Genomic DNA, 72,089 nt, shown 5'->3' with positions numbered 1-72,089 from the left:
GTAAATCAAAAGATTTTCAAAATCAAATATTGATGGAAATATTTGATACTTATTAAAAAAACTAACTTACTCTTGAACTAAATAATAAATTAATTCTTTTACAAAGTAAATGTTTAAAAAATAATTGAAAGTTAAAATAAACAGTAAAATAATTATTTGAAATATCTAATTGTTTAAAAACTAATTGAATCACTGTTAACCAAATAGTAATCTAATTCTTTATACTGTTTCTTCATCTTTATTTATCCAACTGTTATGTGAATTATAAAAACCTAACGATTTGACATAAACCTGATTACCTTTCTTTCTTAAAACTATTTCAACTAAGTATACATCTGAATATATTGTTTTCTGAAGTTCTTGTTCATGAAAGTTTATTGTTATATATTTTAATTTCTATATAATTGTATTAAAATAAATAAAATCTTCAATTTCAAATATTTCTGTTGACCATTTAGCTGTATCTCCTTTTTCAGAAAGACCATCAAGTTTAATAATTCTAACTTTATCACATTTTTTAAAATTAGCGTTTTCATCAGGTATTATGTTACTTATTTCTAAACTTTTTTCAGTAACTTCTATTGGTTTCATTTTTATTGTCGATTGTTTTTTATTATTGTATTTATCAATTAGATTTTTAACTAAATTTAACCATTTATAATTTCCTTGTAAAGCAAATTTTAGTCTACATTACCTTGTTTAAGTGTTCTGTTAAATCTTTCAATAACAGATTCTTTTAATTCTGAAAAAGTTGAATAATGCTTAATGTATATTTTTTCATTAATTCTTGAAAGTCTTTGTTATATAATTCTTTACCATTACCTGTTTGTAAATTATTTGCCTTTTTTAATTATAATTTTTTTTTAAGATGATCAACTATATTTTAGTTGATTTATCTTTAACAGAACAGAAAATGCATATTTCGAAAATAACGTCAATTATTGTTAATAAATATTTAAAATCTTTGTTTATTTTTGAAGTTGCTTTTAAATTACCAGCATCCATTTCAACTAGATCAGCTTGGCGTAAGTAATCTATACAGAAAGAAACAACATTTCCTGCTTTAAAATTCTTTCTAATTGCTTTATGTAATTCATTAATCATTGTTGTTGTTGTGGTCTTCAGTCCTGAGACTGGTTTGATGCAGCTCTCCATTCTACTCTATCCTGTGCAAGCCTCTTCATCTCCCAGTACCCACTGCATTCTACATCCTTCTGAATCTGCGTAGTGTAGTCATCTCTTGGTCTCCCTCTACGATTTTTACCCTCCACGCTGCCCTCTAATACTAAATTGGTGATCCCTTGATGCCTCACAACATGTCCTACCAACCGATCCCTTCTTCTGGTCAAGTTGTGCCACAAACTTCTCTTCTCCCCAATCCTATTCAATACTTCCTCATTAGTTATGTGATCTACACATCTAATCTACAGCATTCTTCTGTAGCACCACATTTCGAAAGCTTCTATTCTCTTCTTGTCCAAACTATTTATCGTCCATGTTTCACTTCCATACATGGCTACACTCCATACAAATACTTCCATTAATGTTTTCCTGACACTTAAATCTATACTCGATGTTAACAAATTTCTCTTCATCAGAAACGCTTTCCTTGCCATTGCCAGTCTACATTTTATATCCTCTCTACTTCGACCATCATCAGTTATTTTGCTCCCCAAATAGCAAAACTCCTTTGCTACTTTAAGTGTCTCATTTCCTAATCAAATACCCTCAACATCACCCGACTTAATTCGACTACATTCCATTATCCTCGTTTTGCTTTTGTTGATGTTCATCTTATATCCTCCTTTCAAGACACTATCCATTCCATTCAACTGCTCTTCCAAGTCCTTTGCTGTCTCTGACAGAATTACAATCTCATCGGCGAAACTCAAAGTTTTTATTTCTTCTCCATGGATTTTAATACTACTCCGAACTTTTCTTTTGTTTCCTTCACTGCTTGCTCAATATACAGATTGAATAACATCGGGGAGAGGCTACAACCCTGTCTCACTACCTTCTCAACCACTGCTTCAATTTCATGTCCCTCGACTCTTATAACTGCCATCAGGTTTCCGTACAAATTGTAAATAGCCTTTCGCTCCTTGTATTTTACCCCTGCCACCTTCAGAATTTGAAAGAGAGTATTCCAGTCAACATTGTCAAAAGCTTTCTCTAAGTCTACAAATGCTAGAAACGTAGGTTTGATCTTCCTTAATCTAGCTTCTAAGATAAGTCGTAAGGTCAGTATTGCGTCACGTGTTCCAACATTTCTACGGGATCCAAACTGATCTTCACCGATTTCGGATTCTACTAGTTTTTCCATTCGTCTTTAAAGAATTTGCGTTAGTATTTTGCAGCTGTGACTTATTAAACTGATAGTTCGGTAATTTTCACATCTGTCAACACCTGATTTCTTTGGGATTGGAATTATTATATTCTTCTTGAAGTCTGAGGGTATTTCACCTGTCTCATAGATCTTGCTCAACAGATGGTAGAGTTTTGTCAGGACTGGCTCTCCCAAGGCTGTCAGTAGTTCCCATGGAATGTTGTCTACCCCGGGGACCTTGTTTGGACTCAGGTCTTACAGTGCTCTGTCAAACTCTTCACGCAGTATTGTATCTCCCATTTCATCTTCATCTACATCCTCTTCCATTTCCATAATACTGTCCTCAAGTACAACGCCCTTGTATAGACCCTCCTTTCTGCTTTCCCTTCTTTGCTTAGAACTGGGTTTCCATCTGAGCTCTTGATATTCATACATGTGGTTCTCTTCTCTCCAAAGGTCTCTTTAATTTTCCTGTAGGCAGTATCTATCTTACCCCTAGTGAGATAAGCCTCTACATCCTTACATTTGTCCTCTAGCCATCCCTGCTTAGCCGTTTTGCACTTCCTGTCGATCTCATTTTTGAGACGTCTGTATTCCTTTTTGCCTGCTTCATTTACCGCGTTTTTATATTTTCTCCTTTCATCAATTAAATTCAATGTTTCTTCTGTTACCCAAGGATTTCTATCAGCCCTCGTCTTTTAACCTACTTGAACCTCTGCTGCCTTTACTACTTCATCCCTCAAAGCTACCCATTTTTCTTCTAATATATTTCTTTCCCCCATTCCTGTCAATTGCTCCCTTATGCTCTCCCTGAAACTCTGTACAGCCTCTGGTTCTTTCAGTTTATCCAGGTCCCATCTCCTTAAATTTCCACCTTTTTGCAGTTTCTTCAGTTTTAATCTACAGGTCATAACCAACAGATTGTGGTCAGAGTCCACATCTGCCCCTGGAAATGTCTTACAATTTAAAACCTGGTTCCTAAATCTCTGTCTTACCATCATATAATCTATCTGAAACCTGTCAATATCTCCAGGCTTCTTCCATGTATACAACCTTCTTTTATGATTCTTGAACCAAGTGTTACCTATGACTAAGTTGTGCTCTGTGCAAAATTCTACCAGGTGGCTTCCTCTTACATTTTTTTGCCCCAGTCCATATTCACCTACTATGTTTTCTTCTCTCCCTTTTCCTAATACCGAATTCCAGTCACCCATGACTATTAAATTTTCGTCTCCCTTCACTATCTGAATAATTTCTTTTATTTGATCATACATTTCGTCAATTTCTTCGTCATCTGCAGAGATAGTTGGCATATAAACTTGTACTACTGTAGTAGGTGTGGCTTCGTATCTATCTTGGCCACAATAATGCGTTGACTATGCTGTTTGTTGTAGCTTACCCACATTCCTATTTTCCTATTCATTATTAAACCTACTCCTGCATTACCCCTATTTGATTTTGTGTTAACCTTGTAGTCACCTGACCAGAAGTCTTCTTCCTCCTGCCACCGAACTTCACTAATTCCCACTATATCTAACTTTAACCTATACATTTCCCTTTTTAAATTTTCTAGCCTACCTGCCTGATTAAGGGATCTAACATTCCACGCTCCAATCCGTAGAATGCCAGTTTTCTTTCTCCTGATAACGACATCCTCTTGAGTAGTCGCCGCCCGGAGATCCGAATGGGAGACTATTTTACCTCCGGAATATTTTACCCAAGAGGACGCCATCATCATTTAATCATACAGTAAAGCTGCATGCCCTCGGGAAAAATTACGGCCGTAGTTTCCCCTTGCTTTCACCCATTCGCAGTACCAGCACAGCAAGGCCGTTTTGGTTATTATTACAAGGCCAGATCAGTCAATCATCCAGACTGTTGCCCCTGCAACTACTGAAAAGGCTGCTGCCCCTCTTCAGGAACCACATGTTTGTCTGGCCTCTCAACAGATACCCCTCCGTTGTGGTTGAATCTACAGTACGGCTATCTGTATCGCTGAGGCACGCAAGCCTCCCCACCAACAGCAAGGTCCACGGTTCATATTTTCCGAATATTATTTAAACCTTCACCATTTACAATTTTTTTAACAAATTTACTTTTTAGATTTACAAATTGTACAAATACATTCAATTCATTGTCTTTTATTTTTAGTTGTTATTCTATGTGGATTATGTGTTTCTTTAAACTCTTTACACTTTAAACAATAAATGTGATCATCATTAAGAAATAAATGTGAATTTATGAATGAACTGATAGAAAACCTATTTCAGCACCCTTCTCTAGGTGAAAAGATGAATGCGAATACACCATTCCCTCGCCACAAATTGAACATAAATTGAGTTTTCAGTTTCATAACTGCAGTGACTGTAAGCTACTCACAGGGGTTTGTGAGGTACTGCGATTCCTGTGTATACATTTGCTTGACAGGTGTTGAGTGTAGAACAACTTGTTTTCTGTTCACAGAGTTAGAGCACCATGGCGTGTAATTTCACATGCCAAACAGCGCTGCTATGTGTTTCTGTATTTCCTCATAAGATTTCGTTGTTTCATGCATTTTCTGTTGCTGACAATCATTTTATAGGGCTGATGCGAGCATAGCATAATTTTCGAACCATAATCTGATGTGATCAGTGGGCGCTTGCAAAAAATGGTTCAAATGGCTCTGAGCACTATGGGACTTAACATCTATGGTCATCAGTCCCCTAGAACTGAGAACTACTTAAACCTAACTAACCTAAGGACAACACACAACACCCAGCCATCACGAGGCAGAGAAAATCCCTGACCCAGCCGGGAATCGAACCCGGGAACCCGGGCGCGGGTAGCGAGAACGCTACCGCACGACCACAAGATGCGGGCAGTGGGCGCTTTAAATCTCTGGAAAGCTACATAGTGAATGGATCGTAAAGAGGTCTTTCTTCCTTTGGTGTAGAAGGTATTAGTTTTAACATCTTAAAGTTTCTCACCATAGTGAGTGGGATAGAAAATCTATAGTGTGAATGTAAGTCACGAGTAGGAAATATATTTCCTGCATTGGAGTATTAACAGCATTTCATTCCATGCAACTAATATATATTGGAATCCACACTGCTTTAACATTATAGCATGCTTAAGTGGAGAACTGTGTAGCCTTAAGAGTGTGTGTCTACGTTCCATGATCATTTCTCTCTTCACAGTGTCTTCTTGGTGTGGGATGGGAACTCTAACACAGTTCTGCATAATTGGGAGCACATTAATTTAAGTAAATTTTTTCAAACTCCTCCAATAAGCATAAATCATACTTTCTTCTTGTTGTTCTTAATAGCCAGTTATATGACCCCAATATTCTCATAGGTATCATGCTCACACCTACTATACACCAATAAGGAGTGCTAAACTCTTCAGCATGCAAGCAACTAGGGAGAAAGTGTGTAATTGGGTGGGTGATGTGAGTAAAATTGGTACGAAATAGTCTTTGCGGAATGGCAGTTATTTTATTGGAATGACAATACTGGTCTGCATCACTAGTGTCAGCAGTAAGTGTTTGGAACACATGTTGTACTCTATGTGAAAGTAAAATATCAAACTGCATCGATGAAGTGGAACTCAGCTGATTCTGTTCCTTCATGAAACACTGAATGTTGTGTGTATAATATACTCCTACTCCTAGTCAGTTCAAAATTAAATTGGAGACAGTGTTGCAGGGAGGGTTGCTTAAAGACAGAGGAAGAGTTACGAGATGCCTAGAGAGAGGACATCTAGAATTTTGCTCAGTGTCCTTAGCCAATAGGTTCAACGAAGGATAGCTCGTGACTTTATCCTATGAATATCAGAATTCCTTGTGACTACCATCCACACAGGGGAGATAGCAAATTATAAGAAAATCTTGCTAGATCTATAGAGTGTTTTGCGTAAGGAACGTAGTTTTTGCATCTACTTTCTGCTGATGGCTATTTCTACACTAATAGACAGTATTTGTGTCACATGATGTATACAGTGTAATGGGGTTCTCGATGCGTCCACATGCATATAGCACTTGTAAAGTAATATATTGGCTGGTTTACCAATGATACAGAAATTGAGAATCGTGTTGCAATGTCAATGGCTAATAGCATCACGAGATCGACGCGACGAGACTCTTGTTGATGTGACAAACCGTCGAGAGTGGTAGTTTGGAACTCAAGTAATCGGGTAAAATGCGTTAAATTATGGGAAACCTGGTAGAATACAAAAATGGATAGAAAATACCTAAAACTGAGATAAATACAACGAAAATGTAGATGTATGAGGGTACTTACATACCCACCCGGGCGTACAAAAATCATTCCATTCCTCCACTGGTGGGATTGATAACTGATGATCCATACTGTCTGTGCTCTATGGGTTTAAGTCCTGCAGAATACCCCCTTGTTCAACTCACAGTTACGCATTGTAAGCAATAAAACTGAAAGATGCATTGGCCAAAGATTTGTCGGTCCTGAAGATCGCCACCTAGGACACTGATACAGTGATCATATACCCTTGTATGAAGTTCAGACAATCAGTCTTCCAAAGCGCAAGACTCAAAACGTTCATCCACTACAGCACAAGCATCCATGTGTACAACTGAAGAAATGCTGGTGATGGGCATGGATGAATTTAACACATGTACTACATGCAAGCACACAGATGAGGACTGTATCCAAAGCCTCCTACGCAATGGGTGGAAAGAAAAGATAATGGAGAAGCGTGTGGTGAATACTTTTTGGCAGATAACGACAGTGCAATGGGATGGGGTGAACATTCATTTCAGTAGTCACACAGATAGTTGCTTGTGCTGGAACTGCCTACCTGTTTTGAAATTTCCTAAAACCCCACATCAACTTTACTCTATTTCACAATGAAGCATAGCTATTCACCTCTGCAGTTTGGACCAACTAGCCTAGTTCACAACACCGCCACCATAGTGCGGTGTCGGCCCTCCACATTCCCCTCCAGTGATGTAGTCCAAAATGCCAGTCCAGAAAGAAAGGGCAGGTACCAATAGGAACCCAGAATCAGGTCACTTGGTAGGCTTCAGTCAATATGATGGCAGTATCTGGTGACATCATTGGAGGGGATATAGGGCAGGCTCAGTAACTCGGCGGCCTCAGTCTCACTCAGCTAGCAGCAGCAGCACCACCACCACCAGCAGTGGCAGCAGCAGAAGAAGAAGCAGAAGTGGAACAATGAAGTGTCAACAGCAGTCATGATCCAGCACAGCTCTCCAGAACAGAAATAAAAGAAAAATAACTGTCCTGTAAAACATCTTTGTCTGTAGTCAGCAGTATTATTATTATTATTATTATTATTATTTTTGTCTGTTGGTCCATATGTAACACTTCCTTCTCTTTGTTCAGCATGAGCCTCTGACATCTCCAACACTGCAGGAGCGAGCACCAACATGTCGCCCTCTGCCACTTCTAGACCTGCAGCAACCTCTGCTGCTGTATTGTCGAGACCTGCACTGACCTCTGGACCTGCGGCACCAATAACCTCCAGCATGTCTGAACCTCTAGCGACCACGTAGGATCCTGTAGTGAACATAACCCACTTGCTGGAGCAGGACCCAGAGCTGTTATATTCTCTCCCACTCATCAATTTGTGTGATGAGGTCGTCCAGTCTGCTCCCAGCACATCGAGTACTGCTGGCAGTCCTAAAAAACAGAAAGTTGGAGGACAGTATTACACACCGACATATGACCCATCCCAGTAGAACAGCTCTGTGCTAATGTAGGCACAGAGTGCAGATGCTGTGGATAAGAAGTTATCAAGTGTACCCATGCTTTTCAGTTCTACGTTCAGTTTAACTCCTAGTGGAACGAAATGTGTAAATGTGGGCATAAAGCATATCATGAATGGGGCTTGCAAGTGAGAACAGAAATTGAAAATGCATCAAAGGGTGTTAAAGTGACTAGTACTGAGTTAGACTGGGACGAAATATGTCATGCAGAGCGCTACATCAGTCAGCAATGACCACAGAGTATTATCCAACTCGTAAACACCCCCCCCCCCCCCCCCTCTGGACATTCGCCTTACTGGTGCGACACTATATAGTACAACATACAACAGTGTATGACGACTCTGCACTATGTGTGACATCAGGTGACAAGAGTGTTTATCTATGGTACGCCTCAGTAATGAGCTTATATGATGAGGATGCTGCTCAACACCTTGAATTGCTGAGACTGAGTTTTTGGTTGCTGAGCATGGAGTCCACATACAATGATGTTGTAAACTTTCCACATGTGCGTAGTGTACATTTTGACGATTTGGAGCAGTACCTTTGTTTGTACATGAACGTAGAACCAAAAGAGAAACAGGTTAAATACACATGTGAAAAACCTGAGTATTGTGATTCACCCATCAGTTGAAGGAAATACATGCAGAATTTATTGCATATCAAGAAGCTTTGTTTGGGAAATATCGTACAGGCACAAAGAAGAACATAAAGAAAGAGTCTGATGATTTTTTTGAAATACTGCATCGTGTGTGTATATACAATCTCAAACTGTGTATGTCTTCTATTTCATAATTTTCTCATGATAGTGGAAGTATTACACTTATTAATATCATTATTTTCAGTGCTGCACCTATAATCATCCAGCAGCAGGCAGTTGCCTCAAACACCTCCTCACGAGTCACTGACAAAATTAATGATGAAATTACTCTTCATGGGTAAAATATGGCCTGAATTCTCTGTGTGTTCAGTATAGCTCAGTTGGTTAAGTGATGGACCTACAGTGGCTACACACACTATTACCATCCTTACAAGTGTATCTTTCTATATATGCCAACTACTTGTCAGTACCTGACATAGTTGGTATCATGGTAGGGTGAGTGAAACATCCTCATCACAATGACTTTGTCCTCAGTGACTGGTGCTGTGAAGATGCAAAAGAAGACCTGAAGAAGAAGAAGAATGGAATACACCTTCCTGATAATATACAAGCAATTATTATAGGACCATCCAATTGTGGCAAGACTAATGTCCTCATGACACTGCTAACACATGTGGATGGAATGCGATTTTAACATTTTGTGCATTCACAGAAACACTGTTTCAGCCCAAGTATCAGGTGTTACAGGAGATATTGCGTGGTGTAAAAGCAAAGACAAACACTGTCTTCAAACTTGACAATGTTTCGGTGGAAAACCAAGATCAAATTCTAAAATATTTCTGTTTCAGTCGTCATATGGGTGCTGATGTATTTTATCTAAGCTAATCGTATTGCAGAATCCCAAAATATTTCGTTAGGAATAGTACAAGACTCCATATAGCCTTCAAACAAGACAATCTGAATTTACGAGGGTTTCCCAGAAAGTAATGCACTGCATTTCTTTCTTCAAGAATCCTTTATTGAATATAATGAGAACTGCACACACAAAAGAATGGTGTTTTGTCTACACACCCTATTTTCCCACATAATCTCCATCGTGGTCTATGGCTTTCCTCCAGTCTGAAACAAAGGCATGTATGCCATGTCAGTACCAACTCGTGTCCTGGTGGTGGAGCTAGTGCTTCACTGTGTGAATCATCTCATCGTCGCCCTCAAAATGTCTTTCAAAAATGGCATCCTATTAATAGCCCAAACAAGTGGAAGTCCGAGGCTTTAGAGTGGATGGTGCAACACTGTCCAAGCCTGTTTTGCGATATGTTCAGCACTCATCAGACTTGTGCGGGGTCGAGCTTTATCATGTTGCAGCAAAACATTTCCTGGGTTGCTGTGGCGCCAAAGTTGCTGGAAGTGTGTCTTGAGTTTTGTTAATATGTTGACATATGCTTCTGAATTAATGATACCACCTCTTGGCATCACATCAATAAGAATCACACCTTCACAGTCCCAGAACACAGTGATCATGAGCTTACCAGTGGAAGCAGTTGCTCCGAATTTTTTCTTCTGTGTGGATTGGGAATGATGCCAATCCATCGACTGTCGTTTTATTTCAGGCTCAAAATGGTAAAACCAAAATTCATCACCTGTCACAATCCAGGATAAGAAAGCCTTCCACTCAGCTTCAAAATGTTGCAACAAATCAAGACCAATGTTTATTCTGTGCGATTTGTGACCCACTGTTAGACGCTGTGAGATCAATCTTGTACACACTTTTGAATATCCAAGATGCAGATAATTGCATGCACACTTCCTTTGCTGATTGACACATGCAGAGCTAACTGCCGTTTCGTAGTGCGTCTGTTCCTCGCGAATGACATCAGCTCGCTGCAACACGTCAGCCGTGGATGGTCTCCCCGACTGCTGTAAATCGTTGAGCTCCGCCGAACCGGCTTCTGATGGCCTCCCCCTCCGTGCCCAGCGACTAACTTAACTTCTGTCGACAGCAGATACTCCATAGACTTTGCCCAACCGTTTGTGAATATTCCCCACAGCTTCTCTCTCTGCAGTGAGAAATTCAATGACGGCACGTTGATTGTAACGTACATCACCTACACACGCCATTCTGAAACTTCCGTAGTTACACTATTTGTCGGGAGTGACGGAAACTTGGCGCGCTCACTCACGAGACTTAAAATAATACATAATCATTAACAGTATGAGTTTCTCGTTATTGATAAAACAAGAACGAAACTTTCAAGAGTTTCTGTATATATAGCCCAGTAATAGAGAGAGTACATCTGTATATGCTGCACCATGGACAAATTCTCTCGCATGTCTATCTCTCAACCCAAGAGAATCGGTGTACATAAACAGGACATTCGGTTGCGAAAATTCAGGGTATCGTGCATAAAGTCAGAGGTATGCTTAGGGAGCTAGAGATGTATTACCAGACGCTTCTGAGAAAGAACAACGCATTAAATGAGTTAGTTAATGAAATCTGTGAGGGAGTAACCGACTTAACTGAAAATGTTGAGACTATTGAGGGGGAAATAGATGAAGAGGCCCCTGTTGTTGAGAAGGGGGAGCAGGCACATAATAAGAGGAAGAAGATTGGATATATAAGGCCTCAAGACGTCTGATAAGTATACACCTAGATGTCAACGAAGGAGAAAGTTATTTAGGGGCGGAAAGACGTTATGGTTGCTAAGGTTAGGGCATATGGGTCAACAGCAAACACAAAGAGAGACCTATAAGCCGGTTACTGAATCTCTCAGGCAGGTCTCAGCAAAAACAAAACTCCATGTTAACGATTGTGTTGGCATTGACGAATTCATAACGTGTCATGTCCCTGGTAGGATATATAGGACATTCTACATTATCAGAGGAAGACCGTACATGTTGGGTATGCAGCCTATAAATGTAACTGATGACACAATATATATTGGTGATAGGCAGTTTGAGAGAACAACTGTCTTAATGAATCTTATTTTCCTAAGACCCACGAAAAAATCCATAAATTATTCAGTTAATCATAGGGGAACGTACCGCAAAATATTGCGTTTGACTGATGTATGTAAGTTCGCAACAAGAAATATAAAACCGATACTTGATGGTGAAAACAGCAACAACAGCAGCGGCAATGGTACTGACATTGAGCATGAAGCAGTGAACAATCGAATCCAGCAGTGTATTTATTATGACGACCCCACCGAGCTAATAGATCGACTATGGCTGCTCATGGTATTAGCTGTTGCATGTAATACAGCTCATTCGAATGAGGCTGTTTCAATAATATCTTAGTTTAGAGATAGGTATTACCGCATAAGTATGGAAACAGTAGTTGGAGAATTGCACAAATGCGAAACATACCCTCATAGGCATGTTATGATTCATGGTTTAGATAACTTACGGCAGGCTGATCTTCTAGATATGAGGGAATATTCACATTAGAATAATGGATTCAAATATATTTTGATGGTTGCTGATACATAGTCCAATTTAGGCTGGTAATTAACTGTTAAAACAAAAACCGGTAGAAATGTTGTGGGTGTGTTTGAGCGTTTGTTACAGACTGAGGCGAATCGATTGCCAGGCAACCTTCAGACCCATCATGATGGCGAGTTTTACAATAGATATTTCAAGACTAATCAACGGTATGAAATACATCAGTATTCAACATTCATCCACCTGAAGGTAAGCATCGTGGAGTGTCTGAACAGAACAATAAGAGGTCAAAAGTGGATGCATTTTAAGCTTCATGGCTCATACAGATAAACAGATATCTTTGCAGAAATAATTGCTCAGTATAATCTATCCAAATATAGCACAATAAACTAAGAGCAATCGATGTTTGTGATAATGGGGTCATGGATACGGCGTAAGATAGCATTAAATTGCCGGTTCCAAGCACACTGAAATTTAATGTAGGTGATTTGGTACGTATCTCAAAATATAAGACACCATTTGAGAAATCATATCTACCGAACAGGTCAAAAGAGATATTTAGAGTTCTAAAGGTGCAAAGAACGAATCCTAGGACTTATATCTTGAAGAATAGTAAAGCTGAAGGAATTGCAGGTTGCTTCTACGCCAAAGAGTAGCAGAAAAGCTCAAAACTGGATGTGTTCCTCGTGAAGAGAGTCATAAGAAGTCAGGGAAATAGAACGCTTGTCAAATGGCTTGGTTTTCCTGCAGCACAAAGCAGCTGAATTAATGATAACGATCTGCTATACATAGAGGTGCACAATCCATAACATGTGTGCTAGGAGACGCATTAGAGGAGGCGGTGGTATTGTAGACAAACTGCCAGTGGAAGTACACATTCCGAGATATTGCTACTGTTGACATGGAAAAAAGCTTCAGAAACGTTTTGCATGATCTGATAAGGGGGTTGGTTAATCTACTCGACGAAACGTGTATGCAACACGTTATTGCATGTGCCGTAAATAAAGATCTCTCAATTCGTCACATTGCAGATAGGATTTTAGCTGATAAGCCATGGAAAAATTAAGTTGGGTTTAGCAGTGATGAATTTCAAGCGAGTTATGAATGCTGCATGTTGTGCGCTAAACAAGAAGAAGAAGAAGGGTGGGAAGCAGAGCTGTTTGAAGAACTGTGTCCTGACAGTGATGCATGCAGCTAAAAACGCTCTGAAGCAGAAGGTACAGGAAGAAAAATAAGAGGCTTAGTAAACCTCAAGTTCTACCAATACCCAAGACGTCTGATGGTTTTCTTCCATTCCTCATCCCAGCCCTCTCCTCTCTCTCGGCGGTAGGGTCCTTCCTTGGTGGTGCTGCAACTATAGTTCGAACAGTCAAGGACCCGCAAAACTCCAAAGCGCAGTGAAAAGAAGCAAGAAGACATAGCCGCATGATGGAAGCTGCAGACATCGGAAAGGACTATACTTGAAACCATACAGGAAAGTGATTGGATTATTCATAAATAAAAAAAAATAAAAAAAGCCCATTAGCAGTAAGTTCGTTAGAAAAAAAATTCAAGGTTCCATGGTGTGTTTATGTGGGATACATTAGCGAAGACTTTGAGGAAAACTAGTGAATGTGGTATTGCGAACTGAGATGATTCTGAAGGTCCCAGCAAACCACTGGGTGTAATGTGTTATGAAAAAAGCAGATACCCTCTACTATTTCCACTCATTTGGTGACCTGAAACGGCCAGAACAATTACAACGGTACATTATTCGCAGAATACCTGTGCTATACAGTTTACTGGCGCTATCAGATCTTTAATCACACCTCTGCCGACATCTATGCGTCGTGTTTCTCTTGACATTGACAAAGAAGAAAAAGCAGAATACATAAGGAAGAACTTTAAACATTCCTTCAGCAGTTGAGGTTGAGGTGCAATGTCGTACACTTTGACCTTAAAAGAACGATCTGCATTACATACAATTATTTTCCGAAAATTGATTTGAGCATTGGTGAATGGAGTATTGCCTTGATTCGACTGGAGATGTACAATAGCATCTCAAATATCACTGAGACTAACAGCAAACTGCATCTGAATATTAATGGTGAAAAAGACATTGTGGTAATAGAACATGGTGTGTATGATATTGATGATTCAAACGAAGTCTTAAAACAGTCTGGAAAAGATACTGAGCTACGTGCGAATATCAATTCACTTAAATCTGAAATAAAGACTGTGAATGCAACAATTGACTTTAACCACTAAGATTCAATAGGGCGCCAACTAGGTTTCACGAAATGACAGGTTTTGAAGAAGGTTCCTAGTAAATTTTTCAAGTCAGATCAGACTGTGGACATACTACCCATGAGCACAATCCGAGTCGAGTGTAACACTGCAGCGAACTTCTATGTCAACGACAGTCTGATTCATTTTACAGATTCTTCTCCCTCAGTTGCAACAGGATATAAGACTCTATAATTTTCAATGCGGCAGGGTCCGCAGCTGGAATGAAATTTTTGAATTAGTTACTGAAAGTACTGTGCTCCTAAACTAAAGTGAATACCTCGAACTAATTTATGAGCATATCATGATGTCATAGGAGGGAGCCATGACGTATATGACATAATCTGTTACCAAAAAATCATCCATAAAATACTTGAAAATGGCCTAAGGCCATTAGTCAGCTTTGATGTGGTCTCACTGTTTACCAAAGTGCCTTTAATGGAATCGTTACATCTTATTGGTAACCTATTCAGTGCAGAAATGACGGCCTTGTTTGAACATATACTCTCCTCAACGTACTTTCTATTCAATGACGAATTCTTTGAACAAACAGACGGCGTCGCCATGGGGAGCCCTTTGTCCCCTGTGGTAGCTAATCTGTTTATGGAGGACTTTGAGGAGAAAGCACTTGAGTCTGCTGTCTTAAAGCCTACGGTCTTCTGGCGGTACGTAGATGATACTTTTGTTGTATGGCCTCATGGCAGACAGGAACTGGAGAAATTCCTTCATCATTTAAACTCTTTACATGAGAACATCAAATTCACGATGGAGATTGAAAAAGATGGCACTTTACCATTTCTAGACGTGCTAGTATGCCGTAAAAATGATGGGTCATTAGGACATTCTGTGTACAGGAAACCGACTCACACAGATCTGTATCTCCAGGCGTCAAGCTGCCACCACCCAGCACAAACAGCCGGTGTTCTCAGTACCTTAATACATCGAGCGCATGTAATATCGGACGATGAAAACCTCCACGCAGAATTAGAACACTTGGAGAAGGTTTTTAAAGAGAATGGCTACACTTCACGCCAAATAAGAAAGGCCATGCGCAACTGTCATAACAAGAAGCAGCGCACTGAGGACGCTGATGACGACTTTAAATCAACTGCGTTTCTTCCATACGCCGGGAATGTGTCGTCGAAAATAGGCCGACTACTGAAGAAGAATAAAATCAAGGTTATCTTCCGTCCACCAGCAAAGAACCGGGCCCTGGTTGGATCCCTTAAAGACGATTTACAACTGAAGAAAGCAGGCGTCTACAAAATTCCCTGTGAATGTGGCTCTGCATATATTGGCCAGACGACAAGAACTGTCCATGAACGATGTACAGAACATGAAAGATACACCCGTCTGCGGCAACCGTCAAAATCGGCAGTAGCAGAGCACTGTATTTCATTGGGACATTCAATGGAATACAATGGAACAAAAATTTTAGCTCCGGTTTCCGGATTTTGGGATTCCGTAATCAAGGAATCAGTGGAAATACGTCTTGCCGATAATCTTATAAATCGTGACAACGGCTTTCAACTGGATAAAACTTGGAATCCTGTTATTAAAATTATACATTCACAGCGGAATAGACAGCGTCATTCGATACTCAATGACTAGATGATCTTTTTTACTTTCACCACCGAGGGCAGCACGTACAACTCGGCTATGCCGCGCATGTCAACACGTGCGCGAGAATCGGTATAAATACCGCGACTGCACCTGGGCTCTTCAGTAGTTGTGTACTCACCTGATGATGGCCGGACGTCTCTGGGCCGAAATATCGTGGCAGAATGTCGACGGGATCCGGCTGCATACCCGGAAATTATTAGAAGAACAAATACGCCGGGAAAATTTCAGAAGTCACACAATTCAGTTATTGACTGTACAATTCAGTTCTTGAGATTACAATATAGTTCTTGAAGTACAGTTTGACTCTGCTATCCCAATGCAGAGACGCTTTTACTACAACTAAATTCCACAGTTGCAATAGCACAGCTTTTACAATAATTCTGATACAGTGTACACACTTAGAATCTAATTTGAATTATATATGACAAAGCGAAAAAAGTGGTCCAACCAAAGCATTCAAATTTCTTTACATACTATATATATATATATATATAGTGGTCCACTGATCATGACTGGGCCAAATATCTCACGAAATAAGCGTCAAACAAAAAAACTACAAAGAACGAAACTTGCCTATCTTGAATTGGGAAACCAGAAGGCGCTATGGTTGGCCCGCTAGATGGCGCTGCCATAGGGCAAACGGATATCAACTACGCTTTCTTTAAAAATAGGAACCCCCATTTCTATTACATATTCGTGTAGTATGTAAAGAAATTTGAATGTTTCGGTTGGACCACTTTTTTCGCTTTGTGATAGATGGCGCTGTAATAGTCACAAACATATGGCTCACAATTTTCGACAAACAGTTGGTAACAGGTAGGTTCTTTAAATTACAATACAGAACGTAGGTACATTTGAACATTTTATTTCGTTTGTTCCAATGTGATACATGTACCTTTGTGAACTGCATTTCTGAGAATGCATGCTGTTACAGCGTGATTACCTGTAAATACCACATTAGTGCAATAAATGCTCAAAATGATGTCCGTCAACCTCAATGCATTTGGCAATACATGTAATAACATTCCTCTCAACAGCAAGTAGTGCCTTCCGTAATGTTCGCACATGTATTGACAATGAGCTGACGCATGTTGTCAGGCGTTTGACGGTGGACCACGATAGCAAATATCCTTCAACTTTCTCCACAGAAAGAAATCCGGGAACGTCAGATCCTGTGAACGTGCGGGCCATGGTATGGTATTTCAACGACCAATCCACCTGTCATGAAATATGCTATTCAACACCACTTCAGCTGCACGTCAGCTATGTGCCAGACATCCATCATGTTGGAAGCACATTGACATTTTGTCATGCAGTGAAACATCTTGTAGTAACATCGGAAGAACATTACATAGGAAATGATTCATTGATAAAATGGGACCAATTATTCTTCCTCCCATAATGCAGCACCATACATTAACACGCCAAGGTCGCTGATGTTCCACTTGTCGCAGCCATAGTGGATTTTCCATTGCCCAATAGTGCATATTATGCCGGTTTACGTTACTGCTGTTGGTGAATGACGCTTCGTCGCTATATAGAACCGTGCAACAAATCGTCCCGTAATTTCTCTTGTGCCCAGTGGCAGAACTGTACATGACGTTCAAAGTCGTCGCCATGCAATTCCTGGTGCATAGAAATATGGTATGGGTACAATCGATGTTGATGTAGCATTCGCAATAATGACGTTTTTTGAGATTCCCGATTCTTGCGCAATTTGTCTGCTACTGATGTGCAGATTAGCCGTGACAGCGGCTAAAACACCTACTTGTGCATCATCATTTCTTGCAGGTCGTGGTTGACGTTTCACATGTGGCTGAACACTTCCTGTATCCTTAAATAATTTAACTATCCGGCGAACGGTCCGAACACCTAGATGATGTCGTCCAGGATTCTAAGCAGCATACATAGCACAGGCCCGTTGGGTATTTTGATCACAATAGCCATTTGTCAACACGATATCGACCTTTTCCGCAATTGGTAAATGGTCTATTTTAGAACAGGTAATGTATCACGAAGCAAATACTGTCCACACTGGTGGAATGCTACGTGATACCATTTACTTGTACGTTTGTGATTATTACAGCGCCATCCATCACAAAGCGAAAACAGTGGACCTACTAAAACATTCATATTTCTTTACGTACTACACGAATATGTAATAAAAAAAATTGGGGTTCCTATTTTTGAAAAAAAACGCAGTTGATATCCGTTTCACCTATGGCAGCGCCATCTAGTGGGCCAACCATAGCGCTATCTGGTTTCGCCCTTCAAGGTATACGAGTTTCATTCTTTGCAGTTTTTTCGTTTGATTCTTATTTCGTGAGTTATTTGGCCCGGTCACTATCAACGGACCACTCTGTATATACTTACCTGACTTGGATGGCTAGTGGCGCTAGTGGCAGGTGCAAAGCATAAAAACTACTCTATTTACAAGAGGCACATGGTGCATCGGTATATATTTACAGGCTGCACATACGCTACGGATGAATAAATAAATATACAAATGTCTTTATTCTGTTTATTCTTTTTGAATGTCTTATCTTTATACTTTTTTTAAACATTTTTAAACTTTTTCTTTCACATTGCGCATGTTTGTGTATACTTTATCTTTTTCCAAGCACTTTCTACGTGTACACACCAAGTGAGTAGTGCAAGTACAGGAGAATCTCAATCCTGTCATCACAAATGACCCTTTTATTGTCACGATTTCAGACTGCAGCACAGTGTACACTTCGTGTCCTTTCAACCGAATACTGCTCTGCTGTACTGTATGCAACAGCTCTGGTGCAGCACCATGAACACTGCTATACAGGCACCACAAATAGTTTTCAATAGAGAGGGCTGTCAGTGCCATACAACACACAAAATGGAAAAAGGTGGTATTTTTTATGGGGTGGGGGCCAGCCTTGGCAATTCTGTGAAGGGCACAGGACCACTTACGTATAGCTCCGGTCATATTAATACAAATAAATCAACCTGTTGATTGGAGTCTAAACCTTTGAAACACATTGTGGAAATAAATTACACAGTGACTGGCAACAGTAAACCTGTTTCATTCGATATCAATAAGTCACAATAAAGCCTGATCTAAAATGTTCACATTTGAATATCCTTCCTATATTTCATTTAGCAGATAGAGTTTCCCCCCATAAGCCACATACCCAGCTATAACACATGATGCAACATTACTACAAGCCTCTAGTATACTTTTGTGATAAATGTCACCTGTCTGCCAACTTTCAGAGTTTGTTAGGTTTGATATTACAGCCTATTGACACCACCATAACTAAATCATATGGACTGAGATGATGATTGGCTTGTCAGGCACTCAACTGTGCCTGCAGTTGAGCACCCATACAAATTCCCAAACTTTCCTCATCCCAATGTTGTCAATTTGATGAATGATGATGAAATGATGAGGACAACACAAACACCTAGTCATCTTGAGGCAGATGAAAATCCCTGACCCCACCAGGAATCGAACCCGGGACCTCGTTCTTGGGAAGTGAGAATGCGACCACGAGACCATGAGCTGCGGACTCATATGGACTGATAGCTGTAGATAGTTATATGACCAACTGTATATCCTACAGGTAATTTGAAAGAATTTCATCGTGACTTTAGTAGAGCAGTTTGACAGTTAAGACAGGCAGATCGAATTATACATAAGACCCTTTATCACACTCACATGAAAAGCTTTACTACAGGACAGGTGTTGTGCATCATGGCTATGTTTACTGTTGAAACAATCAGAGAGAATGCCTTCTGCACAAAGTATTACTCCTCCCACGAACACCTTGTGAAATGACTGCAATGTGAATTAGAGATGATTTGTAGGTTTACCTGTCATGTGTTAATGTAGCCTCCACCACACACTCTAAGGTCACATGTGGGTGTTATGTTACAACATCGTCTGGAAAAGAAAATTTATGGTGCATTTAAATATTATCTATGTGGTAAATTCTTGAGTCCATCTCTGCAGGACATTGTATCAAGGCGAAACTATTATTTCTCATACATTGGATCAATACTGTGACCCAGTGATAAGAATACAATATTAAGTTGCACTTATCTGGGAGAAAGTCCTGGTATCTTCTGTACTAAAGAAATGCAAGAGAACGGACGTGCAAAATTACAGCCATTATCCTCAACATTGACATGCTGTTAATCATGGATGAAGGGCAGGCAGATTCCATATTCCTGGGTTTCCAGGAAGCATTTGACAGTGTCCACTGCAGACTTAATGAAGATCCAAGAATACTGATTAACTTCCCAAATATGTGAGTAGCTAGAAAACTTCTTAAATAATACAGTGAAGTTCCAAAGAAACTGGTATAGGCATGCACATTCAAATACAGATATATGTAAATAGGCAGAACACGGTGCTGTAGTCGGTAACACCTATGTAAGACAACAGGTGTCTGGCACAGTTGTTAGACTGGTTACTGTTACTACAGTGGAACGTTATCAAGATTTAATCGAGTTTAAATATGGTGTTCTAGTTGGCGCATGAACAATGGGACACAGCATCTCCGAGGTAGCGATGAACTGAGGATTGCCAGTTGCAGTGTCCCAATGAAATGTAAAAAAATAAAATGCTGTCCAAAGTAAGAGGATCTTTGCAACCTACAACATATACCATCCAGTGACACTTCTTTCCATTTGAACTGGTGTGAATTTAGTTTGCTAAATAGCACTGCATTGTTGATGGAACAAACATCAATTGCAGCATGTGTGGGTGAACTTTGACAATTTTGCCTCTTAGATCACACTGTGCAATTGAACGGCACTGTTAAGTAAATTCTTCAGGAGCAAGAAAAAACTTTGCATGCTAAAAACATGGAAGACAAGGAATCAACCTGTTGCAGTTTCATTCCACAGGTTCATATAGATCCTATTTTCATCTTCTAAATGGATACCCAAGTTCATACTGCCTAGTTGTTCACAGTAACACATTTTCGGATACTCTAGAGTACGTACATACACCTGTTACTGTAAATCAAATGAGAGGACGCTGGTGTCCGAAGTAAAACCTTCTGCATTAGCATTAATACTCAGCATGCAGTGTTGAGCAGCTTCTAACTAGTACTCATGATGTTCTAATGATTTCTCAGTGACATTTTTACGCATTGGATCCTCACTGGCTCATAAATCAATGAGTTTGGAGTCACACAACATGTATCTGACCTGGGATGGACAGAAGAAAGATTGAATTCCCCTCTTGAATATCTCATGAAATCATCGATTAGAATTGGAAGGAGTTTCATTGAATTCAGTTCCGTACTTAGTTTTGTATCCATGATACAATTTTGTTATATTTAGGTCATGTGAAAGGTACATTTTACCGAAGTTGTCTTTTCTCTGGTGACAGAGGGGGGGGGGGGGGGGGATGGAAGGGAGATACTTAATTTTTCCTTCACTTATCCAGCTCCTGAGTCAGCTGCCACCTCATTTGTCACTTAGATTCACACTCCCTGATATGATTTTTTGCTGAAGGATTTGCACTCTTCTGTTAGTGACACTAAAGGTTAAAGAAAAGAAAGGGGGCTGGGGGGAAGAGAAAGAAAAAAAAACAACATACCTGTACTTAGAAGTAATAGATGTTGGCAACATATATCTACATGTTCAGTCTTTGGCTGTCTGCCACTGTATATTTCTCATGTCTCCTGAGTAAAGTAACATGAGTCACACATCTTAAGTGTGCTTTCTGGTCATTGTAGGTATGCAAGTCAAAACTTTTGAAACAATGTAATTGTATGTTGCTGTCTAGTAGCTCTGCATGAAGAATGGCATTTGCAAGTCACCTAACACATGCAAACAACCTCTGTAGTATCATTATATCATACCAATAATAATATTATGTACGAAAGAATACAAATTATGAAACATCCTGGCAGACTAAAAGTGTGTACTGGACAGACTCCAACTCAGGACCTTTGCCTTTCGTAGGCAAGTGCTCTACCATCTGAGCTACCCAAGCACAACTCACGACCCATCCTCACAACCTCAATTCTGCCAGTATCTCTTCTCCTGCATTTATTCTGGAAATGCAAATTACGTTTTAAAAGCTGAAAATACTAAAATACCAACTGTATTAACAGTTAATCCTTGTATATAAATGAACAGGAGAAACGCTATACAACAGTGGTAATTAGGTAACATACCAGTTGTAAGAGGTTAAGAAGACAATGTACTTCTGTTGGTTCAGATTTCTGGTCCACTTCTGCATTTTTCCAATTTAAATACGACAACCCAGTGTTTCTCTTCCTTTTCCAAACATGTTTCTATGCTCATTCATTTCCAGGTCATTTTATAGTACTATTTGGTGTGTGCAGCTGCTGCACATGATCCACCATTGGCACTAATGCTCATCAAAATTAGAGCCAGAGTTTTACGCAGCTTAACTCGGGAAATGCGACATTATGGCAGGCACATTTCATTTTTACCACTGGAACACTACTAGCTGAGAGTTTTGAACATGATAGCAGGTAAAGAACAGCACATACAACCCACTTTTACTATTAACTCAATTTTGACTAGTGGTGGCTCTTTCAATGTTATGATTTGGCATCCTTCAATCATTGGGTAAATATAATTTATTACTGCTCTTTACCAAATGCTGATGGAACTTATGTAACCAGTGGGCATAATGAATGAAGAGAAAGTTCAGCCCAGAATTTATGCAGAATTTGTTCTTTACTTAGACTTTATTTCCATTTTAAAAATCTTTGCATATTTCCTGCCTCATATGCACAAAATAAATGTAAAAACTGCCTAAACACTTACAACAGTATGTAAACCAATAAGAATTTTGACGAATTGTGAAGAGGCTGCCAATTTAGACATTTGGCACATTTATAGACATTCACCAGACAATGGCTTCTTAAGCCAAAACTAGCACTGCTTATTGTTATGGCGTAAAGTCAAGAGCTGACACGCCAGTTGGGAACAAGACAGCAGATGGCTGTGAAAAAGACGTCAGCCAATTGCAAATTTACTGATCCCTCTCCTGGACGACAGCAGCCTCTATGCTAAGAGAACATAAACACAGCACTTGACTGACCACAGCCCAGTTCTAAAATAGCTTCAAACTAGTCATTTCGCTTGTAATATGTAAAATCGTCTGAAACTTGCTTCTTTTGTAAATTTCATTTTGTAATAAAACTCAGCAATACAATTTGTTAGAATTGTTGACTGACGATCCAAGAAAGCAAGTTTTCCAGACACACCCACTTTTTACGATTAGGCAGGATTGAAGACTAATAAAGAAATTAAACGAACGGCATAGTAAGGAAAAAATGCCACATTCATTCAATAAATATTTGACTGTGGTAACCTCCATGAAGAATACTACCAGTATTATGCAACATCTTTTAACACAGACTGGGCACACAGTTCAGATAAAATATTACCACAAAAATGTTTTCTTAAGTCCCAAGTTTCCTGATAAGTTCAGGGGAATAGTCTGTAGTCATGTCGGACATGTAACTGGTGTAGGCCTATTTGGGTCAGGAGGAAGAGGTGGTGGGGGGAGGGAGGTCCTGCCTGAAGGATAAGAACTGGCTGGGGAACTAAGTTTAATGTGAAACATGTGTAACTATTTTTTCACACAACATAGTAATACTACAGATGACATCACATCAAATGCTAAGGGGAGAACCATCTCTAAAGACAGGGTCTTTTGACGTGTAGTTCAGCAACCTGCAAGAATATATGCCAACAGCGATGTTCTTACCTCGCCACTTGAGGGAGGGAAGAGGGTAGAGAGGAAAGACGTTACACAGTCTGAAATGCATCCATAGCCTAACAATCTCAAGTCACTGTGCAACAGATACAAACCAAACATTAACTTACCTGAAGAGGTCACCCACTTTGTTGTGTACCAGGTGTTTACTGTAACAATTAGTGTGGTAGGACACATTTCAGTTTTAAGTTTCTTTATTACAAATATATTTTCTTTCATGTAGCAAAATAGTTGATATCCAAAACTAATAATATTTACTGCTCCTCAAGAATTTGTACATCATTCTGTATGAGAAGATATTAAAATAGAAGCATACATAACAAATGTGGTGACACCAACAACACATTACCACATACAGATAGGTATAGTCTTCGGACACTTATCCTCACACAGGCTCCACAAAATGTACATTTTTATTAATACAGCACACACATTTCTTGAGCTGCTTCTCAAGACAATAGTAAACCAGACTTATTTACATCTGTGTCATCCTACAGTACATGCATCATTCAATACTGTTAACTTTCTTTACATTTGTTGCTGATCGTCTAACATCAACATTGCTGACAAATGAACAACTATTCCACAACAAAAGGTAATTTTTTTTTATATAAATCTAGTTTGAAATGACAAACTTGCAATGTCTGAACCCAACATTACAAAAAGCCAGCTGTTATTCAAGGGGATTTCATGAATATTATCAGTGCCACTGTTGCTGAAGCTGCAGTTTTTTGGTATTTTACATTCTTTCCTACATCACCGGACATTTTATAGGCTAACCGTGGCAGTCAGCATGTTATCATTACATCTCTAAACAAAGGCAAACAACATTTTTTTCCTTCTGAAAACAGCAGTATCACATTAGAATGCAAGTATAGTTTAAGCATAAACTAGATCCTCAAGACATGGGAATAGAAACTGAATTTGTGATTGGAGAGCAGTAGGCCATGTTCTGTGACAACATACAAATTTCAACAAAGAACAGTAGGTACAAAAATGTTTGGTTCTATTACCCAATGGGAGGGAGTGTTTACCTGCAATAACATCAGCAGTTGTCTATCTATTAAACAAGAGCACTCCTATTAAGAGTCAGTCACTGAGATAAAGAGAGAGAGAGAGAGAGAGAGAGAGAGAGAGAGAGAGTGTGAGTGTGTAAGTAAAGGGGGGTGGGGGCGCACACGTGTTAGCTGCGTGCATCATTTATGCCTGCAGGAACCTTTACTTCTAAACCATTGAGATCTTTCGTCATAATGATCTGGCATCCCAAACGTGACCTGCAAACAAAGTCAAATTTCAGAAAGAAGTACCAAATATATGTAAAGAATAAAGTAACTTCATTTTTGACTAACACAGCATCTAGTTAGAATATAGTGCCAGTTAAGCATTTAAGGAAGATTGACTATTTAGATGTCACTTTGCTAAAAAAATATAAATGAATTTATATGATAAATTATGTTCACACTTGTTTGCAGTAAAAGGCTATTCACAGAACATATGCTGACCAATTTGAAGCATGCAACTAATTAGACACAAAGGCTGTCTCTGTATATATCTAATGCTAACCACTACAGTTATCTTTTGCTTGCTCTAGATTATCAGTTTGCTGCTACACCTATGAAGAACATTATTCAAAAAGAGAAATGAAAGGGTGCAGCAGGACATGATACTTGAGCACAGTATAGCAAAGGAGGTCACAAATGTGAGCATGGAGAAATTGTTAAAAGCCAGCTTCTAAACACTATGAGCTGCACTTAAAACATTTGTTAGCAAACAGGTATCTGGGACAATAACTCACTGTGAGTGGCATCGGATACAAAGCACCACAAACCATTGTATGAACATCAATACAACATGACAACTGTATACATAATAGCAGAAACTTATGTCTACTTCCATCATGTACCTCTACAAAACAAATTGTCAGTAGTGAATGCTTTCCAGTGTTCTACTTTAAGTTCATCTAGAAAGGAAACAACTATGTGGATACCTAGAATATAACTAAAACAATGTCTATGTTACTATTTGCATTATGAAATCCATCCTATCTCTCAGCACACAGGTTGCTTTGTGTGCTACTGCTGTTAGTTCTTAGGCAGTGACATTTCTTTGTCACATTTGACAAACTCTCCTTTAATGTAAATACTTAACTCACAGATAGGCCAGAAGAGTATAATACACTACATGATCAAAAGTATCGAACACCTGGCTGAAAATGACTTACAAGTTCGTGGCGCCCGCCATCGGTAATGCTGGTATTCAATATGGTGTTGGCCCACCCTTAGTCTTGACGACAGCTTCAACTCTCACAGGCATATGTTCAGTCAGGTGATGAAAGGTTTCTTGGGAAATGGCAGCCCATTCTTTACAGAGTGCTGCACTGAAGATCAGTATTGACATCAGTTGAGAGGCATGGCATGAAGTCAGTGTTCCAAAATATCCCAAAGATTTTTTCTAGGGTCCAGGTCAGGACTCTGCATACCAGTCCATTACAGGGATGTTATTCTCATGTAAGTACTTTGCCACAGGCCGTGCATTATGAACAGGTGTTCAATCGTCTTTAAAGATTGAATCGCCATCCCTGAATTGCTCTTCAACAGTGGGAAGCAAGAAGGTGCTTAAAACACCAACGTACACCTGTGCTGTGATAGTGTCACAAAACAACAAAGGGTGCAAGCCCCCTTCATGAAAAACATGACCACACCATAAAACCACTATCTCCAAATTTTACTGTTGGCACTGCACACGCACGCAGATGACGTTCACTGGGCATTCACCATACCCACACCCTGCCATCGGATCGCCACATTGTGTACTGCGATTCGTCACTCCACACAATGGTTTTCTCACTGTTCAATCATCCAATGTTTACACTCCTTACACCAAGTGAGGTGTTATTTAGCATGTACGAGCATGATTTGTAGCTTATGAGCAGCCGCTCGGCCATGAAATTGAAGTTTTCTCACCTCCCGCCTAACTGTCCTAGTACTTGCAGTGGATCCTGATACAGTTTGGAATTCTTGTGTGATGATCTGGATAGATGCCTGTTTATTACACATTACAACCCTCTTCAGCTGCTGGCAGTGCGCGTCTGTCGACAGACGGGGTTGGCCTGTACACTTTTATGCTGTATGTGCCCCTTCACATGTCCACTTCACTATCACATCGTAAAAAAGTAGATCTAGGGATGTTTAGCAGTGTGGAAATCTTGCATACAGACGTATGACAAGAGATACCCAATCAGCTGACCACGTTCGAAGTACGCCAGTTCTGCGGAGTGTCCCATTCTGCTCTCTCATGATGTCTAATGACTAGTGAGGTTGCAGATATGGAGTACCTGGCAGTAAGTGACAGCACAATGCACCTAATATGAGGAACATACGTTTTTGGGAGTGTCCGGATAGTTTTGATCACATAGTGTATACGTCTAAATATCACGTAGACATGCATTTATAATGAAAAATATCATGTTTGGACAGTTAGTATGCAAGGCAGAATATACAAGTACAGAAGCGTAAAAATTATACGAAACAGATAAAAACTGTCTTTGATTGTCACGAACTACGCCCTGAGGAAGTTGGCTTAACGCGAAACATATGTGTACAATTTTCTGTTGTCCTCCATCAGATGCCACAGACAATGGGTTATACACCTAAATATCAGTTTGGCTACAATCTAAAGTACAGCTCATGGTTTTTAGATGCCATTCAACAAATATTTACTAGCAAGGCAACATCTAGTATTTAACATTTTTACCTTAAAAAAATTAATATTAAACAGTATTATACTGCACGAGACAAAAACTCTCAAATGGGGGAGTCTCCAATTGTAATAATTACTGATGAATATGCTTGCCTTAAGGCTGAGAGATGAAATGATACCTATGACCACTTTAGTTGTAAATAAATAATGGTAATCAAATTGTAAATGCTAACTATGAACGAGAAACTTTTGATTTGACAGAAAAGCAGCCAAGTGTTTTGGGAATCCACAGTTTACATGACTGCTCTGCAATTCACACTTAAGTAAATGGCAAAGGGTTCACAGAGCCATTTCCACACAAATTCTCAACAGTTCCTACCTTTATTATATTCATGACACTCCCTCCCCTATTTCACAACATTAAAACGTGAGTTACCCTTCTTCAGAATTTTCCCATGTCGTATGTGGTAAGAAGCCCATACTGGACAGCAGTACCCTGGAAAAGGGGGTAGACATTCGTTTTAGCAGATTTGCTGCACATTCGAAATGTTTTGCTAATAAAACAGTCTTCGGTTCACCTTTCCCACAACCGATTCTATGTTATGGTTGCAATTTAAGTTGTTCACAATTATAATCCCTTGTTATTTCATTGAATAAGACAAGCTTTAAATTTGTACGATTTGTTGTGTAACTTACATTCAGTTGAATTTTTAGTGCTCATCTGAAGGGCTTCACACTTTTATGGGTCTATAATTCAGCTGACTAGTTTCTTTCTTGTGTATTCGCGTGACCCACGCAGTTTCCCAGTCTTTAGGTACAGGTATTTTGTCGAGCAAGTGGTTGTATACAACTGGTACGAAGTGGGCTACTTTATCAGCATACAGTATGGGATGGAAGAATTGCCTTTATTAAGCGATTCGAATTTGTTTGCTACACTGAGGGTAACCACTTTTGAATTGTTCATGCTGGCAGCTGTTCTTGATTTGAATTCTGGAATATATACTGCACCTTGTTGGATGAAGGAATTTCGGAAAACCATGTTTAGTGACTACACTTTGGTGGCACTGTCGTCAGTATCAATAACACTGCTATCGCACAGTGGAGGTATTTACTGTGTCTTGCAGCTAGTATACAATTTGAATCTCTCTGGGTTTTCTGCCAAATTTCATAACAGGAAAGCATCCCGCATTTAAGTCCACACTGAATTTCAACCTTTTGAACAATGTCTTCAGTCTGTCCTTTACATTTTTTTATGTAACAAGCTTTTCTGTTGCTTTTTGCAACAGTGTTCTGGCCTGGGCATCTGGTCTGTCTCTTATTAATTTACTATATATTACACTCAATTGCTATCAATACTATTTCTTTAAATTTAAGCCACATCTGGTCTACAGTTACACAGTTTGAAAGGTGTGGAGGCTCTTTCTTAGGAAGAGATAAAGTGACTTATTTTTGCGTTTATTTTTTGTGGATTTGGATGTTACAATATTTAGTGTTGCTGCAATGGTCTTGTGCTCACTAGTCCCTGTATATATAATGACACTCTGTAATCTTAGCATTATTTATGGCTATAAGGTATATTATTACAACCATTTACAATTCATTTCAACTCCTGAATTAATTACTCAAAAGACTCTTTGGAGAAAGCATTTAAAATAATTTAGGAGGATCTTTATGCCTACCAGTCACTTTCCACTTGTATTTTCACAAAAGCAGCAGGTTGATTGAAGTTGGAACAAAGGTGTTCTAGTTGCCTGAGTGGGGTACCTATCCAAAATGAGACTCAAATTTTCTTAGAACCCTTGACAAACTGTACCATCTGAGAGTGTCGGTAAGAGGAAACAGTTACTAATCTTAGCCATTTATTAAGTAGAACCTCTACCCAGGCTAAATCTCAGTAACTATCTACTTGAGTTTCACTATAACTACTTCTACAGCAACAAACTTGTGATCACCAACTGAATTTAATTTACCCTTTCCAGCTGGACTTGACTCTGGCTACAGCCAGCTTTCAGTAACTATAACCATTCCTGGTTCAGCACTTTCTTTGAGGACTTTCAGGTCAGATTCTTTCCCACACTGCTATTAGAATTTACAGCTATAACACTAATGTTACCTAAGTCTACCCTTCTCCCATGTTTCACCTTCATATTTTCAAACTGAACTCCTGTTTGTACTTTTCTGAGACCCATCTAAACTACAAAAAAATCACAGAGTCCATTCCATTGTTGCCTTATTGAGGTCACTACAGCACAAGTAAAGGGATATGCAGCTTACATGGTCATAATATCGTCTGAACCTCGAAGCCACCATAAGAGGCTATCAAGTGTAACACTGGAGCCCCAACTACCAATAACCCCACCTTTTGAATGCCTAGACTTTGCTTGCTGAGTGCCTTCCTGTTTGCAGCTATTCTAAATGAACAACTTTCAATGTAGACTTGTAAAGCAGAACAAGTTTTACACACCGAAAAATGTAAAGAACGAAGTCAGCAATAATGATATAGCTCTCACTGCAGTAATTTAAAATGACAACTACAGAGTGTCTATAGCACTGCCAAGGACATTTCCCATTTTCGATTGTTACGTATGTAATTAAGTGCATGCACAATTAATTTCTAAAGCAAATGTATAGGCTATATGAATATTGTTTCATGCCAACCTTGTACAAGGCAGCAAATGGTTAAAATTTTCCAAGTCCCAGAGTGAAACAGTCTCTCCTACATTACAGCGGTGTCAACATCTGGCAGGCACGAAGAATAACATTTTAACATTGAGAGTGGACCATGGGATAAAACAGCATCAGCACTTCTGGAATCCAGACAGTGGACCTAAGCATAAATGCAGTGTGCAGAGCAGATAGACCAGATCACATCACCTTCATTATGTGATGAAAGAAATGGTATTACTAAGGAAATGACACATGCAAAGAGCTATTACAAACCAGTCTCCTAGTATAACAAACTCATTAACAAATCACAACGGGGTGAGAACTACTGACACATTCTTAATAACAAGATCTAAGCAGTTATGACAAGTGACAATGGGTAAATAGCCATTACTTTGCTCCATAAATACCCCCAGCAGTTTAGCTCCTAACACAGTCTACCAGACAGATTCAAGGCGTATATAATGTTTGTACTCTGTTCCCTGACTACAGCAAAGTGACATCTGGAACTAGTCCATTCAAGATTTCCTGCATGCTACTGAGCAATGACAGCCACTACTGGGAGAGATAGCTACCTCACCATAATCACTAGCTGCAGAGTTCAACACCACAGTCTGCCACTCTCACAGATGGATGGACTTTGGGCTGCTCCTTATCATCCAATTCACGACACCAGTGTTCCCGATACTTTGGCAGATGGACCAGAGCCTACCTTAATAGCAGGCCAGGATTGTCATACTACATGACAACTGTCATTGCATTTCGACAGGTGAAGAATGGCAGTGAGCGGGAGGGGGCAGAGCATCTGCCAAAATCGACATGTGCAAGTCAAACACATGTTTCACCTTCACCCACTGCCACAGCATCTGGGGACGCCCACCACCGAAGCCATCACAGGTGGCAACCACCACTGCAGCAGCAGATGAGGAATGGGCGTGCAGCATCAGTTGCCTTGAGCTGACTGAAAGGCCGCTTATGAGATGACTGCTCTACAGGCAGTGACAGCTGATGTAAACAGCAAGTAAAGATACTGCTTGTAACTCATGGAATTAAGTAATTCTGAATTCTCTTTGACTGCACCCATTGTGACATGTCAACACCATCCTTCCAAAGGAAACTGGGAAGGAGCAAACTGGGAGAGTGACTCCATCCTCCCAACAGTCACCTCTTGCAATATGAAAGTGGTGCACAAAATAGCTTTGATGTTAATCAAAATTTTAACCTATTTTGTAACACAGAGGCCACACTGGGAACTGTTTTTTTTTCTTTTTAATAAAAATGCACCTAATTGTGCAAAGCTAAGATAAAATTGTCCTTAGCATCAAGGAACACAGGTGGCAGGGTTAAATAAAATGATTATCTGTACTGTAACATTTTAAGTAAAGTGATCAGAGCACAATGCAGTATATGCTTTGAAGAATTAATAAGTTTGCAGGGAACAAGGTAAAATCTATTTTGAACATGGTAACAAACTAAAGAGGAAAACTGAGTATGAAAACAAAATTTCTTTAGAGGCAGATAGTTCACTGGTCAAAGATAACCCCAAATTTTTTGAGACATCTAATACTAAGTTTCTAAAAAGAAAAAAGTAACAGAAGTATACAAGTAAGTAATGTTAGCAGTCACCTTAGTGAAAAAACAGCGAATGAGAGATTCAGAAATGTCAGCAGATTGTCCAAGGCAATTTATCATTAATTTTGACAAGACTTTGTACACATAGTTAAGTGTTTTTCCTGACACTCCACAACCAATAAAAATAGACTTCTTTAACACAAATGTGGGACCTGTTACATTTTTGAAATTTCAGATATACACAATTCTGTGCAAAATGACTGCTTAAATGCCTTAGAGTGTACTATAATTTTCTTTTTAGGATCATTACGAGAGCAATATGTAGGCAGTTTTATTATACTAGTAGTTTCCCCACTTTATGCAGGTTCTTCAAACCTTGTGTGGAACCTTTCATGTGACAAGAGTACGCATTTTCAAATTTCTGCTAGTTCTTTCGACAACCCTGTGACACACATACATAGGTCAAACAAACCTGCAACTATTTTTGGTGCCCTATTCCCTATTTGGTGTGGGTAACTAACACTTTAGTAATATTCTAGCATCAGTTGCAACAATGTTTTGTATGAAATCTCCCAATTTAATTTTCCTAGTACCTTATGAATTAACCAAAATCTGCTACTTGCTTTACCAACAGCCGAGCCTATGAAGTTGTTCTGTTTCTTACCCCTGTGAATTTCTACACTCAAATGTTTGAGTTCGATTACAATTGTGACTCACTTATGTAGTCATTGGACACATTCTTCCTCCTTCGTTTCATGTGTATTTTACATGTGGGGTACTCAACAGCATACTCATCAGTGCCCTGATGAAAATGAAAATGCCATATGCCTTTCTCATGGAAGGGGCGGGGGGGAGGGGGGGGTGGAGAGGGGGAGAGGCAGCCATTTCCACATGTGGAGTAGTTTATAATCCATTAGCATCTGCATCTTGTTCACAGCACTTTATGGATAAGGCTCGACAGTTCATAATATTTCAGAACCAGCGTAACACTGGTGTCAGGATGGGAAAGGGTGTTGGGCAAAGATCTCCTGCCAAACCGAGGCAATCTCTGATGTCAGTATGTAACACACATGTAACTGAAATACATTCAACCGAAACTGGCCCACCACGAACTTCAGAGTTGTGAATCCTCATGCCAGAAGAGGAAACCATGTGTTAAAGAGCTATGTCCTATGATCAGTCAGATGAGTGGCACTTCCTTCCATTGGTAAGGTTCGCATGGAGTCCATGTGTGTGGTCGATTCAAGTGACCATAGTTTCTTGCTGCCACCTCCAACCATTCAGTTTCCCACTGACGTGGGATTTCTCTGTGAGATAATTAGATGACAGCAGGCAAGGGGAAGGTACATCAACTTACAACACCATCCCGACATACTTTTTTGCCTTCTTTGATCCTATATCCCAACGTGCCTAGGTACCCAGGAAAAGACCACCTTGATTCCACAGTGTTTGAGAAACTAAATGGTCATGGAGGAGCTGAATCAGCTGGTCACTGATATATTTGGTAAAACGCTTGTAGCACAGTGTGCAAGTCAGAACAGATGAGAAACCTTGTACTGTGATGCCTGTGAATCTAATCCAATGCTGCCATAATGCCATATAACACCGTATCATAATTTGTAAATTGTTCTGGAAGATGCGCTTTGAAAACCTTATCATGCAAGACAGCTGAACAACTGAGGGAATTCTCTTGCTGAAATCCATCTGTACAAACAATGGTAAAAACTGTGGTACATACTTAAAATTGAAGAAAACAGTTGTAAATACATAATCTGGAGTACAAGTTTTCTTGTACTGTGTCAAGCTTAAAATCACATTGGGCCTCTGAAGAGATCACGGCAGCAATTTATTAAATCCCTGGCTGTGTTTTCAGAGGCCTGATGTATCAAGATCCTTCAGTCAGCAGCACTTATTGTATCTTGTCTTGGGGTGCCAATTGCTGAATTGCTATTCAAAGTCACTGTGGACGGTCACACTAAATGCAAACGACTAAGGCAACACTGAAATTTTCAGAGCCTGTTAAGCCAAGAGAAGGCACTGCCAAATCCAGAAAGGTGGTTCGCCAAACTCTGCACACAGACTCTGAATTGGGTTGGTTCAGTAGGCCCTAGTCGATATCTGAACACCATCATGGTAGACAGCGTCTAACATCTTGAGGTATGAAATATAGGCCAATCCATAAACCACACTGCTGTAACCCAACCAAGAACCAACAAATGCCCTGTAACACTGCAGGAGGTGAGACCCCCCCCCCCCCCTAACTTCGGCACGAAAGCATTTCAAAATACTAAATGATTTGAAGCCCTTTGTTCCTATGTCCTTCAGGTGGGGAAGCCAGGTTAATTTTAAGACAAAGAGTAGACCCAGAAAGTACAGTGTCCTTAAAATATAAAATATTGTCCCCCATGGTGAGTTCTAGCTAGTTAAAACTTCAATGAGCATGGTTAAAATTGACACTGTTTTCTCTGATGGGAACCTACAGCCAGTTTTTCTGGCGCAAGCTGTCCCCTGATGGTCAGCTATAACTGCCTCATTGTCATAAGATTAGGGGAAGAGTAGATGTCTGTAAAGTCATCCACAAACAAAAAGCGTTTAACACGGCTCCTGAGTGTGGAGAAGATGGCATCGATAGAGACTGATCAATGTGACACAGTATACTGCCTAGGGGGACCCCATTATCCTCAAAACATCACTCAGACAAGGCATCAGTAACACAATATTGAAAGAAATGGTCCTCGAGAAACAATTGGATAATTGGCAGCAGACATGCACAGAGCCCCCATTCATGAAGTTGGAGAAGAGTTGTACTTGCAAGCGGTGCCGCACACACTTTCAAGGTCAAAAAAGGATTCTTTTATTACTTTCTCCAGTAGAATTAAGTTGTCAATGACAGAATAGTAGCACCTGAAACTACACTGGGTGTAGGACAGGTGACCTTTGGATTCTAGGAACTAGACAAGACAGTGGTTGACCACGCATTCAAGAATATTAGCCATAAAACTGGTAATGGCTAAAATAACTGTTACGAGTGGTATGATCCTTGCCCGGTACCCATAATGGAATTAATATTGCCTCCTTCCAAGTTGTCGGGTACTGTCCATCAAAATACCGAGTTGAGCAGGCTGCTGCCAAATGAAATGAAATCTCGTGATTGCAGTGCCTGCTGCTAGTTGGGAGATGGGAATATACTAAGACACATCCTACATCTGGATAGGAGAGAAAAAGATAGGTTGTCTGAGCCTCTTACAGAAAATTTACTGGTACGGTAGGGGCAGCATCACCACAAAAACCAAGATACCTGTGGTTATAGGTGTTAAAGAGATGCCTTTTTGTTTGTTAGTATTCAGGCATTTCATTATGAAAGATGAGCCCACAAAATACTTAAGAATGTGCAGAAAAGTAAAGCTAGTTCATTTCATCAAAATATTAGAGGAGTAATTGTCCGATTGGAAAATTTAGACAGTTCTGAGAGGATGAACACAGCACAACCACAGGTTTACAGTAGTTAAAAGGTATTTTACTCTAGAATCTTACTCATATAGAGAGAATACAGAAAAAGGACTCATTACTTATATTAACATAGGAAAAATGTTAAAAGACATGGAGACGAAAAAAATAGTGTAGTGATCAGCACAGAAGTGTGCCCTAGTGAACTGATACTGAAGTAGTTTACTTTTAATTGTGATTACATGGAGATCCCTACTGGAAAATTCTGAACTGGAATTTGGATTCCTTACTATGCTTAAGTGTCACACCGCAGAAAGCAGTAGTCCGGAAATTTTATATTAATTTTTTGAAAGATTCTTATAGGCAAGGTGATTTTAAAACCTTTACTGGGTACTACAATTTGACCTCAGTAATCAACTTTCAACACAGGTGGATGAAGACAGTAGGATCCTCACTTATTATGGTTTCTTAGATGAAGCTCAAAGCATGAAAATAAAAAATGTATACCCAGTAACAAATATTCACTCTGATGAGGATGCACAGTCAGAACAAGTAAGATAGTGATTTACTGTATTGATATTCCCCTATGATAATCAAAATGATTCCAGGACAAATGTTCTTAGAAATAGTTTACAGAGACAATCTGGGATGAAATGTATAATAAGCCAAATGCTGCCCCCAAATTTAATCTATTCCATGATAAATTCATATCATTATTTGAAAATAGCTTTCCACATAAGCTAAAGTGCGCGTCATTTACGACGGCAGCCGAGTTTAGGTTCGTTCTGCGCATCTGACATCACAAAACAGTCAGCCAATGAACAGAGAACAACGGTGCCAGAGCTCGACTGCAGAGCAGAGCACGAACGAGTGTCTTCAGCTTCAGAAACATCCAGTCATAAGGTAATTGAAGAAAAGCCGTGTCTTGATAGCAGACTTTCTTTTATAGAAAGTTTGTAAAAAGCATTCTTTATACCAATTGCTTCATATTCTATTACTTAATTAAACCAAACAAGCAATAATTCTCCTAATTCAGGCGATAGCAAGGAAAGGCATTTGTATCATTCTCACTAACCGATTTTTCGCAATAAAGAACAGCGGCAATTTTTTATTTCCTACTGTACTTCGACAAAACATGAGTAATTCATAATCATACCAACAGTGTTTGTCGGTATTTTGCGTGATATTTTGTAGTCCTCCGGCAGATATACTGAATGAAAAGTTGTGTTATCATAATGGTTGAAGTGTATGGCTGCTAAGTGAAAGGTTCCGATTTCAAATCCTTGCTCAGTGCTTAATATTTTCTTGATTTTGTGAAATCGAATGATAATGTGTGTCAAAGCAGTCTAAACACCATGTTTCTGTAAAGGCGAGAAGTGCAGTGATGACAAAATCTCGCACATTGCGGAATGCGGGGAGCATGTCTCTGTAACAGCTAAAGGGTTAATGTGGCTGTGGACGCTTTACTTCATAAACTGCGTGCTCCTCCCTAAACGTAATTCTGCGAACTATACTATGGCGCTGCTTCTCTTGGCGCATACAACTGGCAACGCAGCAATCTCCTGCGTCTGGACGGGCATGCGCGAACTGCCAAGATAAAAGAATTGAACTATAATCAGAAAGGACACTGAACAGCCATGTAAAAAAATGTGGATCACTAGAGGGATTCAACTTAATTTGAAAGTGAAAGGGGAACTTATCTGTTGGCCCTAAGCAAGTAGAGATCCTGCAGTAGTTGCACACTATGAAAACTACTCAAAATTACCAAGAAAGGTTTTAATAACCATAGGAACATGCATATAATGTCATAGATCAGTAATTCTGACAAGGCTTAAGGCCACATAGGATGTCGACAAATTACAGACAGGACAACTGGCCAAAGAGCAGGATAATAATTTATCACTATTTAATTACACAGAAGGACTGTAAATGATGGGTCGCAGCCAGCCAATTGTCTAATAATTGTTCCTCAAATATAACGAAAAATATAGGGACAAACAGTTCAACAGAAGAATCACAGTCTTATGTTGAAAAGGCATCTCTTGTAAAAGTCAATCATATTAATTTAACACCAACTTCTCTCTGAAATTAAGGATTTTATACAGTCTTTCAAAAATAAAAACTCATCTGCTTTTGATGGGAAATCCAAGGCTGTATCACAGATTTATTCCCATATAACAAAACTCTCTCATATTCGAAATATGTACTGCATCACTAACTATGCATTTTTTCAGACACACAAATACAGCACTGTGAAACCCTCATTACAGAAAGTAATAGGAGAAATGTCAAATATCGACCTGTTTCACTGCTGTCATCTTTCAAAATTTTTGCGACAGTAATGTGCAATAGAATAGCATTTCACCTTAACAATAATACCCTCAGCAGCTTGCAGTTTGTGTTTCAGAAGATTTGATCTACTGAGAATGCCACTTACGTGTTCCTCCACCAAATTTCACTAGCACTGAACAACAAAATAGCACCGGTTGATATTTTCTGCGATAGTTCTAAGGCATTTGCCAGCGCAAATCAAAATTTTCTCCTAGTTAAACTGAGGTTTTACCAGATCATTGGTATATCTAATCAATAGAATGTCGACAGTTTTACTTTGTAATTCAACTAATATAGTCAGGGGATATTATTCTGACTGGGGAGAAAACATACCGTATGGGGGTTCTGAAGGCTCCCTCTTAGGTCTGCTATTGTTTCCCATATATGTAAACAATTTTCACCCATTATATACACCAAGTCAAAGAAGTTCTTTTTGCCAGTGACACTAATATTATGATGAATCCAAGCACACATATAGCACCAGAAGAAATGGTGAAGAAAGTTCTTGACATTATTGAATGGTCTCACCCTCGAATTTCAAGAAGACAGCTTATACAGTACTGCATATCTAGAAGTGTAACACAAACCATGAGTGGTGAGGAAATTACAAATATGGCGAAAATGTTAAAAGTTTCCCATACTGATGGGAGTTTAAACTGGAAAAGTACATTTTGGATCTCTTGAAACAACTTAGTCCAGCCACATTTACACTTAGAATCATGAAAAATCTCTGAGGGGAAAGCAGTAAGTTGACATCTTGCACATTTTCATTCAGTAATGTCTTGTGAAACAATACACTGTGGTAACTCAACTTCAAGATAGAAATTCTTCACTGCTCATAAAATTGCAGTAAGAATAATATGTGGTGCTAACCCAGGCCTATCTTGGAGAGTTCTATTTAAGGAGTTCGGCATTTTGACTACTGTTTCCCAAGATATCTATTCCCTCATGGATCTTATTGTTAATAACTCATTGCAGTTCAAAATGAGTAACTGTGTAGATGTTTACAACACCAGAAGAAATGATATTTGACATCAAACATTGAGGTTGCCTTTAGCACAAAAAGGAGAGCATAATGCTGCAACCAAAATTTTTGATCACTTACCAAAGATATAAAATGTCCAAGACAGAAGAGCAAACTTTGGAAATTAACTGAAGGAGTTCCTCCTTGACAATTCCTATCCTACAGTATATTTTCTATTATTGTGATATGTAAAAGGGGATGGGTGTGTATTACTTTCTCGCATCTGTAAATGTAGGCTCGAGTCTGGGTAGTCAGCGCTCTAGCTTTATTGCTTTATTTTCAGTGAGATTTTTTCTCTTCTTTATGTGTGTGGTGCTTTTATTAGAGATGATTAGTTTGGTTTTTGTGTGCGTGCCGGCCAACCTAGGTGATTTTGTTTGAGGCTTTTGTTGGCAAGCAATTTTTTTTTTGTTTTATTCTCTAGTAATTCTGAGGTTTGGTCTGTTTTATATTTATGGTATTTTGCTTGTGTTTAAATTGATCTAGTTAAGATGGGAGTTTATGGGTTTTCTAGTTGTTAGGGTTTTGCTTTCGGTGGTGGTTCGTGAGTTATGTAGGTCTGTGAAGTTTGTAATTGTGGGTTTCCAATTTGTGGTTTGCCGGTAGGTAAAGTTGGTTTTTTAGGTGTAAGGGAATAGGTTTGAGCTATAGAGGTACAGAGAAGTGTACAAATCCTGTTGGTTTTGGGGCTGAAGTATGTCGCAAGTTGAGTTTTTTTTGGGCTGGTGCGGTGTTTTGTATTGTTGCATATTTACCTTGTACCCACCTAAACCCCCAATTTCCCCACAGTTGTCCCATTAGTTTCCATTTTATTTTCGGAGTGAGACATTCCCACCACTTTGTATATGCTGCAAGTAGACATTTCCTCCATACTGATGGCATCATTCAAAGCAGATGGGTTGAATCAGATGCTTCCCTAATGCCACTAACAATTTACACCACATATCAGCTTTAAGACAGGGTGGAATGCTAGTAGCCATTGAATGCAACAGCCAGCTGTGTATCAAAGGAATGCAGGAGCAATGCCACCTTTTTTGTGTACATGTAAAACCACATACACTATGAACTGACACCATGCTGACGATTTTCATGATAAGGGCTTTGTGTGAAACAGCCAACTAGTAAACTATGAAATTTTCAGCAACTGAAGCAATTGCCATCACAACAAGCCGAGGAAACATCTAGAATAAAAGTTTTTTTATGCGAGGATAGGAAGTTAAGAGGGTTGAGAAGACATTAGAATCTACACACTGCACAACTTACTGTGTTGCAAGTTATGCATTTGTCCCATCACTGAATCTGATGTCAAAGACCACATCTCAGAAATGAAGTGAAATTTGGATTAACGTTACCAAACACGTCTTGGCAACATACTGCATATCAAAATCCTGACATGAGAAATATGCACCTAACCAGAAATTATCTATCATCGGTTAGAATGGACAGGGACTGCGATTGCTGTGTTCGGATGAGGGCTGACTTGGCATCCCTTCGCTCACGGCTGCAATCGGCGCTGACTTCGGTCGCGCAGCTGGAGGCTTTTGCCAATGGGCACCACTGTGGGGAGCCAGACTTGGGTATCACGGGGATGTCAACCTCGTCCCGTCTGTCCCCAGATCGGTCTGCCGCTGTGGTTGCCCCGGTTGCTGCCCACAGTGGGGCTGAGCCCTCGCCTGTGGTTGATTGGCAGGTCATTCCAAGGCGTGGCAGGCAGCGAAAGGCGTCCCCGGAGGCTGATAAGAAAGCCTCCCCGGTACGCCTGACAAACCGGTTTCAGGCACTGTCTCTGGCTGAGCCAGATGCAGCTGCCTGCCCTGTTTCAGAGGATCATTCTCAGCCTTCAAGGTCCGGGCAATCGCAGAGGGTGGGCTTACTGGTAGTTGGGAGCTCCAATGTTAGGCGCGTAATGAGGCCCCTTAGGGATACGGCAGCTAAGGAGGGGAAGAAATCCAGTGTGCACTCCGTGTGCATTCCGGGAGGAGTCATTCCTGATGTGGAAAGGGTCCTTCCGGATGCCATGAAGAGCACAGGGTGCAGCCAGCTGCAGGTGGTGGCACATGTCGGCACTAATGACGTGTGTCGCTTTGGATCTGAGGAAATTCTCTCTGGATTCCAGCGGCTATCTGATTTGGTGAAGGCTGCCGGTCTTGCTTACGAGATGAAGGCAGAGCTCACCATCTGCAGCATCGTTGACAGAACCGACTGTGGACCTTTGGTGCAGAGCCGGGTGGACGGTCTGAATCAGAGGCTCAGTCGGTTTTGCGACCGTATTGGCTGCAGATTCCTTGACTTGGGCCATAGGGTGGTGGGGTTTCGGGTTCCGCTGAATAGGTCAGGAGTTCACTACACTCAGCTGGCGGCTACACGGGTAGCGGAAGCTGTGTGGCGTGGACTGGGTGGTTTTTTTAGGTTAGAAGGCCACGGGAAAGTACGGGGTGGGCTGCAATGTCAAAGGGTGCATGGCAATTACAGGACGTGCTTGGATCAAGGAACAGTCGGAGTTATAGTTGTAAATTGTTGTAGTTGCACTGGAGAAGTCCCCGAGCTTCAAGCGCTAATAGAAAGCACAGAAGCTGATGTCGTTATAGGTACAGAAAGCTGGCTAAAGCCTGAAATAAGTTCTGCAGAAATTTTTACGAAGTCTCAGGCGGTGTTCAGGAAAGATGGATTAGGCAGAATTGGTGGTGGAGTGTGTGTGTCTGTTAGTAGTGGATTATCTTGTAGTGAAGTCGAAGTAGATACTCCGTGCGAATTGGTATGGGTGGAGGTTATACTTAACAGCCGAATTAAGTTAATAATTGGCTCCTTCTACCGACCCCCAGACTCCGATAATACAGTTGCGGAACAGTTTAGAGAAAGTTTGAGTCTTGTAACAAATAAATACCCCACTCATACGGTTATAGTTGGTGGGGACTTCAACCTACCCTCGGTATGTTGGCAAAAATACTTGTTCAAAACCAGTGGTAGGCAGAAAACGTCTTCCGAGATTGTCCTAAATGCTTTCTCCGAAAATTATTTCGAGCAGTTAGTCCACGAACCCACGCGAATTGTAAATGGTTGCGAGAATACACTTGACCTCTTCGCCACAAACAATCCAAAGCTGATAGAGAGCATCATGACTGATACAGGGATTAGTGATCACAAAGTCGTTGTAGCTAGGTTCAATACAGTTTCTTCCAAATCCATCAGAAACAAACGCAAAATTATTTTATTTAAAAAAGCGGATAAAGTGTCACTAGAAGCCTTCCTAAAAGAAAATCTCCATTCCTTTGGAACTGACTATGCAAATGTAAATGAGCTGTGGCTCAAATTCAAAGATATAGTAGCAACAGCAATTGAGATATTCATACCTCATAAATTGGTAAGAGATGGAACGGATCCCCCGTGGTACACAAAACAGGTCCGAACGCTGTTGCAGAGGCAACGGAAAAAGCATGCGAAGTTCAGAAGAACGCGAAATCCCGAAGATTGGCTAAAATTTACAGACTCGCGAAATTTGGCACGGACTTCGATGCGAGATGCCTTTAATAGGTTCCACAACGAAACATTGTCTCGAAATTTGGTAGAAAATCCAAAGAAATTCTGGTCGTATGTAAAGTACACAAGCGGCAAGACGCAGTCAATACCTTCGCTGCGCAGTGCCGATGGTACTGTTACCGACGACTGTGCCGCTAAATCGGAGTTATTGAACGCAGTTTTCCGAAATTCCTTCACCAGGGAAGACGAATGGAATATTCCAGAATTTGAAACACGAACATCTGCTAGCATGAGTTTCTTAGAAGTAGATACCTTAGGGGTTGCGAAGCAACTCAAATCGCTTGATACGGGCAAGTCTTCAGGTCCAGATTGTATACCGATTAGGTTCCTTTCAGATTACGCCGATACAATAGCTCCCTACTTAGCACTCATATACAACTGCTCGCTCATCGATAGATCTGTACCTACAGATTGGAAAATTGCGCAGGTCGCACCAGTGTTCAAGAAGGGTAGTAGGAGTAATCCATTTAACTACAGACCTGTATCATTGATGTCGGTTTGCAGTAGGGTTTTGGAGCATATACTGTATTCAAACATTATGAATCACCTCACACGTAATCAGCATGGCTTCAGAAAACAACGCTCTTGTGCAACGCAGCTAGCTCTTTATTCGCACGAAGTAATGGCCGCTATCGACAGGGGATCTCAAGTTGATTCCGTATTTCTAGATTTCCGGAAAGCTTTTGACACCGTTCCTCACAAGCGACTTCTAATCAAGCTGCGGAGCTATGGGGTATCATCTCAGTTGTGCGACTGGATTCGTGATTTCCTGTCAGGAAGGTCACAGTTCGTAGTAATAGACGGCAAATCATCGAGTAAAACTGAAGTGATATCAGGTGTTCCCCAGGGAAGCGTCCTGGGACCTCTGCTGTTCCTGATCTATATAAATGGTCTGGGTGACAATCTGAGCAGTTCTCTTACATTGTTCGCAGATGATGCTGTAATTTACAGTCTAGTAAGGTCATCCGAAGACCAGTATCAGTTGCAAAGCGATTTAGAAAAGATTGCCGTATGGTGTGTCAGGTGGCAGTTGACGCTAAATAACGAAAAGTGTGAGATGATCCACATGAGTTCCAAAAGAAATCCGTTGGAATTCGATTACTCGATAAATAGTACAATTCTCAAGGCTGTCAATTCAACTAAGTACGTGACTGTTAAAATTACGAACAACTTCAGTTGGAAGGACCACATAGATAATATTGTCGGGAAGGCGAGCCAAAGGTTGCGTTTCATTGGCAGGACACTTAGAAGATGCAACAAGTCCACTAAAGAGAGAGCTTACACTACACTTGTTCGTCCTCTGTTAGAATATTGCTGCGCAGTGTGGGATCCTTACCAGGTGGGATCGACGGAGGACATCGAAAGGGTGCAAAAAAAAAGGGCAGCTCGTTTTGTATTATCACGTTATAGTGGAGAGAGTGTGGCAGATATGATACACGAGTTGGGATGGAAGTCATTACAGCACAGACGTTTTTCGTCGCGGCGAGACCTTTTTACGAAATTTCAGTCACCAACTTTCTCTTCCGAATGCGAAAATATTTTGTTGAGCCCAACCTACATAGGTAGGAATGATCATCAAAATAAAATAAGAGAAATCAGAGCTCGAACAGAAAGGTTTAGGTGTTCGTTTTTCCCGCTCGCTGTTCGGGAGTGGAATAGTAGAGAGATAGTATGATTGTGGTTCGATGAACCCTCTGCCAAGCACTTAAATGTGAATTGCAGAGTAGTCATGTAGATGTAAGAACCAAACCAATATTTTAAAGCAGGTCTCCTGATGCAAAAATTTCATAACTTCAAGAAGTAAACTGCCTGAATAATTACTCCAGTAAGTTTCAAGGTCAATGCCGCAATGTCAGTTTGCCTGCAAGTAACAGTTCAGTGTAAGTGTGTTATCAATACCATATAATCTTATTGACAACCTTATCAAATTAACTAGAAATTTGATAATGCTTCACCAACTCAACCACAGTGTCACCTTTCGACCTAACCTACACCTCAGACTACACTACAAATCAGTCACCACACCTTATATTCAAAAAACTAATAAAGACATAGATGGGTTGCAGAAAGTGGTCTTTTCTTTCTGCTTCTGTACACATGACATTATACACTTCCTAATTATTATAAAGGACAAAGACATCTGGTACAGCAGATTTATTTGATCCACTTTATCAGTGATCTTGTTGAAATGTGACTCTGGATTGATCTACAGACATGTGCTCTGATCAACACAGTTAAGAGCGGTCATGGGTAATATAGCAGGTTCCATACCAGGCAAGAGGTTTGGGATGGATAGCAATACAAGCTAGTTGTTATTTTGACGAAGTGGGAAAAGCGAGAAGAATCTTCGACACACCAAGCATTGTCTTAATGGCAGACCATACATCAATAACAGCATGTGAAGATGATGCTTGTGGCTCGTACCACAACTGTATTCATTTTTTCCAATATGCTTTTACAACAGAAAAGCAACTTTGGAGTGAAAAGACAACTGGGAGCACAGGAGTGTATGTAGTATGAAACAACAAGTCGGCGCCACAGGCATACTGAACTTCTTGAACAATTACACTCTGCTACTTTTGCTGTTTATATAATTGCTAGTTTTGGAAACAAACAAATCAACCTTCTGACATTTTGCACATTTCCATTCAGTAATGTCTTGTGAAATAGTTTTCTATGTAATTTCATCAGTTAATTATGGACTGCACAAAATCTGTAGTATTGTAAGTGTGGACATCAACATTGTTTTCAAATTGAGTGATTATTTATGATGAATTTCATTGGATAATATACGTATTGTTGGTGCAGATTTTGCCTCCATAATAACTGAGGGTCGTCATTGCATTTGGGGAATCAATACTTTGTAAGTGGCTAGTTACCCCAGAAAATTATTCCTTAGCACATTACCACATGGAGATATGAAAAATATGTCAGGAGGTTGACTTTTTTGTTTCCAGTAATTATGCAAAGAGCAAACATAGTTGAACTAAATTGTTGGAGACATTCACTACGCCTGTGGCAGGTGTGTTGTTTCATATTACATACATTCATTAGCTACCATTAGGGGAGAAGTGACATCTATTTCCGTGGATTGTATTTTAAAGGAATACAAAGTGATTAAAATAACAATGGTTCATTACAAACCTGTTGAGTTCCTATTCCTGCTACTCTCCGGAGTAATGACAAAGATGTAAATATACAACACTTGCGAAGAAGTTTTGTTGAACGCACAGTTCATAAACCTTAAAGAAGGCCAAACTCTCAAAAATAAACATACCAAATGAAACACAAAGTAAAATAATATCACATAATATCATAACTCTTATTGTAACTGAAACGGTACTTTCTTTAGAAATATTTGTTGATACCTAAAGAGGTATGATGCAAATTTTTTCCACCTAGTGGAACTCAAGCATGTAGAAGTTTTTGAATAACTGCTCCATTCGTGTACCCTTCATACTGCCTCACCATAGAGAAATGAGATGTCAAAAGACATTCAACAATAGGAAGTTAAAGTATTGTAATTAGAACACGTGCACCTACAGCAGACATCCTTTTTTTATCCTGTCAAAGGACACACATTTTTACACATACAACAACTAGCAACATAAACTTAGTATCACTAATAAGCATGATAGTATTTTCCCCACACCCATATAAAATTTTGGCGAACAAGAAACTGTATCTTTCTGTCATTAACTACACTCTTGGGGGATAACACTCACGTGTCTGTAGGATCATATGCTAAATCAAGCATGTCTAGCTCCTCATCTGTAGGTTTCTCTGGCAAACGATCATAGTCTTCTTTTTTCAGGATTAAGTGGCATGTGGAACAGGTTAAGGTTCCCTCACATGCACCTAGACGGAACAAGAGAACATTTCAGCATTTTTAATTATAAGCACATTTCAGATGAACTACCAATGAAACTTGATAAGTATTATATTACAGGAAAGCTGACAGAAGGGACAAGAAGAACTGAAAGGAAGGTAAGACTTCAATAACATTAGCAAAATCAAAACACCTACATGACAACACGAAATATCCTGCAAAACAGTTTAAGACCATTATCAGCGTTCATGCAAGTGCCTAGGTTGCTACACACACTATGTCAGTAACTGTGTCCGTACAGCAACATTGTTATTTTATTCGTTTAGTACTGTAACGTATTAGTTACACATCTCAGTACTTACCAAACCCATCCAAATCTATGCTATTGCTCACAACTATATCCAGGAGACTGTCACCGACTTTACCAACCGCTTTAATCTTCTCGCCGTTAGTTTTAACAAAAGTCACCTCTACCCTGAAAAAAAATAAAAAAATACCCACTTGACAAGAATTCGTAAATAATTCACCAACATATGTCAGCGCAACTTCATTTATATCTCACTTGTCAGCTTTAATGTCATGTTGGACTGCTGTGCTCTGAATACTTCTCTCCAATGAAGCAGACGCCGGACGAATAGCAGACGATTTTATATTGCAAACCGCGCGCCAATTTCGGGAAAAGCTTTTCACTAGTAAAGATGCCATAACAGCAGGCAACTTACTTTGCAGCTAACGAGCACAACTAAAGGACAACACACTAGCTGCAACAAAGTGTTTTATCCCTTCATAGCAGACTTGCAGAGATAAACAAGTATCTTGTCTGATAACAGTCGACAGCAGCTACACAGCAGCCACGAATTTCTGTTCATTCTGCCAATCAGCTGACGACCTTTATGAAGACGTTCACTCAAAGAGCTCTCAAAGATATATCACATAGTGACTTATGAAACAGTATCATTGCCAATAAGAAAACAGAAATAGAAATTCATTACTACAGATAACAGTGAACCGCAGTACCTCCACTAAGAGTGACACAAATTGTTAGTATGCACTGTACAACTGATTCAAAAGAAGCTCTAATGTTCTCCGTAAAATCTGTATAACACGACATTGACTTTTTACTACTCATGATTCCGTCTCTAATGACCTCGTTGTCGACGGGACGTTAAACACTAACCACCATCACCACTACTCATGATTATTGGGAAATGTCATCCAGTCAGGTAAATTAAGTAGGAAGATTGGGAAGTGCACCAACTTTTACTTCAGCTACACTTTCTAAAGACAGCGTCAACGCCACCAGAAAACAAAGTCATCTTACATTACTCTCGATACTTCAACGAGCACTTAGCGGTTTAAGTTTGGATGTAAGGGAAAAGATATTCAGGAATGTTAATTTGCTTAACATGATAATATGCCATAATCTCTTCCGTTACAGATACAGTCCTGCAAGGAATCTTTCCTCTCTTGATAATTTTCATTACAAATGTACTTCGAACTAAACTTACATACTTAATGTTGACTGTCAGACTATAAAGTTATGTACCTAAAACTAACAAGTAAATATTCAGAGACAGATTGTGAACGAATTTAGTTTGTTAGGCTGTCGTACTAAATGATATGAACACTAACAACTTTAGGGATAAACTGATGGTGGTGAACTGTAATAATATTATACATGAAGAACATATTCCAAAAATCGAACGTAATGAGGTACCTCGGACAGAAACATCGATCATGTGAAAACCAACTCGCACTCCTCTCACGCGACACCTTGAAAGCAGTGAATCAAGGCAGTCAGGTAGAAGAAATATTCCTCGAGTTCTGGAAAGCTTTTGACTCAGTTTCACATATATACTTATTACCAAAAGCACGAGAATATTGGGTACTGTATCAAGTGCGCAAGTAATCGTGGACGGAGAGTTATTGACAGATGTAAAATGAAGTTCGGGTGTGCTCCAGGGAAGCTATACTTTTTATTTGTTAATGACCTTGCAAACAATATTAATTAAGTAGCCTCAGACTTTTCGAAGATGATGCAGTTAGATATCTGCAACACTGCCTGAAACTAAGTTGTTCAAATTTTTAGTCATGTGAAAGTGGTGCAAAGATTGGCAACTTGCTTTAAATGCTTAGAAATGTAAAATTTTACACTTTACAAAACGAAAAAATGTACTATCCCATTACTGTATCAATGTGTCAAGGGCACCCATATAATAATTTGCAGGGGGGCTAAATCTGGGGGTGTGGAGTATTGTTAGTACTTTGGAAGACGACTGGCGACTTGTAAGCAGCCATAAGAAATTCCATTTCTGACCCTGTTACAAATCTGCATATTACCGACATTTCAATCATTTTCTTGAAAGAAAAACACTTGCCTACACTACATTTTTTTTTCCTTTCCCTCAGAGGTATGAGTGCCCTTGCAATGAGTCAATTGAGACCACTCAACTCATACAAGTACCTGGTGTAACATGTTGTAGGTCTATGAGATGGAACAATGACTTATTCTCAGTTGTGGCTGAAACTGGTATCAGACTGCGGTTCATTGGTAAAATACTGTGGAAATGCAACTGGTCTACAAAGAAGATTGCTTACAAAACACTTGTGTGCCCCATCCTAAAAATTGCTCAAGTGTGTGGAATCTGTACCATGTAGGATTAACCGAGAATACCGGACAGATACCAAGATGGGCAGCGCAGATGGTCACACCTATGTTTGAACCATGGCAGAGTGCCATGAGGATGATGAAGGAACTGAACTGGTGTGGAATCCAGGAACATGTTACAGTTCCCTATATATAATTCCCGTAGGGACTGTAAAGACAAGATTAGACTAATTACAGAGTGCACAGAGACATTTACACAATCATTGCTTCTGCTTTCCATAAGTGAATGGAACAAGAAAAAGCCCGAACAACTGGTACAATGGGACATACTCTCTGCCATGCACTTCACTATGGTTTACAAAGTAAGATGCATAAAAAATGTTGAGAATAACTTTGACAAATTTGCCACCAACTTTCCGAAATTTTTAATGCCACCTGCCTAATGATTATAAAACTAAAGACACATGGGCATAAAATCTTACACAAGTGATTCCCACCTCATTTTCAGAAAATAAGACTCAGTTGTGATTTGTCATGATAAAGTTAAAACTGTTAATGCAGACAAGGCAGCTTAATTAGCCCCAAAACACAAGACACACAAGAAATTTAGCTACCCAGATGTAGGGCAAGTGTTGACTATATTGAAGACTCATAGCAAACTTACGGCTGTTTAGACTACTATTAACACAGAATTAGGTAGATGCAGAAACTGTGGAAAACTGCAAACTATATTAAATGCATGTGAATTCAATATCTTTTTTGTTAGTCCCAGAAAGGCCTTTTTCCTTAATCCTGGTAGTAAGAAGTCAGACCATACTGACTGTTCATCCTAGACAGTTTCTGCAAAACTTTGTGATCACTGACATAAGTAGATAATATGTGGTAACATTAAATCAATCACAAAACTGAGCTGCGCAAAGTCTGAATATATTTATGCCTTGCCAAATTTTGTGATTAATTACATAATGTTGTTAATATTACATCCTCTGTGCACATTAATAAATTGATTATTTGCTAGTGGTATTTTCCAGAATGTCTAAAATAGGTAATTGTTGTTCCCCTATATAAAATGTTGACAAACTTGTACCAATAATTATTATCCAGTTTCTCTGATTCCAGTATTTCCCACAATAATTGGAAATGCCTAAAACAGAAAATTTTAAGGTTTCCCAAACAATTTGGGATTTGCTTGGGAGATTAAAAGTATTCCTCCTAATGAGACAAATATGTATTAGCTTTTGTATGTTCACAGAGAAATTATGTTCTTGGAGAAGACACATGTTACACTGAGATATTTTGTTTTGTTCATCATTAAAATTTGCAACTGTGATCATAATAAGTAGAAATAATTAGAACTATTTTTGTTTCAGTATAATTAGTAATGAGTATGATGGGCAAGCATCTACTAGGCGCACTATGAATGTAGTGGTGTGGACATGTTGGGAATGTAGGTCTCACGGGAAGTTTGCAAGGGATAAGTCCCTGCAGACGCAACATCCTCTGTGCGCTTGGTGGCTCAAATGGATAGAGTGTCTGCCATGTAAACAGGAGATCCCAGGTTCGAGTCCCGGTCAGGGCACACATTTTCAACATGTCCCCAATGAAGTATACCAACGCCTGTTTGCAGCTAGGGTGTCCATTTAATTATCATTTCGTTCTTGAAAATGTTATTTCTTTTCTATACTCCTCTCTTGCATCAAAAGATTGTACACAAACTCCTCTAGTTGATATGAGTAAATAACTTGATTCTGTTAACCATCAAAAATTACTAGAGAAACAATGGTATAATCTCATTATAACTGGGAGCTCTTCCTCATAAAATCCTATCTCAGTAATGGAAAACTACAACAACGAAAAGTTGCAGTTTCTGAGTGTTTCCCAAGGCATTATCAATGTAGCAATGCTTGGACCACTGCTACTTATCCTAATTTTCATGCAATGTAAGTCTGTAATTTATGGCTTAAACTTCATCTCAATATATTTTGCTGATTTTTAATTGAGACAATGTTCATTTTGGTCTTTGGTCATGCGGAAGGGGTGGTCAATAGAGAGACTGTGCTACACAGGTAATCTGAGTGTGTTACCTAAAACGAAAAAGTCTCTCTTTTTTTAATAAATATTGAGGTCATCAGTTTTTCAATTTAAGTGAATAAGTTGCTAGGAAAGAATCACAGTTCACCAGTTACTTTATTTATTGAGTTAGAAAATAACATACTTCCTACCAATGGTTCGACTCTACCATGCTTATATTGGCAGTAGAATTTAGTTTCACTTTCACACTGAAGTTTACCATTGCTGCATTCCTTTTCCAAACTAAAGTATCATACAATAACTGTTCACAGTAGCCTTAAGAGTTGTTAAATAATAACAGAGCGCAGCATTGGATGTTACTGACTAATAATGACAATATTGGTATGTCCACTAATTTCATGTGTTATTATGCATACCCTCCACGAAAAAAAAAAAAAACAGATTAAGCACCCACTGTTGCCCTACCAATCGAAATAAAACTTTCAAACTCAAGTGTTATCAACATCTGAATATTCTATCTTTTTTGGTGCGACTCAACTGCATATGATCTTTGCACACGAAACCTGGACTACGATTGCATTAACCTCTCATAAAGTCATGTGACAATGTTTGGGCACTGCTGAAACAAGCAACACTTCCTGCTGGATACAGTACAATCATCTCTGAATGTTCCAGAGAATCAGTGATACATAGGGAGTATGACTGACTACATCATACCATTATGTACAATTGTACCTCTTAAAATGAGGATGACACAACTTTAATAAATTCTGGAAAATATGTGAATAAATAGAAGCTGCAAAACGAAGAGTTCCTGAAGTTATCAAGTACTTGATTTGAAGTTAATTTGTGAGCTAATAATTATGAAAAGACTGTGAACATTGTTTTCAGGCCATCTAGTATTGGAAGTGAGTCCACATCTATTATACTTCTTGGTATGAATCTGGATTCGAAATCAACTTGGAGAAATCTTGCAGAATGTATGGATATAGATATGATTTTATTTTCTTGAGTATTTTCATACAGCCAGAGAATTATTTTATCTGGTAGTAGGAAGCCATTTGATACCTGCCTGGAATATCTTGTAAGTATTATTTTAAACACTTAAATACAGGCATTACTTGAGTAAATTTCTCTCTAGATAATTCCTAAAATAACTAGATAATTTAATCATTTGTTTCTGCAAATAAATTAATTGCAGATAAAGGGACTATTCATCCCTGCGAATGTAAATAATTGTTTGTTATTTATTATCCATCATTTAATTTACGAATAGATAGACTGCCACTGCATGTTCTTTGTTTATATCGTGATCTGCACTGTGTCATGTATAACCTGTATTAGGTCCTGACACATAGCGATCTTTCTGTTTCACAAATATTTAATTAATGCTAGATATGGCAGCATGACTTGGTGGCCGACTGGGTAAGCGCCAGACTACAAATTGAAAGTTCTGGACTTTCTTTGCTGGTAGATCTTAGGTTTCTTCCTATCACTTATCACTTATTTTTTCACCAAAAATTATTTGTAAATGTGAAAAATACCACTTTGCACTATGGTTCTGAGTTTGTGTTAAATTTCAGGCCCCCTCATAAACTGCTAAAGTTGGTATAGAGGTGGTGGGGATACTGAAGCAAAGCAAGCGCTGTATCATGTATAAGATACAGAGGCGAGCGAGTGCACGGGACTTACCCTAGTTCACTGCTAGTAGCGTCACGTCATCGTAACGCGCCTGCATATAGTATTGCACCACATTTAACATAAAAGTAAAAATTAAGATTTGTGTGTAAAACTTTGTTAAAGTATAGTTCTATGTAATAATGTTTCAGGTAACAAATCTTAATGTTATAAAATTAGTAGTTTACGTAAAATTCACGTTTTGAAAGAAAAATAGGAGGCGCTAAATAATGACGCTAGGAAGCCAAAATTTGGTGAGAAGGTGCAGTAAGAAGTCATTAATGAGTGGTGCTGGTTTCCAAAACCATAAAACTAAAATTGACTCCAGAATCCGCGTTTTTCGGAAAAATCAGAGGCGCGAAATAATAGAGCTACAATATTGAAAATTGGTAGGATGCTTCAGTTCACCCTAATAATAATAATGGAAATACCACAATCAGTTACCTCTTCTAGTTTTTTAGTAATTTAGTAAAAACTACTTTTGTGAGTAAAATGTACATAAGCATTATAGATTAAGTACTTTAAATTTTAATGATAAAACAAATTCTTTAAGACCAATGATCAGATAGGACAATTAACAAAGCTACACCAAGTTTTAGTCTTGTAGCATAATTAACAGCTGATACAAGTCTTGATAAAGCTATAGTTCAGAGGTAACAATCTACCGTTAGTTCCATTGTAAAAATTCTAGAGAGTAAAGTTTTAATTTTAGCGGGCTGAGATTTTCTACGTGCTTTTGTACTGCTCAGATGTATGTATACAAAAATTGAGAAGTTTGTAAAGCTATTATTAAATGTGATATTTAAGATTATGTGCCTGAGATAGCGATCATTTGGAGGCTGCAGGCATCTGCATAGGAACGGAAAGAACAGATGCTCTCTTGGCGGTACGCGCCGGAGCTATATAAAAAGAGCGGCAGAGGCAGTAGTAAAGCTCACTCCGCATTAGACCAACGCCTAGTCCACGCGAGCTTAACGTCCGATCGCGCCTCGCCTCGGGTGACGTCATAGCGGGCTGTGACATGCGCGTACTTAGCAATGTAAACGGACATTAAAAATCGCGAGGACTGTACACCGTCCTGGATCGTTTAGACTTCGGTAACAAACTGTTATTGTGCCGTCCGTGTGAAGTATAATTCCGCGTGGCAAGTGGTGACTAACTCCACTTTTAAGGCGAGCATTAATCTTTTTTTTAACATTATTGCGAACTATTAATAGAGCACCGTTAGTTAGAGTAATGAACTATTCGGGAGGAACTTGCTGTAGAAGTCGCCTCTGAACTATTAAACGATTGGCTGAATTAACAATATTTAATGTCTTTAGCATTTTCAGAAGTTTCGAGTAATTTGTGTGAGCCTTTAAGATAATAAAATCTTGTTTGGAACTTAAAATTTTATTGAAGCAGCCCTAATCCCGTGAAGAACTATGGATATTTTTCGTTTAGCTGGGCTGTACAGGAATGTGGCCGTGCAGACTGGGAACTAAGGTCAGTAAGTTTCCCTTCGCTTTCTGACTGGCCACCAAATTAGTTGCCAGGCTCGCGTGATTTAAGGTGGCAATGTTCAACTTTCATTCAACATTAAACAACGACTTCTTCGCCGTCCCACATATGTTGCATCGGCAATAGTCTGTTACGTGAAATGAACATTCAAACAACTCATTCGACAACTTCTTTGCCGCCCCACAATACCAACACTAATTGGGTTCGGTCTATTAAAGCACTGTGCTGTTCAAATCAGCATTAGTGTACCTTGTACCCCTATTAGCCATTCCCTTCCCTATTCAATTCGTTAATGGATTGTGAGGAAGACGAATGTCTATTCACCTCCTTAAGAGCCCTAATTTTTCTCATCCTGTCTATGCAGTCCTTGTGAAGTATCTCTATAATGCCCGCTTATTATTGAGCCTACAAGTAACAAAACGAGTAGCATGCATCTGAACTGATCCAGTGTCTGTCTGTAATGAGACCTGGTGGGGATCCCAAACACTCGAGCAGTACTCAAGAATGTGCTGCACTGGAGCTCTACACATGGCCTCCTTTACAAATGAGCTACACTTTTCTAGAATTCTCCCAATAATCTGAAGTCGACCCTTCACCATTCCTACTACCAATCTGACATGCTTGTTCCATTTTGCTTTGCAGTGTTACATTCAGGTATTTAATTGATGTGACTTTGGGCACATCACTAATACTACTTTCCAACACCATTGGTTTATTTTTAGTAGTCGTTTGCATTAACTTACATTTTTCTACATTAAAAGCAAACATCGCACCAAATGGAAATTTTGCCTAAGTCATCCTATACCAACAGTCACACAGTGACAAAACTTCCCATACACTATGGCGCCATCAGCTAGCTATAATAAATTGCCGCTCACCCTAGTCATCAGATTGTTTATGTGTATAGAGAACAAGAATGATCCTATCACACTTGCCTGGGCACTCCTTATTTATTGATCTCTGCTGAATATTCGCTGTCATGGGTAGCATATGGGTTTTATTACCTAAGAAGTCTTTTAACCAGACTCACATCTGAGAGAGTATTGTGTATGCTCAGAGCAGTTTTCAGGGAGGCACTGTGTCAAATGCTTTCTGGAATTCTAGGAATAAGAAAGCTGCCTGATATTATTCATTCATGGTCCACAGGACATCATGAGAGAAAAGGGAAGCTGATTTTCGCACAAGCGATGCCGTCTAAATCTGTGCTAATTTGTGGACAGAGGCTTTTCTGTCTTAAAGAAATTTTTTTATATTCGAAATCAGAATGTGTTGAAAACTTTTGTAGCAAGCCAATGTTAAGGATACTCGTCTGTAATTTTGCAGGTCCATTCTTTTACCTCTCTTATTCACTGAAGCACAAAAGAAACTGGTATATGCATGCGTATCCAAGTACAGAAATATGTAAACAGGCAGAATATGGCGCTGCATTCGACAACGCCTATATAAGATAACAAGTGTCTGGCGCAGTTGTTAGATTGGTTACTGCTGCTGAAATGGCAGGTTATCAAGATTTAAGTGAGTTTCCATGTGGTATTATAGTCGGTGTACGAGCGATGGGATACAACATCTCCGAGGTAGTGATGAGATGGGGATTTTCCTGCACGACCATTTTGCAAGTGTACTTTGCCTATATCTATGTCCTCCCTAAGGGAGTCTACGCAGCAGTCTAACAATGGTATGAACGTACGAGTCTCTTGCATGAATGATTTCTTAAACAAGAAATTTAGAGATATAAATACATGATATGGCGGTAATATATATTGATAAAATTCTATCTTTCAGCTGCGTCAAGTGGTTTATAATCAGTGAAGTTTTGGCCAAGTACTCATCGGCCATTGTCATGTGGTGACTGTTTCTTGGTTGCTGTTACTGTCCTAAAGTAGTTATGCTGCCTTCTGTGTTGTCACTGCTGACCACTCCAACGCCATATAAGGTAATGTTTTCGTTGCACGCCCGCCACACCCGCTTCAATCTTCCGATGGCTGAGTCCTAAGCTGTGCTTAGCTGTAGGCCGCCATTTTTATTGTGGATAATGTCACAAAATTTGCTCATCAGCTAATAGAAAGTGTGAAATGAGCCACCATACAGTGCAGATGCATTTTCCCAGACTCTATTTTTGCAAGCCATGGACTACATAGATCGGGCCCAATGCATTTTCCCAGACTCTATTTTTGCAAGCCATGGACTACATAGATCGGGCCCAATGCGAGCTCCCCACTGACACATAAGGAAGTTTGTTTGGGGCTCTTCATTCGTTTTCTTCTCCACATAGTACACTGGCCCGCAACTGTGAAGAAAGGTGGCTTCATTCTGGACACAAGTCCATTCTTCTCTCGCAATCACATAATCGGTCGATGTGCTCACCACTGTGGAGTGCATACCTTTCAGGAAAGTGATCAAGTGGAACTATTGTACAAAACACCACCGCTGCAATCGCTAGTTTATAGACATTGGAAACATTTCATTTGTCAGTTATTCATTTAATATTTTGTGTAGAATACATGTATTTACTCCAAACACGTCCTTTATCAATTCATGTGACCGCACTGTCATCATTGCCTTGGTCCTGAACATAGTTCATGTGTCCGACAGTAACGTCAGGGCAGGATATAACAGACTTGTAAGTGGGGAAAGCATGCATTTTCGTTGCACTTGTGATCTACAGGCTAAACACATGGCAACGAGTGACATGGAACTGTGAGTGGTCTAACCTTTATGTCATTGCGTGCAAACAGTGATTTATTTGTGGACAACCCATAGAGAAGTAGACGCTAATGCAGGAAGGCGATCTTGAAGAAACTGCAAAAGAAAATAGATGAGTTGTTAGTGTGCAAACAGAGGCTGAAGTGCAAGCTACAGGGACTCTCCCCATGCACAGATTCTGCTCACCAAGAGCCACCTATGGAAAACTGCAATGCATAAATCACAGCCACACTGAAACTACACTGTTATTGGAGCTGTGGCAAGTACAGGACAAGTTTTGGCTAGACTGCCACCCTTTTTGGCCCAGTGACGCAATCATGTGACATCACCTGCGACACATGTCAAATTTGGACAAATTATGAGCCAGCTAGATGAAGACAAACAGACCAAAGTGTGGAATATAATCACTGCCCCGCTAGCAAAGTCTCCATACAGGCAACTAAAGGAGGAGTTAATCTGTTTAGTTTCATAATTACTGGAACAACGAGTGCATAACTTGTTGCACAAAGAGCAAAGCAGTGACAAGAGTCGATCTCAGTTCCTGCACCACCTGTGGAGACTTACAGTCAGACAGGGTTCCAGACTCACTCTTTAATTCTATCTAGATGTGAAGCCTCCCAGCACAGCTGCAAGTGGTCATCACCACACAGGCAGAAGTGTAGCTGGATGTTGTCAGAGAATTGGTTATTGGGTGCATGACATGCTGACAATGGCACCAATACCGCTGCCACGGAACCCCATGATGCTGTATTCTCGCCAGAAATTTCACTCTGTAGCGACACATGTCTCCTGGAGCCACTGCCTCAGATGGCGATGACCTGCGCCACTTAGTTCAGAATTTGGCTATGCAAGTAGTAGCACTAAGCATACAGGTCAACAGGTTGGTGCACACACAGACAGAGGGCAGCAGACACCATAGCGGTAGTACGTCCACCTACTGCTAAACCTTCTAGTGCAACTGGCAAACCAGTACCAGTTGTTCGACTGGTACGCCACCTGTGTCTGAACAGCAGCCAAGTGACTTGTATCATGCTCACTTCAAAAATAAAGTAACAAAGTGTCAGCCTCACTGCTCACACCCTAATGTCAGCTGCAACCAGATCTAGGCACAATGGGCTGTAGTGCAATATCCAGGTGTCTCTTCGTAACAGAAAAGGCTGGCAATGTGAAGTATCTTGTCAACACAGCTTCCAATTTATCTCTATATCCCAATCTACACTACAAGACTGCCGGAAGGCTGAGACACTATCTATTAGAGCAGCAAACAATTCAACCATAAAAACCTGTGGAACACATTACCAAAATTTGGAGCTTGGGCTGTGGCACACATTGGTGTGGACGTTTATTGTGGCTGACGCCAATGAGCTAATCCTGCATCCAGATTTCGTAGGCCACTACAACTTACTAGCCAATATCATGAATGCCCAGCTGGTAGATTCAACAACGAATTTAAAGATAGCGGAACAGCGACAGCAGGAGTCTTTCCTCAGTGTTAATCTAGTGAAGTGACCCAGACTGTATGTAGACATCATGAACAAATTTCCCGAACTCACTCGCCTATATGTTGTACTGAGGGACATTGGACATTTGATGGTCCATCACATCATACCTACACCTTATCCACCCACATATGCTGTCTACATTGAGTTGTGCCTGAGAGTCTCACCATAGCAAAGGCAGAGTTCAGCGTCATGTTGTGGCAAGACATCATTTGACCATCAAGCAACTCATAGCTTCTGCCATGCACTTGGTCCCCAAGAAAGACATTTTGTTGTGACCATGTGGGGACTATCACACCTTAAATGTACAAATGGTGTGGTACACACCTACAGTATTTTAGTCACACCTCGACAGGTTCTGTTATATTTAGCAAAACTGACTGCATGAAGCAGTTCACACAGATTTCTGTGCTGCCTGAAGACATTTAGAAAAAGCAATTTTCACGCTCTTGGGGCTTTTTGAGAGCATTTATATGCTGTTTCGTCTCTCGAACTCTACCCAGAGCTGGCAGCATTTCCTGGATAGCATCTTGTGAGGCTTTCCACAGTGTTTTGCAGCATTGGGGTAAAGGCAGTTATGGTGCAGTTTTAATTTATTCAGGATGGCATACTCTCTCTTTCCCCATCTGGAAAATCCCCAGCCCTCTCGGAAATCTCCAGTTCTAGCCCCTCCCCATCTACAATTCTGGGATGCTTTTGAAATTAATTGACTAATTAATTAAATTGATCAATAAATTACCCCTCTCCCTTTGGGAAATCCCCAGTCCATTGGAGGGTCCCTCCTCCTCCTCCTCCCCTCTTACAAATCTTCAGTCTTCCCCATCACTTCACCCTCCCTTCACCCCTCTCCCCTCCCCTCCCTCCACCTCCACCCCTACTGTCAACTCCTCCCTCCACTCCATTCCCCTCTCCTCTCCTCCCCCTCACCTCCCCCATCTCCCCTCCCCCCTCTTCCCTCCCCCATCTAGAGAGTAGCTCTAGCCAGTCTCGTCAACAACAGCTGGGTGTGGAGACGATGCTTTTGCTATTGGTCTAGCACTATATAGTTGTTCCAGCCAGTCTAGCCAATAACCCTGTGCAGGAAAGATGGGCTATAATAATATGACAGCTCATATCACTGTAGCCTCCTGCTGATCTGCAAATGAGCAGCTGCTGGGAAGAACATAAGGATGGATAACAATATTAGGACAGGGACCAACTTTCTCAGAGATGCTATAAATTGATGTATATACAGGAGTCTTGTAGCAATAACATTGTGGAATGAAACATACATATACCTATTTACGAGTCACAAGTCGCATCCTAGCCAACAGAAACGTGGGGAATACAGCGTACGATTCATTTAATGAGTGTAGTGCTCATTATCCTTCTTGAAAAATGGCATCTAAAGACGAAAAAATTGTCCAGTCGTCTCCATTCTAGTCCAGCGCCGTCTACCTACCTTACTGTGTATTGGAAGAGCTGACAGGTTGGAGCCTTTCTTTGTACCAGTCAGCCATAAGACGCTAAACCGGGACTTCCAGTCAGACAAAGCCCTGTGGTTACACCTGCTCCTGTCTGTGGGTGGGCCTCTCTAACTCCTAGCATGCTCCGAGACAAGCAGGACGTAAAGTTCTAATTGCAATTCAATCCCCAACATAGACTCTCCAGTCTAAAATACCACTTCACTCAATCTGAGATGGGGATATTGTTGTCCATAAACCTAGCATTTCTCACACGAAATGTACATTGGTGTCCAAAATTAAATCAACAAACCGCTATTTCCCCATCCTATGTCTAAAGGAAGCAGGACTGTCGCAAACTAATTTGACCCAATGGCTTAACTTGAATCACTGTTGTTTCTCGGAAGCGACCAGTTTATAGAGACTGAAACTGTGTCCTGAAGACCAGGGCAGTGTCAACCATGTGTGGCTTCAGAAGAGAGGACTATTATTTAGCTGTAAGGGCACGACAGTACCGCCTTAGTATTGGACGGCAACTGGCACGTGAGCTTGCAGCACCCACTGGACGTGTTGTATCGAGGCAAACAGTGTGCAGAAGGCCTTGGCAGAGTGGCCTTTATTGTTGGAGACCTGCTGTATGTCTACCTCTGACACGTCTTCACAGAAAGGGATGTGTAGAGTGGACATGCCACCTGGAAGGTCGAACAGTTGGCAAATGTTGTTTTCACAGATGTGTCCCGATTTAGGCTGGAGAGTGATTATCAGTGGATTTGCATCTGGAGGCAAAGTGAAGGACGATTACTGGACCCAAGCACTGTGCAAAGAGACCAATTTCAAGGAGGATCCCTAATGGTGTGGGCAGGGATTATGTTTACTACTCGAAACCCTCTTCATGAAATTGTATGGGTGAATCGGAAAGATTTAACTGCTGTCAGGTATCGTGGCGTGATGTGTGGGCCCAGACTTTGTACTGATGGATGATAACGCTCGATCTCATAGAGCACAGGTGACTGAAGTTTTTTTGGAAATGGAAACTATTGCATGCATGGCGAGGCCTCCTCCCTCTCCTGATTTGAATCCCATAAACCATGTCTGGGATGCTCTAGGGAGATGGCTTGCATCATGTCAGCATCCACCAACCACTCTCCAAGATTGTGAGGAGCTCTGCAAGAAGAATGGGTGTGACTGCCTGCCGCGGGGGTAGCCGAGCAGTCTAGGGCGCGTTGTCACGGTTCGTGCGGCTTCCCCTATCGGAGTTTCGAGTCCTCCATCGCACATGGGTGTCTGTGTTGTCCTTAGCGTAAGTTAGTTTAAGTAGTGGTTAAGCTTAGGGACCGATGTCCTCAGCAGTTTTGACCCATAACACCTTACCACAAATTTTTGTGTGATTGCCTCAACATGATACTGATAACATCATTCAAAGTATACCCAGTCATTGTCAGGCCTATTTTGCTACCAGAGTTGGTCACACCCCATACTGAGCACATTATCCAGTTATCGGAATGTGTGTGCAAATATGTTACTTTGGCAAAAACGAAGAACATTTTTGTCTATCTTTATGTGTGTTGCAGTTGTTTATGTTCTGTATTCTTTACATTTTTTCTACTTTACTGTCACCTGTTTATACTGTTTTGTGGCAAAACAAGCGCAATCTTGCAAAATTTCCGTTTCTTATTTTAATTTTGGACACCAGTGTAGATTTCCCCCATTTTTATACACATTATTTTCGAAGACTGAGTAAATCAGAGCTCACAAGCGTTTTCACATCTCTAAAGTATCGTTACTTGTTGTGAAAACTCTCTACAACAGTATGGCTTAGGCTATATTTCCCCTAAATATTCTCTCATCTGGTAAAAAAATCTGTATATCTGTTAGTGCATCAGAGGACTAAAGTATTAAACTCATTTTTGTCTCATGACAGAGTGCTAACAGAACGCTCTACCTCTGTCACAGAACGCGTCCTCACTTTCGTACTCTCTTAAGGTAGTCAAATGTCTCATCATCTACAAAGTCTCTTAAAGCAGGCAAACAGCAGCACAGAGGAGTTGGAACACTACGTGTCACTGTATAAATTCGCCAATATAGCTGATTTTATTACGATGGGCAGGTTGAAATTTCGAAAAAACATCTCGCTGCAACGAAGAAGCGTCTCATTGCTGTGGCGCCACGACTTCGAGGTCTGTGGCAGGTTCTAAACTGACATTAACACGTTCTGATCCATTGCCTCTCTCAGAAAAGTAGACGTCACATGGTGTAAATCATTTGTTACTGCGGCTGCCATAACACCAGACACACACACACACACACACACACACACACACACACTGGAGGATTTTAAATAAAATCCAGTAACAACATGAGGAAATTGGAAGAGTTTGGTCGCATTGTGGAGAGGTTCCAAACTGATGTCCAACATTTAAACTCATCTTTCACAGTGACAGAATAGCTGGTGGCTCTGCATTCCATTTAGACTGATTCCTCATATTGGAGTCATGTATGCTATCTTTTGGTGCTAGCCATCCCCAGAAGGTGTTGCCCCTCCACCAAAAACTCTTTCTCCAACTCAAACAAGTGATGTCAGTCAATAATTAACTGGTAACGAACATTGTACCTGTGGACAGGTGGGATGGAAAAGACACCACTGATGTACTCTAATAAAAAGCATCACAGTTGATAGTGTGAACAATTTTAGCAATTTTACAGTAATTTCAACACCAACCGATTATGTGACAGCATGTTTCTCACTTTCCGTATCATAGCTAAACCATCCCTCCTCTACTTTTCTAGTATCATTGTGAATGTAGATAAGTGACTGTGCAATACGTCCATTCATTGTTAATTCTCGAACACGTGCAACATCAAAGTATACCAGACAGTGCTCTACATATTTATAGCACCTCGAGCATAGTGCATAATTTACAATCTATCTCTATGCAGATGATAATCACAGGGCATTCTCGCAGTCTTAGGATAAAGATCCCCTCGCACTGTCTTTGATCAGCCCACCCTGCTGCACTATTACTGATTTAATCTGCAGCTGACCAGATGTAGACTGCTACATTCCATGTCTCTTAAATGAATGGAGTTAGCAGAGTCCTCGCCCATCCAATTACATGAGATTTCTCCATATGTACCCATGTCGAGGAGGTTAGCACCCCTTACCGGTGTGTAGTAACAGATTTTAAAGTATTATGATGAAATAGCAAACGGTTAAGAAGAACAAGAAACGGGTGATTTTTATGCATGATGGAGCTCCAGAAAGATGGAGTTCGAAGAATTTTAGGTAAACCAACTACGCTATCAATTTTAAAGTATTGTTCTAGCGTCTGGGATCAGTAAGAGAGCACATAAACACATATACTCCCAAGGCTGCATGGTTCTGCACTTAAAACAGGCTATAATGTTAGATCGCTTGAGTTTCTGACCTATCAGTCATGTGGAAATGAGAACATGCAAAAATTAGAACATATATTTCCTTGAATCACAGCACCAACTACAAAGAATCAAAACAAATGTCTAAGACAAAATGTACGTAGTTTTTTATGTAGAGTCTGATTCTGCAATAAAAAATGGGGGTTCCCATTTGAAATTTTTAAGTTGCCTCCCACCCCACCTCCAGTGGGTTGGGGTGGTGGGCTAATTTTAGCACCAGCAGATGCCCCCCTCGAAAATAAACAACTTTGGATTCTACACATTTTTTCGTCTGAAGCTTATTTTTCGAGTTATTTGTTTTGTCAATCAAAATTTTGACTCTGTATACGGTGCTGTCTGTCTTCGCGGTATATGCACGAGTGTCTGGCGGTCGATAGCTATACGAATGAAGTAAAAGGGGCGATTTTGTATGGTGCAAGATACGATTTGTATGTTTACTACATCGACATGGTACACGGTGAGATATTGCAGGATTGGATATCAGTTTCACACTCTAATATTCAAGATCCCGCCCTTAGAGACAGGGCGATGTAATTGATAGGGAGTCTTTCCATATTTGACTATCTGTAAGCCACTTCGCGGCTTTTAATTGTCGGTGCGATATGGTGATCTCTCCAAATAGTTTTTTACTGCTGAATGTCTCGTCTGCATAAAGAAAAAAAGGCGGATAGTGCTTCCACACCTGTGATGTCAGTAATTCGGTAGGTAAATTCAATAAGAGCCAATCATAATGCTCCATTCATTCACAAGACATCCTTTCTGCCAGAACATAGGAGTTTCTGCAAATTGATTCCAACAAGATGGAGGCAAGGATTCTACAGAGAGTTGTTAGAAAGCAAGTGTTCAAAGACTGGTTGAAGCAGACCATCCATCTCTGGCGGGGATGCTGTCGCTCAACCGCCACTGTGGCATTAGGAGATCTCGAGACCAGTAAGATATCGAAAAATCCCACCATTTTTCTCTTCTGTAGGAGAGTGCTTCAAATTCTGTTTGCATAACTGTTCTGATTTCCCCTCCCCCCCTTCTATCCTTAGACAGTGCTCTCTTTCCAAACGACAATATTGCTTTTATGTTTAATGGTGTTTTTGCGAGTGTGCACAGACGATGAAGGCTTTTAGCGGTGAGAACGTTTAACGTTTGTGAGATGTATGTCGACAGTAGGACTTCATGTTTTCCAGGAAGGTAACACGCGATGTCTCATTAGGACCATAAGGAAGAATGCAATCGGTGTTATTCTGGGCTATTTTCGTTAACAGGTCCTGGTCGCTGCACGAACATTCCTTGATGATGCATCAGCCTCATTGAACAGGTAAGCACGCGTGCACGGCTAGTCAGAGCTCGCATGTCACGTTAGGATCGCTAGAAACAATGCAGCCTGTGCTATTCTGGAAAGCGATGGAACGGATTTCTGCAGCTTCTTCGAGGGTGAGTCGCTCGGTAATTGGGTCTTCGCTGGACCACAGGTAAGGAGAGGGATCGCGCCAGCAACAACGCACATGTGGGCTCAGTAAAGAGGGTGACTTGGCACTTATTTAAATAGACATTGACGTCAGTATAACAGTCAAAGAACTCTAACTGTAGACACAACTATCACCTGCCATCGGGAGCTTCATGACAGTGCTGGCTTGTATCTGGCTGGCCCTGCAAAGCCCGTACACGCATTGGAGCAGTTCGCTGATACATTGCATTTATTAAGTGCACCGAGTGTTTGTATGCTAAATAATATTCGGGCGTTTAAGCGTTGTGCACATGTTTGAATAGAGTTACACATGCATTATTTTTTGACAATTTACGATTTGTTTGGGTGTCTGTTGCATTATTCTGCGAGCATGTCTGTAGGCTGTGCAGTACACGATTTCAACAGTTGATGAGCGTCTGCAGAGCGGTTTACACGCGTTATTTTTGCAATTTAGTTGTTATTTGCGTCTTTGCACATCAGTGTGCTGTATTATTTTGGTGTTTGGTTTTACGAGTTGTTTGTTTGTCTTTAAGCTGTGTATTGTGACCCCAAGCACGTCAGGGTGAGTGTTTTGCACCAGTGTGATAAATATACTATGTCAAATCCGTCTCTAAGTAAATTGCTCGAAAATAAACAAAGTACACTCTCCTCTCTCTCCAGCAGCCTGGCACAGATTCAGTCATTTTCCTGCCATTTTTCCCCTCCAGAGTGCCATGGAATGAGAGTGCACTCTGGTGGCAGTACTGTGTACTTGGTCAGTTGGACTCCGGACCTTGTGATGAACACACTTGATGGCGGTGCTGCCTCTAATTGTTTGAATAAAGACTGAAAATAAAGACTTATCTCCATCCTATCCAGCACAGGCTGAGTCCTTTTCCCTCCAATTCCTAGGAACAGGTGACGGTTGGATGACTTAGTTAGCCCAAGTGACCTATTTTCCCGCCATTTTCTTAGGTTAGTGCAAGTAGCTGTGGTGTGGAATCTGAACTTCCCACCATTTTCTGGGGGGGTGTGGAGGCGGGAGGGGGGAGGGGGTCAGGTTAGTGGAGGTAGCCTGTTTGACCTAGCTTCCCTCCAAAATTTGAACTTCTCACCATTGAGACATTGCCACATCAGTCGCTGCCATCTTGAATAAATTTGGCAACAATGGAGAGTGGGGCCGTACCATCCTCGTTCCACTACTATCATATTCTCACGAATCTTCCAGTGTTTAATATATAGCATTTGAATCCACATGATTTTGACAAGTAAGAGATGTCCTCTGCCCAGTGACAGACCCCAGCTAATTCTCTTGCCTGTGAATGCTTGTGTCAGATACATTTTACGATTAGTACCGCTTCTAGTGGTTTGTGGTCAGATACACAATAGAACAGTAGTAGATCTCTTCGGCTATTATAGATTAATTAGTTACATTTATCTACATTCAGCTCCAATGCCTGCCAGTTCTCAATACTCTGCAAATCGCTGCAGCTTACCAGTGCCGCAACCCTGCTATAGAGAGAAGTCTACTTCAGAACAGCTGTTCTGCAAACCAAAGCACAGTATGCACTGTATCCTAGCGTTAATTTCGATTTCTTCGTTCCTTTTCCAGTCACATACGTAATTATCAAGTGTAAATGTCTATATGCCTTTGCGTATACCCTAATCGCCTGTATGATCACTACGCAATATATAGATTTTTTAATGGCCATGGTCACCCTAGAGCTGCACCTTTGCTATACGAGGACTGCACAAAGAAAATCTGACATATCTGCTATTCGTCAATACCGACTGATTGTCTATCAATATGACCCTCTACGCATCCTAATCTCCTTTATCTTATTTCAATGATCATTGTGCAACATATGCGACATCATAATGGTATCAGTGTCTTCACTGAGAGCATTGTGTTTCATGAGAAGTTATCATGGTTATTCAGTTCGGATATAACTCTATAATAAAATTCTACCTGTATTACAGAGTTGCCAACATGCACACTATCAATGTTGATGTTCCCTCCAGCAACAGCAGCCATCTTAGTGCCTCTTATATCTCGATCTGAATTGTAGTGCCACAGTCTCCAGGCGATATGTCGACAGGAATCGCGGCCACTCGCCACCTACACTGTCACTTCTTAGTGGGTGGGTTATACCGCCCTAAAAATCCATGCAAATGAATTTGACCCTGACATATTCTTCTGCCATAGCTCACCGACCTGTCAGTTTATAGTGTTTGGGTTTTTTCCCTTAAGATTCAGCAAACGACTCTCGCCACACTTCTTGCAGCTCACTAAATATGTCCACCTCCCCCTTCCCCACAGCTCTCTCCATCAACAGTCACAGCGATCACCTACCTTATCCCCCCAACACCCTCTTCACCCCCACATTTTCGTTTGCCTATCTTCCAGTCCCATCCTTTCCAACACTCACCAGTGCACCAGTAATACCTTCATGGATTACCTCCTGCCAGACCACAGTTGCTATGCCAGACATCGTCCACCAGCAGCTCCAATGGTTCCAAACCAACGCAACGACTTTGTCAGTGCCATATTCCACCCTCTCTAATTCACACCAGAAGTGTCACAACACAGATACTACAGCGACCGCTACCACCAAGAAACCTCAAACTGACCCACGCCCTATAGACCAAATGGACACCGCTCCTTCTCACACACTTTCTCTCCCAGTTGTCCACACCTTCAGTCTATCCCACCTAGCCCTGTATTCCTCAACGCCAAATCCCTCACCCTTGAAATCAGACAGTATCTCCTCCATCTCGCTATCACCTAAATCATCTCCCATAAAGACTCTATCCTCATCAAATCGACCAATCTCACCTTCTACACAGACCTTCACCTCAAACTCCCTTGCATCACCTTCAAACTGCCCTGCACCACCTCGGGTCCTCATGCTTTTCTCGTTACCTCTCCACATCAACCCTGCATCCAAAAAACCCCAGCCCTCCCCTATCCACTGCCCCCCCCCCCTCACTGCTGTGATTAGAAGCTTGGCACAGAGATCATGGCAGAGGAGGTGGTCGCTGAACTTTGTGAGGTAACAGGCGAGTTGCGCCCTGAAAATATTCTAAGTTTGGAGTTGGTGTGGCCGCACGGGCTGCTCGGCAAGCCAGGGCTCATCAGCAACCGCATGGTGCCAAACATTAGCCGAAGCAAGAGGGGTAGCCCCAGCGCGTGGTCCAGACCAACTGCATGGTTGGGAAGTCCATGTTGACGCTGTGTCGAGGACTGTGCTTTGTGTTGATGAAGGAGATTTGTATTCCGGGAGTGCCAAAGATAGCAGACTTTGTGAAAACATAATGGCAGACATTTCACAGTTCATGTAGAAATTAAAAAGAAACGTGTATATTACCATTATCTGATCGACGATTCTGATGGTGTAACAGATTTTCAATATCTTTATTAGTTTAAAGTTTAGCATCTGACTGTAAATTATACAAGGAACACCCAGAAACGAATTTCCAAAATCTAAACGATTCATCCGGCTTTGTCGATCGACATGTCTTTAGAGAGCTATTAATGTAAACCTAAGTTGTATGAATTACAGGCATGTAGCTTGAATAGTACATGAGTTATTGGACGTCAAAGTGGCCGATTACTATTGATCGCTTCAGGCCATGTGTACTCCACAGTTACACAAGAAAAACGGTAGCAGCATGCTTATAAATATTTATTCGTCTATGTCTTTCTTTATATTCGATATATACTATTCATGAAGAAATTGGTCAAATATTTAATCTGTTTTAGAAAACGCAGTGGCATTAGGCTACTGGCCTTCTTTTGTTTCTGTTCCTTTGATGTATGTTTATTTAATCTGTTTATGTGTTTAATAATGTGTGTTAGAGCGTGTTTATGGTCCAGCCGTAGGAATATTTATCTAATTTCAAGTAATTTAAATGTAAATCCTGTATTTTGTATGTGTTTCAATATATTTGTGAGTGTGCGTTGGCTTGGAGACATGGCGAGAGTGCTATAGACAATCAGAGCGCTCGTTACTACAGTAGGCGACTACCACAGTCAGTGGGGGTCATTGGGTGCGCACAGTAGATGGAGAGTGCTGGACAGAAAGGCGTGACGGACACTAGCCGGAAATACTTGGAGAATGTTGAGCAGTTTGCGTGTGATCGCAGGAGATAGAAATATTTCGTAGTGCTGACTTGTGCACTTGTGAGATTTCCGTGGCTTCTGCAGTGAAGACGTAGTATGCATTTAGAAGTGAATATCTCGTGAACTACGTTGTTGCTCATAACTAATTACGTGAAGTAAGAGTCCATTGTTTCTCTGTTATTCCACTTATATTTTATATAATTACTGGACCATCGACACCAGTAAGTGTTGCGCACTAATAAATGTCATTCTTAAAGGTCTGCTATCGTACTCATCATTTAAAGTCGATAAAATAGTTCCTGCGGATTTTATTTAATTGCAATCTTTCGTTCATAAATTTCTATGTTACATTCAAAATTCGCAATTGACGAGTGATAGTAACCTTCGATCATTCGATTCATGTGTGTATTTCCATTGTATACTGCAGACTCAGCAGATTTGACATATAATGTGGCAGTTACGTAACCCAGCCCCTAATCAACGAAACCAGCCAAAACTTGAAATATTTCAACTCTGAGTCTGAGAGTACGTCGTTGAGGTGCACATAATTTTTTTTTGAAAGCCCGAAACATACCTCCAATTCTTCCTCAGAAATCTGCACTGCCTGCTGAATCTTCAATGACTCTGGACCCCCCCTCCCTCACGTATATATTTACAGAGCATGCTCCCAGCAGCGATGACAAAAATGCCTCCTCTATAATGACCACTTTAGTCCAGATTGTAGGAATCCTCCTGCCTGTCCCCACTGTAAGCAGTCCCCAGACCCACTTCCTTAAGTAATGTTCCAACCTAGGTTCCCCACCCACCTGCAACACCTATAATGATGCACACCCACTGCATGGAGTAGCCACACGGTTTGAGGTGCCATGTCATGGATTGCGCAGCCCCTCCCGCTGGAGGTTTGAGTCTTCCCTTGAGTATGGGTGTATGTGTTGTTCTCAGCATAAGTTAGTTTAAGTAGACTGTAAGGCCAGGGACTGATGACCTCAATAGTTTGGTCCCTTAGGAATTCACACACACACGAAAATGTACGTACTCCGCCAAGTAGTAGGCCAGTTCATTTTCTAATGTCCATGAACGTACAGACACAACTGTCCCCCTTGGTCCACAGCTTCCCTTATCTCAACAGCATACCAGATACAGAATTAAACACCCTAATCACAGCAAAGGACATAAAACATACTTCATCTGCTTCCTATTACCCAGTGTGGCTTCCATGCCTCCTTCTTTGCTGATTACCAACTCCTGAACGTCATCCATCTCCTCTCCTAACAGCTCAAAAACCGTAAATCCGCTATCTTTGTCTCCCTTGACCAAGAGAAAGCATATGACTGTGTACATCACTCTAGTCTCCATTTCAAACTCCAAACTTATGCACTTCCAGTCAAGTATGTCCGCCTTATTGCATCCTTTCTCTCCACTCGCCCATCCTTTGTCACTGTTAACAACACTTGTTCCCATACCTGACACCCCATTGGAGAAGTGACTCAAGGTTCCATTCTCTCCCCTCTTCTTTACCTTTTATACAATGCCGACATGCCCAAACCACCCCCTGCTCTCCACCTCCTTCGGTATGCTGATGGCACTGCTTTCCTCTCTCTCTATTCTATGCTCCAGAAGTCCCAAAGATCACCCCAACTCTGCCTCAATCGGTTTCTCTTCTGGTGTATCTAAAGGCTCCTCAGGATTAACCCCTTCAAAACCCTGGCAATAGTTATACGACATATTACCCGTAGCTTCTGTCTTCATGACTTCTACTGCACTATTTACATCCTCCCTATACAGCTCACTAACACACTAAAATACCTTGGACTAACCTTCGACTGGCTACTAACGTGGAAATCTCATTTACCAACTATCCAACAGAAAGCCAACAGCAGACTAAAACGATTAACTGGCCGAGCATGAGGACTACACACTTTCACTATCCTTCAGACATACAATTCCCTGATCCACTCAATCCTTTGCTATGCCAATGTCACATGGATATCTGCCTCACCCAAGTTCTATAAGTTCCTTCTGAGCCTCGAATACCATGCTTTCCACCTCACTTTCTGTATCTGCTTATCTTTCGCCACAAGGATCATTTACAAGCTCATCAAATTCACCTTTTCTCACTCACATATAACACCTCCAGATAATCTGCAAAATGCGCAAACTCGACTCCAACAATCCTATTGTGTCCCCTCTCCTTTCCAACCCTAGGGTGCTGTTGCACCTCTACCTATGCATCCCTCCAATGCTCCACATCCACTCCCAAAGAAATTTCAACCATCCCCCTCTCCCCAATCATGGACTCCACCTTGAAATATACTCCTCCTACCAACTCTGAATCCGCCCACCCTCTCCTCCTTCCACACCTCCTCCTTTTCCCCCTCCCACTCCATTTACCTTTCAAATTCACAGATACCAATCCTGCTACCGGTCTCACCCTGTTCCCATGTAACTACTTTTCCTTTTGTCTACCAAACCAGGGCAGGTCCTTTAGAGTTTTAGTGAAACTGTGCAGTGCTCCATTTCTAATGGTCATTATTTCTTCTGTGTTGTTCCAGTGTTTTTTAAAGTGTTTATAGTGTTCTTCATGTGTTTTTAAACAGTGTTGTCTGACCAAGATTTTATCACTGCCTTTAAAGTAAACTATTCAGCCAGCCTTATTATGTTAGACTTTCATAATCCTCATATTTCACCAATGTTTTAAAATCATAGTCGTCATGCCTTTATGTTTACATATTAGATCCTGAGTGTGTATACACCTCTGCCTGAAGAGTGGGTTGAGTGTACCACTGCCAGTTGCCCCCCCTCCCCCCTGCCCCAATCACATGGCATGAGGGGGGATGAAATCACAATAAAGAAAAAAATAGCAGAACCTGGACAATGAGTGGCTACTCTAATATTATTACCCATTCTTATGACCCTGCTAGCAGCTATACACTTGTAGATCAGCAGGAAGCGACTCCCCTACACTTCAGTGATAGTTAGATGTCCTTTTATTATTAACCATCGTTCCCAGGTTGGGATGGCTGGAGAAACCCCTTTAGTGCTAGTCTAATACACAAAATATCATCTCTAAATTCAGTAGTTATTGACAAGACTCAGTAGAACTACTCTCTAGTGCTTGATTAGTGGCATCCACCCCCAGTCAACTCCCATGCTTCACAGCTAGAGGAAAAACACTGAATTTTCCCAACGATTTTTGAATTTCCTGCCAGTAGGAGGAGGGCAGTTAGACTGCATCAGTACTGTTTCAGCCAAGTTGGATTGCAACATCATAGTTAAACTGTGCCAGTATTCCAAAGATGTCAAAATAAAGATAGTACCTTAAATCCTTCCATACCACATATATACAAACTGAAGTTTTATAAATAAAGAATATATTATTATTATTATTATTATTATTATTATTATTGTTGTTGTATTCTCTGTACTGGGATCTAAATATCATTTGATTTTACCACCAAAATTCGAATTTACCACGAAACTTTGAATTTCTCATCTATTTTTGAATGTCCTGACATTTTTCCATGTGGCGGATAAGGGGTGGGAAGGGCTGGGGATTTCTCAGAGGAGGAGGGAGAGGGACCCTCAAATGTGCTCAGGATTTCTGAGAGGAGGAGGGTTGATTAATTAATCAATTTAATTAGTGAATTAATTTGATATCAAATGTGTCCCAGAATCGGCGAGGGGGAAGGCGCCAGGGCTGGGGATTTTCCAGAGGACTGGGGATTTCCCAGAGGGTGAGGGGGAAGGTCCGCAACTCCCTTTACCCCACTACTAGTCTTTCATAGTCACCCAA

General features: G+C 40.4%; 1 protein-coding gene across 1 annotated transcript; it reads right to left on the bottom strand.

Moving 5' to 3' along the window:
* Nucleotides 1–23,916: 23,916 nt before the first annotated feature.
* On the bottom strand, nucleotides 23,917–46,761 carry LOC126298770 (adrenodoxin-like protein 2, mitochondrial). Its single transcript, XM_049990223.1, has 4 exons — nucleotides 46,406–46,761; nucleotides 46,206–46,318; nucleotides 45,740–45,872; nucleotides 23,917–25,014 (listed from the first exon to the last, which is right to left on the bottom strand). The coding sequence occupies exons 1-4, from the start codon at nucleotides 46,546–46,548 to the stop codon at nucleotides 24,924–24,926; spliced, it is 480 nt and encodes a 159-aa protein (XP_049846180.1). The 5' UTR covers nucleotides 46,549–46,761; the 3' UTR covers nucleotides 23,917–24,923.
* Between the last annotated feature and the right edge of the window lie 25,328 nt (nucleotides 46,762–72,089).

Source organism: Schistocerca gregaria, chromosome X (assembly GCF_023897955.1).
Source record: "Schistocerca gregaria isolate iqSchGreg1 chromosome X, iqSchGreg1.2, whole genome shotgun sequence".
NCBI classification, from domain to species: Eukaryota; Metazoa; Arthropoda; class Insecta; order Orthoptera; family Acrididae; genus Schistocerca; species Schistocerca gregaria.
This window is presented reverse-complemented; position numbering and strand designations above follow the sequence as displayed.

What these genes read in the sequence shown, in the direction of transcription:
- LOC126298770 (XM_049990223.1), bottom strand. Translation starts at nt 46,548, where the DNA reads ATGGCATCTTTACTAGTGAAAAGCTTTTCCCGAAATTGGCGCGCGGTT. An exon ending in CATGACATTAAAGCTGACAA is followed by an intron (nt 46,319 to 46,405) that starts GTGAGATATAAA and finishes ATTTTTTTTCAG; the next exon opens with GGTAGAGGTGACTTTTGTTA. An exon ending in GCATATGATCCTACAGACAC is followed by an intron (nt 25,015 to 45,739) that starts GTGAGTGTTATC and finishes CTTTGTTTGCAG; the next exon opens with GTCACGTTTGGGATGCCAGA.